Source organism: Setaria viridis, chromosome 6, assembly GCF_005286985.2.
Source record: "Setaria viridis chromosome 6, Setaria_viridis_v4.0, whole genome shotgun sequence".
In the NCBI taxonomy this organism is placed as follows: Eukaryota; Viridiplantae; Streptophyta; class Magnoliopsida; order Poales; family Poaceae; genus Setaria; species Setaria viridis.
Window position 1 is genome coordinate 8,575,000 of NC_048268.2, and position 70,866 is coordinate 8,645,865.

The 70,866-nt window shown below is 45.8% G+C and overlaps 3 protein-coding genes and 2 long non-coding RNA genes across 9 annotated transcripts; 2 read left to right on the top strand and 3 right to left on the bottom strand.

The window, feature by feature from the left end:
* Positions 1-27,634: 27,634 nt before the first annotated feature.
* On the top strand, positions 27,635-32,524 carry LOC117860470 (plasma membrane ATPase). Its single transcript, XM_034743766.2, has 11 exons — positions 27,635-27,785; positions 28,453-28,572; positions 28,731-29,960; positions 30,077-30,221; positions 30,307-30,471; positions 30,558-30,796; positions 30,907-30,939; positions 31,042-31,123; positions 31,212-31,372; positions 31,467-31,640; positions 31,742-32,524. Exons 1-11 carry the CDS (start codon positions 27,744-27,746, stop codon positions 32,201-32,203), a joined length of 2,853 nt encoding a protein of 950 aa, XP_034599657.1. The 5' UTR covers positions 27,635-27,743; the 3' UTR covers positions 32,204-32,524.
* Positions 32,525-33,218: 694 nt separating this feature from the next.
* On the bottom strand, positions 33,219-37,261 carry LOC117860471 (ACT domain-containing protein DS12, chloroplastic). 2 transcript variants are annotated; one of them, XM_034743770.2, is made up of 10 exons: positions 36,793-37,261; positions 35,668-35,722; positions 35,477-35,599; positions 35,079-35,173; positions 34,815-34,899; positions 34,662-34,721; positions 34,209-34,264; positions 33,795-33,900; positions 33,657-33,725; positions 33,219-33,551 (listed from the first exon to the last, which is right to left on the bottom strand). In XM_034743770.2, exons 1-10 carry the CDS (start codon positions 36,918-36,920, stop codon positions 33,489-33,491), a joined length of 840 nt encoding a protein of 279 aa, XP_034599661.1. In that variant the 5' UTR covers positions 36,921-37,261; the 3' UTR covers positions 33,219-33,488. The 2 variants fall into 2 exon arrangements, with proteins under 2 accessions (XP_034599661.1, XP_034599662.1); XM_034743771.2 differs by having other exon boundaries at positions 35,477-35,596; positions 36,793-37,257.
* A 3,161-nt stretch (positions 37,262-40,422) lies between these two features.
* On the bottom strand, positions 40,423-49,541 carry LOC117860929 (uncharacterized). 3 transcript variants are annotated; one of them, XM_034744364.1, is made up of 15 exons: positions 49,389-49,541; positions 49,263-49,303; positions 49,052-49,187; positions 48,561-48,658; positions 43,152-43,248; positions 42,987-43,076; positions 42,672-42,734; positions 42,510-42,587; positions 42,353-42,418; positions 42,204-42,281; positions 41,627-41,737; positions 41,356-41,433; positions 41,132-41,251; positions 40,935-40,978; positions 40,423-40,848 (listed from the first exon to the last, which is right to left on the bottom strand). In XM_034744364.1, the coding sequence occupies exons 1-15, from the start codon at positions 49,416-49,418 to the stop codon at positions 40,800-40,802; spliced, it is 1,179 nt and encodes a 392-aa protein (XP_034600255.1). In that variant the 5' UTR covers positions 49,419-49,541; the 3' UTR covers positions 40,423-40,799. The 3 variants fall into 3 exon arrangements, with proteins under 3 accessions (XP_034600255.1, XP_034600256.1, XP_034600253.1); XM_034744365.1 differs by having other exon boundaries at positions 40,423-40,854; positions 49,052-49,166; positions 49,389-49,540; XM_034744362.1 differs by having other exon boundaries at positions 40,423-40,854; positions 49,389-49,540.
* LOC117860931 (uncharacterized) lies at positions 45,194-47,985 on the top strand. Of its 2 annotated transcripts, XR_011898464.1 has the most exons (3): positions 45,194-46,467; positions 46,563-47,261; positions 47,350-47,985. It is a non-coding gene; the product is annotated as an uncharacterized lncRNA (long non-coding RNA). The 2 variants fall into 2 exon arrangements; XR_011898463.1 differs by having other exon boundaries at positions 45,194-47,261.
* Positions 49,542-56,767: 7,226 nt separating the features above from the next.
* LOC117859974 (uncharacterized) lies at positions 56,768-60,345 on the bottom strand. The gene is made up of 2 exons (XR_004641348.2): positions 59,299-60,345; positions 56,768-58,330 (listed from the first exon to the last, which is right to left on the bottom strand). It is a non-coding gene; the product is annotated as an uncharacterized lncRNA (long non-coding RNA).
* Between the last annotated feature and the right edge of the window lie 10,521 nt (positions 60,346-70,866).

Consider the following 70,866-nt stretch of genomic DNA (forward strand, 5'->3'; position numbering starts at 1 on the left):
TCATCTTGGTTAGGTACTACGGGATACACAGAAAGACTGCAAAACTGAGAACGAATCAGAAAGGTTGCAGCGTATGATAGATGACCACAAAAAATTGTTGTACCCAGATTGCAAGTAGGGGCATAAAAAGCTAGGTAGTACACTGGAAATGCTGCAATGGAAGGCAAAAAAATGGTGTGTTTCATAAGGCATTTCAGGGGATATTGAAAATTGTAAAGAACATGCTTCCCAGGAATAATGAATTGTCGTCTACAACATATGAAGCAGAACATGCTTCCCTCTAGGATTGGAGGTTCAGAAGATACATGCATATCCTAATGATTGTATCATGTATCATGGTGATGAATATGAGAAATTGGATGCTTATCCTATGTACGGCGCAATGCGGTATAAGATCAGGTGAGAAGATCCTGGTGATGTCAAGGGGTTGCCTCCCAAGAAGAGAGTTCCTACTAAGGTGATGTGTTATTTCCCTATAATTCCACGTTTGAAGCATTTGTTCTCAAATAAGGCGAATGCTAAGTTGATGCGATGGCACAAAGAAGAACGTAAGCAAGATGACATGGTGAGACACCCCGCTGATGGGGTCTAGTGGAGATCAGTTGATAGAGAATTTCTAGATTTTGAAAGGGATACAAGGAACATAAGGTTTGGTTTAAGTTTCAATCCATTTGGTGAGTTTCGATGAGTTGAGCAGTGGTCATAGTACTTGGCCTATGACCCCATGTATGTTCAACCTTCCTCCCTGGCTATTCATAAAGCTGAAGTTGATTATGATGCCGATGCTTATCCAAGGCCCAAAACAACCCAGCAACGACATTGATGTGTATCTAAGACCGTTGGTTGAAGAACTTTTACTGCTTTGGAATCAAAAAGGTGTACATCTGTGGGATGAGGATAAACAAGAGAGCTTTGACCTACGAGCATCGTTGTTCGTAACCATCAAGGATTGGCATGCGCTAAGTAACTTTTCAGGACAGACAAACAAGGGATATCGGGCCTGCAACCACTGCTTAGATGAAACAGACAGCATGTATTTGAAACACTGTAGGAAGGTCGCGTATATGGGTCAACATCGATTTCTTCCTGCTAACCACATCTAAAGAAAGAAAGGGATGCATTTCAAAGGGACGACATACAATTGTAAAAAGTCTGCACACTGTAATGCACTCGAAGAAATGTGTTGATCTATGATGAAAATTTTATGACACATTTGTTCTCATCATAGATCTATGACGTTTCTAGCTTAAAACGTCATAAAATTTGACATCCGAGCAAATTTAGTGACAAAGTTACAAAATGTCATAAAAGTTGCTACTATAGCCAAAAAGAAATCATCACTCGCTGTTACATGGTGGTTTTGTGACGATATAAACTCCACGAAATATCATAAACCAACGAGGGTCCCACATGTAAATTTAAGCTGATGAATAGGGCGGTAAAATAAAATGGAAAATGTGCTCCTCCCATGAGTGGAACCTATTACCGATCAAATGGGAAGTCTTTACCACGACCGGGTCCCAAATGTAAGGTAAGTTTAAGGTGAGTGTGGTATTTGGTGGCAGAAAAGCCCGTGTTGCAGCCAAAAAATAGTTTACCCGCTGTCGCGCTCCCGTGATAGGGAAAAAAGAAGAACAGAGAGAAGGCTGTCAGGACGGAGCACTCCGGAGGAGATCTGCGCCTCCCCGTGGCAGCTCAGTCCTACGATAGCACAAATCTGGTGCTTCCAGCTACGGTGCGTCAATCTGGTCAGTAATTTTGAGTTGGATTCGCCAAAATTTCCCATATGGATAGATGTTGGATACACAGTTGTCATCTATTCAACCCCGAGCATGAGAAAGGGGTCAATGATTTCCTGGAATTTGTTCAGAGTAGATACTCTAATGATGAACAAATACTATGCATGTGTCGTGGATGCCTGAATTAGTCTAGATGTATTGTAGATGAGGTGAACCTGCACTTACTTTTGACTGGGATGGCAAGCACATACACTAGGTGGATCCATCATAGAGAAACACTCGAGGATAGGATTTAGGAAAATGCAAATTTGTAGGATAATGGGGTTCAGGAAAATGCAATTCTGTAGGATGATGGGGTTGAGGAAATTGCAATTCTACCGGATGAGGGGGTTGTGGATAATGCAATTCTGCAGATGATGATTAGGAAATGGTTCAGGAAAACAAACACATATTGGGTATGGAGGAGGATGAAGGCACTGAAGATGGACTTCCTGAAATCATAGCCGACATGTGCTACGCTAAAGAGCTTGGAGGGAAAATGTTAGAATTTATAAATTAACATATAAACCGTAAGGTGTCACCGGGACTTAAATATACACAATTTACATTTGTTGTGAAGTTACTTCAAATCAAGTCTTTCTATCGGATCAGCAATGTTGCATTCAATGTGATTCTGAAAGGTGGTATCCCTTGCTTTCCCAGGAGCATGTGTTCCGACATCTTACGATGATGCAATGAAGTACATACGTGCCATGTTTGCAAGAATAATTGTGTATTGTTTCACAAGAATCTAGCGGCATGACGTGTGCCCAGTGTGTTGTGAAGCGGATTCAAGACGGAAAGATGCAGACAACAAGAAGCATGTTCCTTAGAAGGTATTGAGGCATTTTCCGCTGGTTCCAAGGCTGAATAGGATGTTTTTTCAATCAAAAACCACAAAGGATGCACAATGGCACATGTTGAAGTGACAACCGGTGGACAATGTGCTTAGCCATCCAGCTGATGCCGAGGCATGGAAAGACTTCGATAAAAATTGGCCGCAATTTGCAAAGGATGCTAGGAACATTAGACTTGGCCTTGCAACCAATGGTTTCAATCCATTTGGCAACATGACCAACTCATATAGTATGTGGCCAGTATTTGTTGTGCCGTATAACATGCCACCATGGGTATGCATGGAAGAATCAAACTTAATGATGGCATTATTGATCCCTGGGCTGAGTTCTCCATCAAAGGGTTTTGATGTCTTCTTGCAAGCTCTCATAGATGAGCTGTTGGACCTGAAGGGTGTCGATGCATATGATGCTTGTAGTCAACAAACCTTTAAACTGCATGCTGTGGTTACTTGGTGCATACATGATTATCCAGCACTAAGCACATTGGCGGGGCGAGTCACGAAAGGTTATTATGCCTGTTTGTGTTGTGACAAGGATCCTTGCTCAAGAAGATTGAAGAACAAGATATGTTATATTGACCATCGTTGTTTCCTTCCAACTGACCATCAATGGAGAAGAAAGAATGCAGAGTGAGGGATAAGGGTACCCCCACGAGTCCCCACCGACCAGGATACTGGTCGGGTCTGATAGGTGGGCCCGCCTGACCACGCCGTGTGGGTCAAGGCATGAAGATACGTGTAGCTCAAGTCCAGAGGCCGAACGAACGGATTCTGCCCAGATATCATGGGATACTTGTTGTAAACCAACTCAGATTGATGTCCTTGTAACAACCAACTAGGATTAGATCCTATTCGATTGTAACCCTAGGTCATCAGCCTATATAAGGCGGCCAGGGGTGCCTCCCTCCCCCTCGAGCGCATGTTATGTTGACTCTTCACACCTACGATCAGCAATACAATCCACCAGAATACAGGACGTAGGGTATTACTCTTTGGAGGCCCAAACATGTCTAAACCTTGCATCTCTGTGTTACCATTTGAGTTCTTAGTCTTGCGATCTCCCCCACCTACAAATCTACCACCTGGGTAACCCCATGGTGGACTGACAGTTGGCGCACTATGTAGGGGTGATCGTGAGATCCTTTCCAGCGAGCTCGATGGCATCCCACCCTGGCGTCATCTTCCCTGAGAGCATGAAGGACTTCCTCGCCAATCAGATCCAGCTCCACTTTGGGAGCATGCCAGTGGACTCTGACTACACCACCTCTATCGCCGAGTCGATGTCAGCCGCTAGATCAGCATCCGTCAGACCTGCATCGACGGAGCAAGGTCTTCACCCCAGGATCATCATGCTACTTGCCTAGCAGGTCGGCTCTCTCTCTCTCTCTCTCTCTCTCTCTCTCTCTGAGAGGATCCTGCACATCCTCGTGGCATCCCGCCTACCCACACCCTCTGATCTAATCGTGGGGCTAGATCCCATAAGCAACACCATTGCTGAGTGCATCAACCTCTTCGAGGTGGCACTACGCCCCGGAAGGTCAGCGCAGTGCTCTCCCCGTGCCCCTTTTGGCATCAAGAACTCGGCTGCCGTGTTTTCCAAAAAACTTGTGCAGTTTTTCAAGATCCAGCCTGACGATCCACCCAAACCCACCCAGTTTCTAGACTGTGACGAGTTCCAGGTCCCTCGTTTCACCCTAACCCCAAACCCTTACGACGAGGGCGGTGACGGAAGCGCTACATCACAAGATCAGGAAGTCTTCACTGTCTCCGCCGACTAACCTCCTCGTGATGGTGAAACTTCCTCCCAGGAGGAACAGCACAATGAGAGGAACCGAGACTACTGCAGACATCGCCAACAGGAATGAGCCGAGCAAGCTCATAAGCCACCTGCCACCCCCGTAGTGGCTGGCGCACTGCCTATCCAGCCGGCACCTAACAGCAGCGACAACAGTGACCAAGGGGTGCTGGAGGCGACATAGGCATCCCTTACATGCCCGTAATCTACAGGCCAACCTTGAACAGGCCGGTCATGACGTCTTCACCACACCCCAGGCCAACCTGGGGGCTATTTTTGCTGACCTGGAAAATCTTCCAGACTCGGAGCAACTGCAGTGGATCTGGGCACGCATCCGCATCGCTAACGCCCAAATCGAGGAGAGGGCCTAGGCTCCAGCATGCTCAAGAAGCTGATCATCGCACTCCAGATCAACATCTACCCGGCACTCTTGAAGCCGATCGACTCAGAGTAGATCTGATCGCAGCCGAGCTGATCACAGCCGCTGTAGGGGAGGTCAGCTGGAGCCCATTCAAGAGGAGGAGGTGGACCAATCCCAAAGAAACAACCACCACCCCGATGACGATGGCCCCCGACCAGATAACCACCACCGTGACAACCATCACCGCGATAGAAGAGGAGACGGCGAATGCCGTGGTCGGCCTTGTTGGCAACCTGATCGCGACCTCCATGACAACCTCCACGACCGCCGTGGTGAGCTCAACAACCGTCACCAGGAGCGGGACAACGCGGAGCTCCACCGGTGCAACCAATACAACCGCGACTTCAGCACTCCAGGGGTCGGCAACCAGGCAAACCATGACGTGGAGCAGGAAGCCCACAACTGCCGGGAGGAGGAGCTATGCCGCCGTGACAATTACGACCATCGCTACGGCGCCCCTGGTGACGCTTACAATCCACCCCAAGATAACAACGGCGCACGCCCCACGCCCCTCCCGGTACACTACTGCCTCCTGGAAGTCAACGACATGGGCATCGATGGGTTTGCCGTGTTCACCCCCCACCTCAAGGCTGTCCAGTGGCTACCCACCTTCAAGCAATCCATCAACGAGAGGTACGATGGTTGCTCCAACCCGAATATGTGGCTGAAGACGTACTGCACCCCGGTCAAGGCTGCGCACGGCACCTACGACACATGGGGATGGGAAGTGCAGCTCTTCTATGGCTCAAAAACTTCCCGCGAGGCTACATCGACACATGGGGACAGCTCGCTAGAACCTTCACCCAGAACTATCAGGCTACATACACTCGACCTAGAAATAGGGAAAACATCAGCCAAGTCCGCCAGCGGAAGAATGAAACTCTTCGCGAGTATGTCACCTGCTTCTTCGATAACCACAATAGGATGGCGGTGTTGAAGACCGCAACATCATCTGGTACTTCCGCACCAGCCTCAAGAACTGCTTGATGTTCCACACCATGTTCCAAGCTGCTCCCAAGACGGTCGAACACATGATGCAGTAAGCACGTCTAATTCTAGGATGGCAAGCACCACCACAACAATGATGATGAACCGCTGACCCATCAAGACCACTAGCACCAACCTCGGCCGGAGCCATCTCGACTTCGGAAGAGGGACCCTAAGGACCTCGCCGTGCGAAGCCGACCCTGCGAGGCAAACAACCTTCCTCCAATAGGAGTTCGACGATACGTTGAATGCCCTGGGCCCCATCCACAAGGATGCACGCCACAACCTTCAGGACCACACAGTCCTCAAGAAAAGAGCTCGGTGCCCCAGCGGAATACAAGCGGCCTTGCCAGAATAACTACTGCAAGGAAGATAACCGCCACGACTACCGCCGCCGTGATGACCCCAATAACCACCGCAGCGACGACCGCGACGACCAACGCAGAGAAGAGCACCATGACCAGCACAACCTCGACGCCAACCAGGGCACCGGCAATGACAACAGCGAGTTCTAGTACCCTGAGCGGGAGGTGAACATCATCATCAGTGGCCCTAAGGCTTTCTACAGCAATCGCAAACACAAGATGCAAAAGCGGGAAGTGCACTTCATCTTCGTTACACCAATCTAGTATCTGCGCTGGTCGGAGATGCCCATAACCTTCTCCAGGGAAAATCACTAGGTGCACATCCCGGACCCTGGGTCTTACCCGCTCGTAGTGTGCCCCACCATTGACAGAGTCCTGCTCTCCAAGGTGATGATCAATGGCAGCAGCAGCCTCAACATCATCTTCACCGAGACCCTGAAGCGCATGGATTTCAACTTTGAGCAGCTTCTTCTCTGCGAAGACTCGTTCTACAACATAGTACCCAGTAAAGGGTCCTATCCTATCAGGAGAATTGTCCTGCTGGTAACGTTCGGCACCCCCAACAACTACCGCACCGAGCACCTCACATTCGAACTTGCCAACTTCAAGACCTCCTACCATGCCATCTTTGGCAGGCCAATGCTGGCGAGGTTCATGGCGATCCCCAACCATACCTACCTCATCCTCAAGATGCCCGCTCCAAATGGCATCCTCTCCATCGTCGGTGATGTTGAAACATCCTACAAGTGCGACACGGAAGCCGTGCAGCAAGCCGAGACCCTGGAGTACTCAGCCAATGCCACCATGATGCTCGCCGAGTCCAAGAAGGTGGACTAAAGTCAGCTGACAAACCTAGAGGTGGACTCGGCACCCATGGCACTGTAGCCCGACCTGCAAGTCAAGAAGATTTGCCTCAGCCTGGAAGACCCCTCCAAGACGGCCCTCATCGGGGCTGGCCTCACCCCCAAATAGGAAGACGCGCTCACCAGCTTCCTTCGGGACAATTCAAACATATTCACGTGGAAACCATTTTATATGCTCGGTGTCCCGTAGGAGCTAGCTGAGCACTCCTTAAAGCTTCGTCGTTTTCCTCAAGATTACAAGGAGGTCATTAGGGTAGAAATAAATAAGCTCTTAGCTACCGGTTTCATTCGTGAATGTAACACCCCGACTGGTTAGCAAATCCAGTCCTTATAAAAAAGAAAACCGGTGAATGGAGAATGTGTCGACTACACCGATCTCAATAGGCACTGCCCTAAAGACCCCTTCCTTCTTCCTCGCACCGACCAAGTCTTGGATTCCACGGTCGGCTACACCCTGCTGTGCTTCCTTGATTGATACTTAGGCTATCACCAGATTGCCCTCAACCCCACTGACCAAGATAGGACTGCGTTCATAACACCCTATGGCATCTACTTCTACAACACCATGACCTTTGGGTTAAAAAATATCAACGCCACCTACCAAAAGGCAATCAAGGTTTGCCTCAAGAAACAACTCGATAAAAACATAGAGGCCTACGTCGATGACATAGTCATCAAGATTAAAGATAAAGAGAACTTCATCACCAACCTCGACCAAACCTTCGACAGCCTCCGGGCCTATCGATGGAAACTCAACCCGGGCAAATGTGTCTTTGGTGTCCCATCCGAAAAGCTCCTGGGCTTCATAGTCAGCCAACTCGGCATCATAGCCAACCCCATCAAAGTGGATGCCATCAGGAACATGGCGTAGCTGGTCGGCAAAAATGATGTCATGAAGCTCACAGGCATGATGGCGGTCCTTAGCCGTTTCATCAGCAAGCTCGATGAAAAGGGACTCCCCTTCTTTAAGCTGCTTAAGAAGGTGGACAAGTTCAAGTGGGATGACGAGGCCTGCAAGGCCCTCGAGGAACTCAATACATTCCTCTCCACCCCTCCCATCCTGACAGCCCTGGCTGACCAAGAAACGCTGCAGCTAAACATTTTCGTGACAACACACATTGTGAGCACGGTGCTAGTAGTAGAACGCGAAGAACCCAGCCACGCACATGGTGCAAAGGCCAGTATATTATGTTAGCGAGGTCCTAAGCAACTTCAAGATCCGCTACACGCAGTTCCAAAAGTTGCTCTACGCAATCCTGATCACCTCCTGAAAGGACCAAGATGTCGCCTAGAGGGGGGTGAATAGGCGAGTTGACCAATTTGTAAAACTTCAACCCACTCAATAGCACTCCCTAGGCCAAACCGGTCAGACCAGTTCACCAGACCGGTTAGACTGGTCAGACCGGTCCAAGCAGGGTGGCACACTAAGTGCTGCTCAAGTCCCTCCTTGACTTCTAGCACCAACCAAATTTGGAGAGTGGCTTATGTAGATGATTTCCAACAGGGCAAAGTAGTCCCTGCACACAATTTGAGCACACCCAAGTAGATTGAAGCGGAAGCACAAGTAAATTGCTAGAAATCAACAAGTGAAGCCAACCAAATGAAGACACGAGGATTTGTTTATCTGAAGTTCAGATTCACCGCAATGAATCCTACATCTCCGTTGAGGAGCCTATTGCAATACGAGTCTATTTCAACTCCCTTCCAACAAGCCGTGTCTCTTTCAACCACTTCTTTCATCTCCACTAGATGATCTTTTTTCTTGCAAAGGCAAGATCACAGCCCTCACAAATTTGCAACTGCTCACCACACCTTGGGAGCTAGCCGGCGACGCCTAGCCGTATAGGAGGCACACCTCCAAGAGTAAAAAATACTTTAAAGGTTTTCTCGACGCGAACCACAAGTGCTCAAGTTATGGATTGCTCTTTTCAGCTCACTAATGCTCACACAAGATCACTGTCTCAACCCAACTCAAAGATTTCTCAAGAATCACTGAAGTCTCACAAAGAGAGGTTGGGGAGAGCTTTTCTGGTCACTAGATGATGTCAGGGGTGTGTGTAACCAGCAGCCCACCAAGGAGGGGACCAAGGGGTATATATATCCCCATAAACAAGAAACTAGCCATTAGAGCTGATCAAACCGGTTAGACCGGTTGCTAGACTGGTCAGACTAGTCTAGTTTGAAAAACTAGCCATTGCCCTTAGATCGGTCGGGCCGGTATGCCAAACCGGTCAGACCGGTATGGCTGAGTTAGCTGTTAGCTCCCTGAACCCCTAGACCAGTCAGACCGGTCTGCCAAACCGGTCAGATCAGTTTGGGTAAGTTAGCCCAAAAACTCTCAAACACTCACTCTCGGTCCACCCGCTGGTTGAATCGACCATTGTTAGCTGAGCTGGGATAGTAAGCTCACTCAAGGGTTTTCTTAGGGCCAATCTCACATAGGTCAATTAAGAGAACTTTTGGTGTTGTCAATTAGCTAATGTTGCATCCCTCTTGATAGTATGGCATACCCATACTCAAGAATAAATATAAACACTATATCATCAACTTGAGTTTGTAAGTCTTCATCCATGCCATACTTTGATCAATAGTAGTTTGAGGGCTCTCAAACATAGCTATCATCTTGAGCACATCCATCTTGAGCTAGTGACTTGAGATTTTCCCTTGTTCATGATAAGATATAATTGAATCCTTAAGTCACTCCATTTTATCAATCACAATAGATTAGATGCATTGCATTGCTTCCCTCGGTAAGGCTTAGATATGATACTTTGAAACCCCCTGGATACTAGCCACTTCACCTTAGCAAAACGCACATAGTCCAAGCCGTCACTTGACCAAAGCTTGCTTAGTCCCTCGCTCTAGTATCTCGCTTGATTTCTTCACCTATTCTTGCCACTTTGAGTTTAGCTTTGCTTTTGACATCAACAATGAAATACCATTTGAAATCCTCTCCAAATGCTTGTTCTTGATTGATAAAGACTATCTCAATAATTGCAAACTTCCAATAACAAGACTAGTATGTAACACATAAGCTCATGTCTTTTTATCATATACACATGAAGTCTTGCAGTATTCATTTCTGAATATCACAATTATTTTCTTAATGATTCCTTTACTTGTCAATCAAGCTATCACATAATTTGGGAACTTATAGATCAAACCATAAAACAAATCCCCAGGTTTTACTTCACCCTTTCTTGCCATTGATCATATAATTGCATCACGGGATCACAAACTCGCTTGGTTTTCTTTATTGTAAGCCATATGATACACATTCAACTTATCAGACAATATCACATCATAAATATGATAATCAAATCCTGCTCACAATCTTAAGCAAACAAGTTAGTCCTTTAATCGTTTTGTCATTCAATTCACCAAAACCCACTTAGGATCCTTGATGCACTTTCACCTCTCGTAAACTACATCACTACTTCCAAGCGTAAAGATCTGAGTGGTTTCATCCTACCCGGTCGGCAAAATCCAGCACAACAGGGATGTCCACGACCGAGTCATCAAATGGTCTACGAAACTCGGGGCATTCGACATCGACTTCTGCCCACATCATGTGATCATGTCCCAGATCCTAGCTGACTTCATCGCTGAGTGGACTGAGATTTAAGAGCCTCCCTCCCTGGAGAGGCCGAAGCACTGAACGATGTACTTCAATGGCACCTTCAACCCTGAAGGGGCTGGCGCTGGGGTCCTCTTCATATCTCCAAAAGGCGAGCAACTCAAGTACGTTCTCCAGATACATTACAAGGCTACCAACAACGGCGCCGAGTACGAGGCCCTCATACACAGGTTACGCATTGCCGCCTCGCTCGGCATTAAGTGCATCCTCACGTTCGGCGACTCCAAGGTTGTCATCGAGTAGGTCAACAAGTCTTGGGAGTGCACCAATAAAACCATGGACGCCTACCGTGCTGACGTCCGCAAACTCAAGGCTAGCTTTGATGGCCTTGAATTCCATCACGTCCCTAGGGAACACAACATCACCGCTGACATCTTATCCAAGCTTGGCTTGAAACATGCCCCAAGTCCTGGTCGGCGTGTTCGTCCAGGACCTGTGAAAACCCTCCATCAAGATTATGGACCCAGACCAAGCTAACAGCAACACCTAAACTTAGGCCAAACCAGTGTCCACCGATGTCATGATGATTGAGGCGCAAGAAGACTAGCGTGCACCCTTCATTGCATTTATCACCGACAACATGTCTCCTAAGGAAAAAGCCAAGCATGAAAAACTCGCACGACGCAGCACCAACTATGTTGTGATCGGCAAAGAATTGTACAGGAAGGCCACATCGACCGGCATCCTGATGAATTGTATCCTCCGCAATGAAGGCCTCGAACTCCTCCACGAAATCCACTAGGGTTCGTGCTGGAACCATGCCGCCTCAGGCAATCTAGTCGGGAAAGTGTTCCGATCTAGCTTTTACTAGCCAACTTCTATCACCGACGCAAAAAAACTCGTCCAGAGATGTAAAGGGTGCTAATTTTTCTCCAAGAAGCAGCACCTCCCAACGCAGGCCCTGCGTACCATCCCACCATCCTAGCCCGTCGTGTGCTGGGGGCTGGATATGGTCGGCCCTTTCTAAACTGCTATGGGAAGATACACCCATATCTTCATGGCAGTTGACAAATTCATCAAGTGGATCGAAGTCAAGGTTGTCATCAGCATAGAGTCGGCCAAAGCCGCTCAATTTGTTGAAGAGCTCACACACCGCTTCAGGGTCCCCAATATGATCATCACTGATCTGGGCAAACAATTCATAGGATCCAGGTTCTGGGATTTTTGCCAAGACAACCTCATCAATGTATACTACTCCTCAGTAGCTCACCCACGATGCAACGGCCAGGTCGAACATGAGAATGGGATGGTCCTCCAATCCATCAAGTCTCACATCTTTGATGACGCATCCAAGTACGCTACCAAATGGCTCCGTGAGCTACCCCATGTAGTTTGGGGTCTCCTCACACAACAGAGTCGGGCCACCGGCTACACCCCATTCCTCCTTGTCTACAACTTAGAGGCTGTACTGCAAACAGATGTAGCCTTTGGTGCCCCACAGATTCAATACTATGAGGAAAGGGGAAGCAGAAAAGAGTTAGCAGGTCGACATTGACATTCTAGAAGAACACCGCGTGGCGGATCTCATCCAGCATGCGCAGCATGAACAGCAGATTCAACGCTACCATGACAGGAACGTCTAGGAACGCTCGTTCAACGTCAGCAACCTGGTGCTCCGCCAGATCCAATCGACCAAAGACACTGAGAGGGCCCCTTTATCGTCAGAAAGGTCATTCAACCTAGTACATACCGGCTGCAGTGGGCAGACAGCTCAGGCATCCCCAACCCATCGAACATCCAGCACCTACGATGCTTCTACCCTTAGGATATAAAATCTATGTACTCTTTCAACTTTATTATATTGAATAAATAAAACCCCAAAGGTTCTTTGCATACCTACTACCATCTCGCTTTCTTAGCTGAGCTCTTAATCCCACTCGGGGGCTGTCCGACCTGTTCGACAGACCACACCCTCACCTTTATGCTTGGAGGCTTCCCCCACTATGCACCGACCTCCAGGTCCCAACTTTTCTCCTACCCCTCTCAAGGTTGTGCAACTAACTCGTGTGGATGGCATCCTAACATGCAAAACCTAGACAACCTTGCGTTTGCCCCCTCTACAAGCTCGAGATCCGCTCTCAGCAAAGTGCTAGCCAGACAAGGCTAGGCCACACGGTGTCCTATCAAACATACAAAGGGAGGGAAGGAGTTTTGCCTTTACATAAGTTAATCAACAAGTTTTCTTGCTCCACGGCACAGATTGATACATTTAACAATTTTTCATTACAGGTCCAATTCCTTAACTACGTCCTCCACGGCTTGTTGATATTGCTTGGCCAGCTCCGTGAGGTTATCAGCATCAAAGTCCTCAGCAACACCCATTCCAATGCGCTCCACAGCCAGCCGAGGGAAGTGCTTCTTCAGAAGCGCCATGACATTCTTGGCGCACTCCACGGCGGTCTCCTTCATCAAGGCCTTCAGCTGACTTGGCACACTCTTCAAGCAATCCAGTAGCGGCGTTAGCTCGTTAGGGTTGGCATCGGGTTGAATCATGTCCATCACGTAGCCCGCGGCTGACATCAAGTCCTCCAATTCCACCTCCAGCACTGCAATCACCACCTGATCATGCTGAAGACTATGCATCGCTGCAATCAAGCACCGGTCCACATCCTTGCGCAAGTCGACCTCATAGGCAAGTTTTTGTGACATGGCATACTCACGGTACATGGCAATATCATGACCTTGCTGGAGACGGGCGTTGGCTGCTTCACACTCTTTGAGGTCTCTCTTGAGGCTCTCTTCTTTCTTATGGGCATCTACAAAGCAATCAGATTCAAGAACAGGCACTGGTCACATCCAGAGGATCTGGACTCACAACAAGGATCAAAGCCATTACCACTCAGCATGGCATCAAGGTCGCTCTAGGCATCCTTGGTTATCTATTTCCGGTCCGCAATCTCCCAATCATTTTGTCGGATCTGCTCTGTGGCATCCTCCTTAGCCTTCCTGAGCTTGGTCTCAAGGCGCTTGGCCTTGAGACGATACTGCTCAGCGTGATGGATGTCGTCCGTCCTCTTGTGCGCGCGCTCAGCCAGGTTCTGGGCATGAATCATCCCAACTAATCAAAGAAGGAAACTAGGAATGACGATTAACATCAAATAAGGTCGGCTAACTTACGTATAATAGCTCCACGACCTTGCCGAAAGCCTGCTTCAGCTCAGAAGGTCTCTCTCGTCGACGGCACACTCCTGCACTAGAGCCGTCCCGGAGAAGTCCAGCGTGGAGGGATCGTCTTCTTCGTGGGCATTGATGTTGGCCTCATGGCCCACCAACCCAGCATCAACCGATGCCTCCCTGGGGTTTCCCTCCTTCTGGACCTCGACGTTGGCATCCATGTCACCAGGTGCGGCAACTGTAGCATCATTGGTGACGTCTTGGCACTGGGACACAGAGATAAAGTGACACAGCACACTAACAAGCTTTCAACAACAAACGACATCGTGAAGACACTTACATCATCCTCTTCTTCACTCGGAACTTTGGGTGGAGTGGTGCTAGCGGTGGTAGGGTCAGCTCCTTCTACTTTCCCCTGCGGATTTCCATCTCCAGCCGGTCCTTGACCTTTTCCACATCAGCAGCTGTTGTCTCAAGGAGCTTGGCCTTCTTCTTTTTTGCAGCAGGGCTGGGCGAGTCGGAGTCATCACTCACCACCCTAGATGAGGCCTCAGCCGCAGAGGCAAATGTCGCAGCTGGGGCCTTGGTCTTTGTGGCCATCTTCTTCTTCCACTTCTTCTCTACCTCCGGTGCCTTGGACTCTATCACCTTCCGCACAGCCTAGCGCATCCGCTGCCTAATAGGAGTTGCACTCCCCACCTCCATCCTGCTACTTGGACTAGCATGTCCTCATCATAGCCATCGAAGGAGGAGTCCGACTGCCAGTCAACAGCAACATGCGGTTAGTCAGCCTCGGCAGATAGATGGAGCTTGGGCTGTTGTTGCTCAGTGCTTCCGGGGAGTGGCGCTGGATAGAAGAATTCGCACTCATGGCTCTGGTCAATCAAGAGGATCAGGTCGGGTAAGCGCAACACAAACTATACCAAGAATGTCAAACAACCGAAACAAGAACTTACCGGATCAGCCGGCCTCACAAGGGAGTATGCCTTGGGGCAACGCTTGTTCTTGATGACTCCACTGAAGAACTCACAAACCCGGCCAACAACCTCTTCTCGAGTAACCTTACGCTCTACATCTCGGGTCGGATCCAACGAACCCGAGTATTCGTACGCCGGATGGACCTTGTCCTTGATCTGCTGCATCAACCTTTAGCAAAAATTGATGCTCACAGTTCCTGCTATGAGCCCACATCTTTTCAGGTCAGGTCAGAAATCTCCTTCAGTAGCTGGTTGACCTAGATCATCTCCTTGGAGGTCGGCTGGCTCAACCATTCTGGCCTTCTCACAGGCGCATACCCGATGCGAGGTGGCAGCTCAAGCTTTTTGTTGGCAACAAGGAACCACTCCTTGTGTCACCCTTTTTTGAATCCTTGAGCATCAGATCAAAGTACTCGGTGACCCTCTTTGGCAGTAGCAAAAATCCACAGCCGTTGATCACCATCATGTTCCCCTTTGTCGTCACCACTTTCAATTGGTACAAATATCTTCACAGATTGAAATGGAGGGGATTCCAAGAAATACTTCACACAAATGGATGAAAACTGTGATATCCAAGATGGAGTTAGGGTTGAGATGCACTAACTCGATCTTGTAGTAGTCCAGCAGTCCACGGAAGAAATCCCCTGTTGGGATCCCAAATTCCCGCTCGAAGAACACCGCAAAAATGATGGCTTTGGTCTTGTCCTCGGTGGGTAACTCCTAGCTCGCGGTTGCCTTCCACTCAAGGAGGGACTTGGGTCCGAGCAGGCCATGGTCGATGAGGGACTAGATCCGTTCCTCAGTCATCACGCCATTCATCTTGTAGGTGCATGGGTCTAGTGCCTGCTCCGCTGCCATTTCTTCGGTTTCTGATCCTGTGGAGCAGATCGGATGTAGGCGGGCATCTTGGTTTGCATACAATAGGGAATGGCAGCATGGCGGCGGTGACTATAGCCTTCGGGCAGAGGAACGGTGGATGTGGCTTGCGGACATGGTGGCGTGACCTAGAGCTCTCTGTCGTGGAGGCTATGGCATTGGCGGCGGCGGCGCTTAGGGACGAGTGGAGTGGATATGAAAAGGAAACCACACCTCTTTAGCTTTTGAAGGCATTGACGGCATAAACATAGCGATGGAATCCACGGGTCCCTTGTTACGGTGCAAGCGATGGATGGAATCCGCGGGTTTCTAGTTAAGTCTTACGGCGTGCCTCTGTCGATCTGCCAGTACTAGCGCTCGAGGGTTGGACGCCTATGTCAGGTTGGCATGCCTCCTTGGCTCCGCCAGCCCTCACACATGGGGGCTGGACACCTAGTTCACGTCGGTGTGCCTCTGCGGCTCTGCCAGTCCTCGCGCTCGGGGGTTGGGCGCCTACTTCAGGTCGACATGCCTCCTTGGCTCTGCCAGTCCTCACACATGGGGGCTAGGTGCCTATTTCAGGTCAACGTGCCTCTGCAGCTCTGCCAGTCCTCGTCCTCGAGGGCTGGGTGCCTACTTCAGGTCGGCATGCCTCTGTGGCTCTGCAAGTCCTCACACTAAGGGGCTGGGCACCTACTTTAGGTCGGTGTGCCTCGATGGCTTCGTTAGTCCTCGCGCTCGGGGGTTGGGCACCTACTTTAGGTCGGTGTGCCTCTGCGGCACCACCAATCCTTGCGCTCGAGGGCTGGGTGCCTACTTCAGGTCGGTGTGCCTCCTCAGCTCCGCCAGTCCTCACGCTCGAGGGCTGGGCGCCTGTTTCAGTTCGGCGTGCCTCTGCGGCTCCACCAATCCTCGCGCTCAGGGGCTGGGTGCTATATTTGGATCCCTTTTACGATAGAAACAATACATCAGATTCTTAACCATTGGACCAATTACTTTAATTGCTTTAACGCTCTAGGGCTACTCCATATGGAGTTCATCTTGCGACGCCCTCCATGTGCTACCCTTTGACCTATAAGATGCCAGACATCCCGGAGCTCAACACTCGCATAGCCATGTGCATTTGGTAATACACCTGTGGAAGCTTCAATTTTTCTTTCTTTTTTTAGCTTTGCGTAGCCTCTCTGTCACTATGACAACACTGCAACTTCAGCCGAGTACACTACAAGCTTTATTGCGCACCCGTTAGGCTCCTGTTTGATTCCACATTGCTCGGGGGCTTGAGGGATAAGGGTACCCATGGGTCCCCACCGACTAGCATATTGGTCGGCCCTGACAGATGGGCCCGCCCGACCACACCGTGCGGGCCAAGGCATGAAGACATGTGGAGCACAAGTCTGGAGGCCGGGCGAATGGATTCTGCCCAGATATCGTGAGGTACTTGTGGTAAACCGACTCTAATTGATTTCCTTGTAACAACCGACTAGGGTTAGATCCGATCCGATTGTAACCCTAGGTCGTCAGCCTATATAAGGCAGCCAGGGGCGCCCCCCGAGCATGTTACGTTGACTCTTCGCGCCTGCGATCAACAATACAATCCACAAGAACACAGGACGTAGGGTATTACTCTCTAGAGGCTCAAACCTGCGATCAACAATACAATCCATTTTAGATGAATTACCACTTGTTGGAAAGGTAATTTCATAAACTTTTTTATAGATCTATATTTCAGTATATGTTTTTTTCTATATACAGGGGAAATCCACGAGTAAGAGGCAGAAGCAAAACGATGAGAACAAGATGGAGGAGATGAAGATGACAACAATGAAGAGAAGCTTGGGCAATACTTTCATCAAGCATACATGATCAAATTCAGAAGCTTAGAGTAGAAACAAAACCTCTGGACCATTAGCAAATGAAGACACAAGTAGGCGACATTCAACACAAGGAGATGTTAGAAGCGAATCATGATGGACTACAAAAGATGACATCAAGCTACATGGATACTTTGGTTCTCGCCAAGTACTACTCACCAGGGAAGACGCAGATTCTTTGCAATGGGATATCAAGCTTCACCCAGTACACTACGGAGACAACCTCTAAAGCATTCGAGCACTTCAACGACTACCCTGTCCATATCATAAAAAATCCAAGAGGGGACCTAGTTGTGAAGTTCTACGGCGGGTTGATAGCAGCTTCATGTGCAATCATCGATTCATCCGTTGGAGGTTCCATTATTGACCTCACTCCCACTCAAATGCTTTGTTCAAGAAGGGTTGGCAATAATGATGCCCAAGCATCAGCGGGAAACAGCAAAGGGAGTGCTAGAGTGGAGCAAGTTGGATCATCAACATCTCAGACTGAACATTATTCTTGTGATCAATTTTATGCCCGTGATCAAGTCTTCTTTCCAACGCATCAAGAATCGTCAAGTTTGGAGATCCGTAAAAGGAGTTACGATAAAATCTTTCAACACTGCAAGTTCTAAAATCAGCTCAGGACAGAACGCAGTGCTGGAGTAAAAAGGGCGTAACTCACTCGTCCAGAGTCCATTTCAAGTGAATGACCACTTCTTGGAAAGGGAATTTGATGCACTGTGCAATGGAGTAAAAGTTTTGTATGGGTTCTATTCTAGACACAAAAGGAATTCAATGAAGAAGAGGCAGCAGCATAAGAATGATGAAGAAGAATGAAAACATAGAGGCCACGATCGACCTGTTGATGAGAAGAATGGAGAAGCTAGAGATGAGAAGCCGGTCACACAGCTCAGAGGAGAATGCAAGCCTGTAGAAAAAATTAGAAAATAAAAGAAAATAAAGAAAGCAGAAGAAGACTGCAGCACCACCACAGGATGCTGGGAAGAGCAGAAACCTGAAGGTCCAAATAATTGAAGAGCTTTACGGGAGGCAACCTGAATGTCAAGTTAGGAAATAAGCTTTTGGGAAGACAACCCAACTTTCTTTGAGTCATTTGAGTTTTAGAGTTTTGCTACACTAGTCACTTCTTGATCTTATGGATGTTTTTGTCGAACACTTTGATGCATGATTCTTTGTTTGGTCATTAAAATTTTATTTCTTTTTAAATCTATTCAACCAAACCTGTGACTTAACCTATATTATTTTTGTTTCTTTTTAATTCCCATGAAAAACCAGAACTAGAAGAGGCAAAAACTCTTCAGGCCGATCGGCCTGCTCCCACATGAGCTGGTCGGCCTGGCCTATTTTTGTGCCATCCACAGTCCCATCTTTGAGTAGAGGATGTGTAATATTTTTCATGATTTATTTTTGTATATGATATGCATGCTAGGCTCGTAAAAAATTAGGATGAAAGTCTCTTTTGGTTTATGCTTATTGAAAATCTGGTTTTTCTAGTTAGAGTTTTCTAAGCCTTTTATTTTTGTTTCTTTCAAAATTCTCTCTTTGTTTTAGCCAAAATTAGGAACCCATTCCCATAACCACGCATGGTAAAAATTAAAGATTATTTAGTCTAATTCGATAGACTAAATGTCTTTGATTTAACCCAAGTTGATGTGAGCAAGAATTACTTATTTACATTGGTTTTTGATATTGAACTTTACCTCTGATTTACATATTGGCTCGGTGATTGCATTGCGCATGATTTTATTTTTAAAATCAGATTTAATCTTCATGTTGAGAACAATAAAACCATGACCAAGCATTGATCATTTAGAGCCTTGGCTTTTGCATTTTGCTTTGCTTCCTCGTGTCGGCAAGAAACCCCCTCGTGCTCTCTATTTGTGCTCTCTGCAGGAACGATAAAAAAATAATGTTAAGCAAAGGAAGGAGAATATTGAAGAGCACATCATGAAAGTCCCCAATCAGAGGATCAGCGCCAAACCACTCTTCGAGTTGACGTAGGGACATGATAAGGAAGAACAATAGCTAGGATACGAACGGAATGTCCATCGGAGAAAGGAGAAGTGGATGAAATAAATTCACAGTCATGGTTTGCATCTCTTTCTCCCTTCCTCAGTTTTCATATCCACAAGTTGTGGTAATGTATGCATGTTTTTAATTTTATTTTAGTGTATGTGTTGAATGAAATGTTCATCACTTTGTGCTTAATTTCATATGACTAATATTGATGATGTTGTTTATGCCTTATGAAATATGATGGATGTTGTTGCCTTGTTGATTGTTGTATTTAGTTATGCATAGCTCGATAAGTGCTCCCTGAATATGATTTAAAATGAATTAAATACCAGCTAATTCTTGTGGAGGTTAAATGACTTTTATAAGACCCACATAACTCTTATTGGTCTCTTATTTAAATTTACTGAAGGCTCGTTTTTGTTTTCATGAAATAAAATTCTTTATGCTGGTCACTTTAGTAATAATTCTTGCAAGAGCTCTATCCTATTGACCATATATATGCCTTCATGATAAACCTTAGATTGCAAGTTTATATTTCAGATGAATTGGATTAGACTTGATTTCTGTGGTATGAGACTTAGAAGGTGGTCATTCCTTTGTGTAACCTTTTTCTTGCTAGCCTTTCTGTCCATGCATTGTGACTTTTCTACACTGGAAATTTTGAAAACCTCACTCGGTATCCAACCAAAAACCCAAAATTTTGTGATTACCCTCCTTGACCACAACCTAATATGAGTATGGAATAAATTCTCAACATCAGTTTAGAAGATTCAATGGCACCTTTTCATGATAAACAAGATTTAGAGGCCGTCAGCCGTGTGCAGAATAAAAATCAAAGGAAAAAGAGGCAAGACAGGGTCAGGCCGATCGTCCTGGACATCCTCAGGCCAATCGGCCTGGGTGGTTCCCTCTTCTGGAAGCTCTAATTTTTAGCATGGATGACCTCCGTGAAGAATCAAATAATTTTTTGCAAAAGACCAAAAGATTTTATACTTACAGAAGTAGTCAATTTATTCTCTCTTGCAGGCTCTCCGTATATCGAGGAACACAAGCAGATTCTATTTTCCCAATACTCGATAAAATCCGATGCCTGGATTATACATCATCACATGGATATTTTTCCCTCTTGGTTGCATCAACACCTTATGGGTAACTCCACGATTCACGAACAACTCGCTTGGTTTGCTAGGGGACCTTCTAACACAATAATTCAAAGCTTACAAGATAAATGGTTATACATTTTACACAAGAGCCTAAGACCAAAAAAGTACCAACCAAAATAGTGGTGTCCGTATAGATACCATAGATAGCAACAGGAGTAGGAACTCGTATTATGGTTTCATAGAGGAGATCTAGGAACTCAACTACAAACCGCTAAACATCCTTCTATTTCATTGCCAATGGGTGAAGCTGACTGGAGGTGGCGTAATGAAAGATCATTATGGAATGACAATAGTGGATCTGACCAAGACCGGATACAAAGATGAACCATTCATCCTTGCCAATGATGTGCATCAGGTTTTCTATGTGAAGGACATGTCTAGAAAACCCAAGAATAATTCAGAAGATAAAGAAAAACCATTGAAGTCAAAGCACCATATAGTTCTTCCAAGTAAAAGAGTAATCGTGGGAGTCAAGGATAAAACAAACTAGTAGGATGATTATGATCAATTTGATGGCAAGCCTCCGTTCACTGTCGAAGTTGACCCAAGTATCATGCTAGCCAAAGAAGAGGTTCCGTACTTACACCGTGAACATGACCAAGGGACTTTCATCAATAAGTTTTTTAGCGTTACATTGTAATGTACCATATATGGTCCACCTTTACGTAATGCTCTATGTTCATCAAAACCGTGTAAGCAGAAATTAATGTCCAAGTTAATTACTCATTTATGTAATGCACTATATATGATCATCCTTTATGTGAGTTTTTGGCTCATCACATGATTATTCAATCAATATAAACAATATTAAAAGGTGCAAAATAATTATATGGTCAAAACGTTAACTTGATCACATAAGCTAATAGGATATATTTTTGCATGTTTAAAACATTGAGTTTTTTCATTTTTTCTTATTTAAGTAAAAGTATTAAATCAACTTAAAACACATTAAGAATTATAGTTTAAACTGTTTTTGAGTACTTCTTAAAACCAGTAATCTAAAAAAATATTTCAACATCTCATCTACTCTGCTACATTTATTACGCATTTATAAAATTTATAGCATTTTAATTAAACTAATTATTGAAATAAAAGGGTGGAAATAATGGTTGGCACGGGGAAGGCAAATGGGAGGGATCCTTTATTCCCGGTTGGTAATACCACCGAGACTAAAGGGGGGCATTGCGGCCGGGTGCCGACGCGCCACCACCTCCCTCCTCCTCCGACCCAGCCTCCTCACCGACACCACCGTCCTAATCCCGGTGGCCCCAACACCCGTGCGCCGCCACCTCCTCCTAGACTCCTCCATCGTCTCGGCCCCCGGATCCTCAGCTCGTCGCGCCAGCCCTGGCCGCCGTCCACTCCCGTGTGCCACTGCCACATCCCAGCACCCCTCCGTCCTCTTCAATTCACTGCCGCCCCACCATCTGCGGCAACAATCAAGCTCCCCGGGGCGCCCCAGTCCGCCGCTGCCTGCCCATCCCCTACCATCAGCTCGGACTGAGATACGCCGCGCCGCGCTGCCCTAGCTTGTTGACACAAGCAAGGTTAATGATTTTTGTTTTCTTAGAAAAAAAGTAGTATAAATTAGAAAAAAATAGTACAAATTAGAAAAATTAGTATAACTTAGTGTAAAATAGTGTAAATTAGTATAAATTAGTATAACTTAGTGTAAATTGGTATAAATTAATGTAAATTAGTATAAATTAGAAAAATTAGTATAACTTAGTGTAAATTAGTATAAATTAATGTAAATTAGTATAAATTACTATAAATTATTATAATTTAGAAAAATTAACATAAATTAGTATACATTATGTTAAATTAGTATAAATTAGTATAACTTAGTGCAAATTAGTGTAAATTAATGTAAATTAGTGTTAGTATAAATTAGAAAAATTAGTATAAATTAGTGTAAATTAGTATAAATTATGGTAAATTAGTATAACTTAGTGTAAAATAGTATAAATTAGTGTAAATTAGTATTAAATAGAAAAAATTAGTATAACTAAGTGTAAATTTGTATTAATTAATGTAAATTTGATTTGTTTCATCAAATTCCTTTTCCTACTAGGCAAGTTTATTTATAATTGCGTGTATATGTTTATTGTACTAGTCAAGACAAGTTTTTTATAATTATATGGTTGTTCTATGATTTCATGTATATCCATAGTTGTTGTATAATTTCATGTGTATAACTAATTGTATTATTAGTTAAGATGGGAGACGAAGAGGATGAAAGGTTTCTAATGGAGCAGATTATTGCTGGTGGTAGTAGCTCAAACATTCCTAGAACCTACACCGAAGATGAGGGTAGCTAGGCGGACATGTACCTCAACATGTCCGGTGATGGCAATGATAAGCACGAGCACGGCATTGATGGCAATGTGGAACAAGACATTACCGTGATGGAAGGTTCCGGCAAGGTATATATCATTTTCATTATTTCTATGACTTCATATTCATTATTACTATGTACTAATTAACGAATCTTGAACTTTTAGCCCTCTGGATCGATGACACAAAAGAAGTCATGAGGACGTACAAAAATAATGGAGGAAAGGCTTCAAATCACCGAAGTGACAAAATAGAGCTAGCCAATTGCTCCCGAAAAAGTTGCTAGAAAGTTTGTGAGCCAATGTGGGGTAATGGTAAGGGACAACGTGCCCATCAGCATTCGAGAATGGAAGTCTAGTAAAAAAGATGATCCATACATGCTCCCGCAAACACAAAAAGATATGTTGTGGGCAGATGTCAAGAAACACTTCACACTTCCAGAAGGCATCGATGAAAAAGATGTGAAAAACTGGATGCTCAAGAAGATGGCAACCCAATTTTAGACATTCAAAAAGAATCTGGATACCAACTATATGAAGAAGAGCCGAACTCTAGATTTTAATGACTAGACAAAGTTAAAAGATCACTAGAACTCATTTCTGGAATACAAGAGGAGTGAAGATAGTGCGAACAGGGTTTGTGTCAACACAGACAATGCCTGTCAGAAGGAGTACCATCATCGTCTAGGGAAAGGTGGTTATAGGAGTGCAATTCCCAGATGGAGAAAGATAGAACAAGATCTAATCGATCGAGATATCATACTAATTGGCCCGATCGATCGAAGAATTGGTATTACGCTCACGGAGGCACCCTTAGCCCTGAGGATGGGACATTTGTTTTGAATGAAACAATATGTGAGAAGGCCCTCGGTCTTATCAAAAACATTGAAGATTCCAAAGTGGGAAAGTTCAAGCCTGATAGAGAGAACGATGAGCTAACTTTGGCGCTCGGGAATCCCAAACACCCACGATGGTGCCGAGGCTTCGGGGGTGGTTCCATGGGAGTATGCTTTCCGTAGGGGCATCGACACATACAAAAGGTGGAAGAGAAGAAAGGAACAACAAGAGAAGAGGTGGCGGCGCATGTTAGAAGTGAAAGTACATGAACAAGACGAAAGAATGCAAGAAGAAGTTCAACGGCAAGTGGCACTAGCACTTAATGATATGGCCCAATCTGGAGAACTATGGGATACCAACATCATCATCAACCCTTCTCAACGCTGAAGCAGTTGTGCTTCCACAGGGGTCCCCGATGGAAACATGCCAAGCTAACCCATAGTTGTGTAGGACAACCAACGGTACCCTGTGGATGACATCACTCAGTGCACCTCATGTGAGCTGTACAGACCATTTGGCAACCTCGCAATTAAGGTATACATGTATATAACATATACAATTATCTCAATTGACCCACCCCTTGGGAATTTAATAACTTCTTTATTTCTCCTATATGTATAGGTGGTGTACGGAAGTGCTTTACCAATCCTGCCAGGACAGACAAGCCATGGCACGGCGATTCCACCTGGCTGCTCCACCGTTGGTGTGGAGCAGATTTGTGATAGTAAATATGAAGACCTAAAGCTCAACCTCCCAGAAGGTGACAGGAAAAGGACACTAGGAGATGCACTTCACGGTACCATTCTATGGTGCAAATGTTACATCATCATCCCCGATCAGAAGGCATCATTTCTTCCCATAGATCCCCCGTGGCCACCATCTCCTCAGAACTCAAGACCGTCATCTCCAGCACATCCACCTCTAGGACCGTCATCACCACCCGAGACCGTCGCATCCTGCTTGATCACCGTCTCCAGGACCATCGAATCCTGCAGGTGCAAGCCATGATGATGACCAAAACACCCCTCCTTGATCACCGTCTGCAGCACCGGCACTAAAGTCTGGTGCAAGCAAGGAAACACCTGCAACACCTCTCAAGAAATCATGACCACTGCCTTCGAAGCTAAGGCAGCCAAAGGCGAAAGAACCGAGCAAGAAACCAACGAAGAAGTCGGAACCTATTAAGAAGCAAGGAGGTGATATGACTCTTGAGGAATGCGAGCAGGTATCGCAAGCACAGGTGAGGGAGTTCTTTAAAGCATGCACTGCAAACAAAAAAAGCAAAAAAGCTAGAGCCACAGCTAGTAGATCCAACAAAATTAAAGTTTTTTATGGGCATGAAAAAGGATGTCAAGAAGAAACTACTTTTGAACTACGATCGCCCGTTACTTAAGTCTTGGCGGAAGAAAAATTGAGGAGAGTCGTCGTTCGGTCATACTATCCCCCAGCTTGGGCAGCAAGATCAGCAAGCAGATCAAGACTCTCAAGCTATAGCAGCTTTCCCTATAGAACAACAAATCAAGGTCATTAAGTTTATGGAAGAGACAATCTCTCGCTTTCTGAAGTTCTAGGGCAAGCCGAACCCCCACCTCCAGAAAAGACTATACCTAAATCGCCCTTTGAGTTAGGCAATCCTCTAGTCAGGCCTGAATTGGTACGAAAACTCACAACTAAGATGTATGAATTCCATCAGTGGTACATGGAGCAGTCGACCAATGACAGGACCATGTTCGCTCTTCTTGTTAAACTGATTGATTATTTCGGTGACGGTGAGCAACTGTTGTGGTTGGAATTTAAGAATATTTATGAAGTGTACCATCAAGATGCCCTTGATGTCTCTCTTATCATCGCCTGGGTTCTGTAAGTGTGTGTTTATTAGATGTTAACTGTGGCTCAGATCATTATTGTGTGTGTGTCGTCCCACTAACTTTGTCTTTCATTTTAGATAGGATGCAAATTCAGAGGTGCTGCCGAGAATCGTACTTCAACGTTGGCTTCATGGAACCAGCGCTTGTTAACCAACAGCAGATATAGGATCACCCAAACGATACATTGGACTGAATATACAAATTCTTGGAGCAACAGAATTACAAGCAATACATACTACTATCTTACAACTTTAAGTAAGTGTGGGTACCATCTGTTTTCATTTTCCTTTCCTAACCTAATTAATGCTAGTTAGTTCTAATATGAACATTTATGTACGCAGTTTCCACTGGATTTTCCTTATAATTATGATTGATACAAGCAACGTTATAGTGTTTGATTTGTTGAGGAAATCAAAGGACGAGTACCAAGAAATTGAAGACTACCTTAACTTGTAATACTTCTGGACCTTTATCTCTATGCAAAAGTTTGTTTCCTTAATTTTCATCTAATATTGTATCATTCATTATTTTAATTCGCAGTGCATGGAAATGATTCCATAAGACTCACCATGGTGATTTCAAAGAAAAACTTACATTCAGTACAACTTTTTCAGTATGTGTGAAGTTTGCACATTTTGTACCTTCTATAACACGAATATTTCATAACTTGTTTTTTTCCACTAAAGTGCTTGAGACAGGAACAAGGGAATAATTTATGTGGATACTACGTCTGTGAGCACATATACCATTTCATGAGGGACAATGTGCTATCAGACGATGCAACTATACGTAAAATAAACCTATTAATTATTAATCATTTTCTAGCTCCTTTTATTTAATTGTTGGTGTGACATTTACATATTTCCAAATTATAGATGTGATGGATTAGCGAAGAACTCTTGGAGTAGGAAAGGCTTTTGGCAATCCAAGAAATACTCATAGGATTTTTGTGGACGAGGTAATAAATTCCAAAGGAGAATTTTATTACAATGAACGTTCAATAGCCGTATTGAGCAACACCACGTCAGGAGGATCCTAAGAATCAAGAGGACAACCTATTGTATATGTAGTAATTGTATTAATACTAGTTTGATGTGTATAATATACTAAGAATTATATATATAGTAGTTATAATTAATATTATGCATATACTATCATGAAATATATATACGATATGCATACAATACGAGCGTATACGTGTAAGTAGTATACGCTAAGGATGTATACGATATGCTAAGTGAAGTAACAATTAGCATTAACATGGAAAAGAATTCAGGGTAAAAAAAGGGTAAAAAGGAAAAGTCTTTAGTCCAGGTTGGTAATACCAACTGGGACTAAAGGGGCCACATGCATGCATGGCGGCCCCTTTAGTCCCGGTTGGTATTACCAACTAGAACTAAAAGGGGTCTTTAGTCCCGGGTCATTGATCCGGAACTAAAGAGGAGGACCTGTAGTTCCCAATAATTAGTCACAGTTGGATATTCGAGAGATATAATTCTCTCCGACCAGGACTACAGCACATATTTCCACCGGTGGATACCAGGTGTTCCCTTATTTGAGATCCTGCGTGGAACTTCTGATAGACTAGAGCTCAGCAGATAACAGGAAATTAAAGATATAGAGCGATAACTGGAAGTCAAGCTATGCATCAGTTCTCAACATTCAAATTGTAAAGCCAGCTTACTGTTTTGCACATTGACGTCGTTATCGATTCGATCTCAACCGGATAACAGCCGCCGATAATCCCTAACACCAGCAGCACGCCTCTCTCTCGCGCGTAAGATAACAGATGCCGCCGCGCGCGATGGAAGAACGGACGGTAGATATGCACGCAGCCTGAAGCGGGGCCCACGCACCACACGCGGCCGGGCCCCTATATAACAGGCGCACGTCGCTGCGTTCCCACCCCTCCTCACCGGCCGTTACTGCTGCCTCCAGCGTTCGTCGTCGTCCCTCCCTCCCGCGGCTGCGGCGGCGGTTGCGCCAGCAGCAGCTCAGATGGCGGGGCTCGAGGAGATCAAGAATGAGGCCGTCGATCTGGTACGACCAATCCACCAAAGCAACCCCTGCTTCGTTTGTTCTTGCATGCCCGGTTTCGTCGGTCCTGTACTTTCCTTCGTCGCCTTATCTGACCATGTCTCTTCCTTGGAGTCACTCGTTTTAGAAGATCTAACTTGTTCGTCACTTTGTTTCAGAGGATCTACAAGTCTTTCCTAACATAATCAGATGATGACGATAGATCACGGAGAACTTTGACACTAGTTTTTTGAAAGAAAAAATCATGAACAGTACAAATTAGCTAGTTGTACATGTATATGATAGATCTAATCTTATTTTAATTTGCTTTCTCCAAAAGAACATATACCTGGCCTCTGATCGTCACCCAGCTCAGCCTAGCTCGTACTGGAGTAGATTAGCTTATCGTCTTTTGCTCATGTGAAGCTAGCGATAAAGATGCCTCCTCTCTTTTTTTTCCCGTTGCTTGAGTCACGGGTAACAAGCCGCTTCAAGCGGCTTCCAGTTTCCCCTCCATCTGCAAAGATTGCGCTTTTTATTTCTGTTCCTTGATCTGCAACCACCGCGCTTTTTTCGGCTGGGCTCATTAATCACATCTACTAATCATTGATTAGACAGACGTCGCTGTTCAAGGGCTTCGACAGGTAGATTTTCATGGCGTCCTTGGTTTTGTTTTCGTGATGCATGGCAGGAGAACATCCCCGTCGAGGAGGTCTTCCAGACTCTGAAATGCACCAACAAAGGCCTCTCCTCGGAGGAGGCCCAGGCGCGCATCGACGTCTTCGGCCCCAACAAGCTCGAGGAGAAGAAGGTTTTATTTTTTTTACTCATGGTTTCTTATAATTTCCTACTAGTCTTGAACTGAATCCATGTCCTGCTCCATGATCAGTTCGGTTGTGGGGAGATTTATGTGCTGTAACAAACAATGGTGGAGACTGTAATGCATGGTTTCTTGTGCGATGCGTGCAGGAGAGCAAGATTCTCAAGTTCCTGGGGTTCATGTGGAACCCGCTGTCGTGGGTGATGGAGGCGGCGGCGATCATGGCCATCGCGCTCGCCAACGGCGGCGGCAGGCCGCCGGACTGGCAGGACTTCGTCGGCATCGTGGTGCTGCTGATCCTCAACTCCACCATCTCCTACATGGAGGAAAGCAACGCCGGGAGCGCGGCGCAGGCGCTCATGGCCAACCTCGCGCCCAAGGCCAAGGTGCTCCGCGACGGCCGCTGGAGCGAGCAGGAGGCCGCTGTGCTCGTCCCCGGCGACGTCATCAGCATCAAGCTCGGCGACATCGTCCCCGCCGACGCGCGCCTGCTCGAGGGCGACCCGCTCAAGATCGACCAGTCGGCTCTCACCGGCGAGTCCCTGCCGGTGACCAAGGGCCCCGGCGACAGCATCTACTCGGGGTCCACGTGCAAGCAGGGCGAGATCGAGGCCGTCGTCATCGCCACCGGCGTCCACACCTTCTTCGGCAAGGCGGCGCACCTCGTCGACAGCACCAACCAGGTCGGCCACTTTCAGAAGGTGCTCAAGGCCATCGGCAACTTCTGCATCGCCGCCATCGCTGTTGGCATCGTCGTCGAGATCATCGTCATGTACGCCATCCAGCACCGCCGGTACCGTGACGGCATCGACAACCTCCTGGTGCTCCTCATTGGAGGCATCCCCATCGCCATGCCCACCGTGCTCTCCGTCACCATGGCCATCGGCTCGCACCGGCTGGCCAAGCAGGGCGCCATCACCAAGCGCATGACCGCCATCGAGGAGATGGCCGGGATGACCGTGCTGTGCAGCGACAAGACGGGAACGCTCACCGTCAACAAGCTCAGCGTCGACAAAGGCCTCATCGAGATCTTCGTGAAGGGCGTCGACCCTGAGGAGGTCATTCTGCTCGCCGCCAGGGCCTCGAGGGTCGAGAACCAGGACGCCATTGACGCCGCAATGGTCAGCATGCTCAGCGACCCCAAGGAGGCCAGGGATGGCATCGAGGAGGTGCACTTCCTCCCCTTCAACCCCGTCGACAAGCGCACCGCCCTCACCTACATCAGCCGTGCTGACGGCAGCTGGCACCGTGTCAGCAAGGGTGCTCCAGAGCAGATCATGACCCTGTGCAAATGCAGAGATGATGTCGTCAACAAGGTGCACAACGTCATTGACAAGTATGCTGAGCGTGGCCTGCGGTCTCTCGCCGTCGCCAGACAGGTATACATTCTGATCGATCATTCGAACAATCTTATTTGAAAAGTATCTTCTAAATATACAGATTATTATTACCTTCTTGTTTCCTGTGTATAAACTTTTGTCACGTTGCACTATAGGAAGTGCCGGAGAATCGCAAGGACAGCCCCGGCGGTCCATGGCAGTTCGTGGCACTGCTGCCCCTGTTCGACCCGCCGCGGCATGACAGTGCAGAGACCATCAAGAAGGCACTCAACCTCGGCGTCAATGTTAAGATGATCACTGGTATATCCTGCTTTGTCAGTGCAAGATTATATCGAGAGGTGAAGTGTTTGAGGCTGACGAATGTGATACTGAATGATTTCTCTAGGTGATCAGCTCGCCATTGCCAAGGAGACGGGCAGGAGGTTGGGGATGGGCACCAACATGTACCCCTCGTCGGCGCTGCTCGGGCAGTGCAAAGATGAAGCCATTGCCTCCATCCCGGTAGACGATCTGATTGAGAAGGCCGACGGCTTTGCGGGCGTCTTCCCAGGTGAGAATCAGTACGATTAGAATTTGCACTTGATTCTAATATTTGTTAATCAGTCTGAACCCTGAATTCTGCATCTTTGTGATCAGAGCACAAGTACGAGATTGTCAAGAAATTGCAGGAGAGGAAGCACATCTGCGGGATGACGGGCGATGGCGTGAACGACGCCCCTGCACTGAAGAAGGCGGACATCGGGATTGCAGTTGCCGACGCCACGGACGCAGCCAGGAGTGCTTCTGACATTGTGCTTACCGAGCCTGGGCTCAGTGTCATTATCAGCGCCGTGCTCACAAGCCGAGCCATCTTCCAGAGGATGAAGAACTACACTGTAAGTCTGTTGTCTGTAAGCAGCACACCTGACATCTGCAGAGTATGTTTCAGTTTTGCAACGTTCTGATACAGTTTAAACTGATCTTTCTTCTCTTGTCATTTTTTCAGATTTATGCAGTGTCGATAACAATCCGTATCGTGGTAAGTTAAATTTTTTACCAGGGCCAAAAGGATGAACCTGTCAACATCTGTTCTTGTATGCACTTGTTTGAATGTTTGATTTCTCGTGATGGCAATCTGCAGCTCGGATTCATGCTCATAGCGCTGATCTGGAAGTTTGATTTCTCACCGTTTATGATCCTTGTCATTGCCATTCTCAACGACGGTGAGCTCACATGACAAGCAATGCACGCTAATCCTTCAATGACGCCATTGGCAAGCTCAATTGAACTCGATGAAATGGATGGATGCAGGAACGATCATGACGATTTCTAAGGACAGAGTGAAGCCATCCCCGCACCCTGATAGCTGGAAGCTGAACGAGATCTTCATCACCGGCATCGTGTACGGGTCCTACCTCGCCCTCATGACAGTCATCTTTTTCTGGGCCATGCGCAGCACCGACTTCTTCACGGTCAGTTTCCTTTCCCTGCGATGTCAAAATTTCTACCTTGCTGCAAGATGGCCTGAGCCATTTGACTTTGTTTGCTCCGACGCCCTTGGGACAGAACACGTTCGGCGTGAGGTCGCTCCACGGCAGCCGGGAGGAGATGATGTCGGCGCTGTACCTGCAGGTGAGCATCATCAGCCAGGCGCTCATCTTCGTGACGCGCTCCCGTGGCTGGTCCTTCACCGAGATGCCCGGGCTGCTCCTCTGCGGAGCCTTCATCGTCGCCCAGATCGTAAGCCATCTCCCTCCTCCGTGCTGCCCAGCCTGTACTACGCATCGATCGCTGATCGATCCATGATCCATCCCTCACCTGAGCACCATTGCTGGCTGCAGTTCGCCACTCTTCTGGCAGTGTACCCGACCATCCGGTTCGCGCACATCCGTGGCATCGGGTGGGGATGGGCGGGCGTGATCTGGCTCTACAGCGCGGTCACCTTCCTGCCGCTGGACGTATTCAAGTTCGCCATCCGGTATGCACTGAGCGGCAAGGCGTGGGACACGCTGTTCGAGCACAAGATCGCCTTCACCCGAAAGAAGGACTACGGCCGGGAGGAGCGGGAGGCGCAGTGGGCGACAGCGCAGCGGACGCTCCATGGCCTGCAGACGCCGGAGCTCGCCGGGATCCTCAACGAGCGCAGCAGCTACCGCGAGCTCTCGGAGATCGCGGAGCAGGCCAAGCGCCGCGCCGAGGTGGCCAGGCTGCGGGAGCTCAGTACGCTCAAGGGCCAGGTCGAGTCGGTCGTCAAGCTCAAGGGACTCGACATGGAGGGCATCCAGCAGCACTACACCGTGTGATGGCGGCCTGGTCGCCAGATTCGGCCGCCGGCTGGCCGCCGCTCCGTGCCCGTCGTGCATTTTCAGCGACGGCGCCGATGCAAGCCGGCCGGCGTCGGCGTGGCAGCCTGTAAACTGAATTCACTGTGTCAGTCAGTCTGATCGTCATAGGCTATGCCTTTGCTTATTAATGGGGCAAGGCGTGCCTCAAGTTGTTTTGGCTTAATGCAGCTTATTAGCTTGCCATTTCCATTTGGGAGGTGTAAAATGCATGTATAATAGCAGAGTATATTAAATTTCTGTCACTGGAAATAACAGCAGAGTTGCAGTGGTTGTGATGAAGCCTTGTCCTTGCGCACTGTAATGTCGTTTTAAATTTCGAAAGGTTGACCTTGATATATTTTGACCAACATTTAATCAAATGGTTTTTTTCTGATCCTGCTCCTATTTTGAACTGCAATTATGTTTTTATCCTCATTTTTCTAAATTTATGATTTTGCCCTCAACTATTGTTATGTTTTTACCCTCATTTTTCTAAATTTGTGATTTTACCCTCAACTATTCACGAGTCATTGTGATTTTACCCTTGATTATTTGCCCCTATTTTGACCGCTGATTAGAGCAAAATTGCATTGACTTTGAATGGTCAAGGGCAAAATAAAAACGAGAACAGAATCAAAATTACACTTCAAAACAGGATAAGGATACAAATGCCCTCGTCAAATTTATATATGAAAAATCACATCAATGGATTTATATACGAAGTCCTTTTAAAACGATGCTGATTTTGTAAGAATTTCCAATAGGTGAAGTTACAATGGTCAAGAAATATGCTTTTAAAGATCGTACTGAAGTACATATTACATTTTCAACTACAATTGACTGCTAGCCCACGGTTGCCCTTTGGACTAAGTCACTGTTCAGCACTCTCAAAGAAATTTCATCTAGTTGTTACCCAGAAGATTATTTTCTGTAATTTCATTAATCTGATGAAATGTACAAAATAAACACAGCATTTGATCCAGACACTGGATGATGGCCCCCACAATGTCCCATCTTATTATCACCAAATAATGCATCCCAGGTAGCAAAACAATCATGCGTTACATGTTTTAGGCATCGCAGTCTTCTGCACTTCATACAGCAGATTCCTTGCCTAACCTTAAATTGGTGTGATGCCAAACATCAAGTATACCTCCTCAGTCCATCTTTTTAAAAAATTATTGTGCTTATTTCAACAACTTTGATGATACTATCAGATTCATGTGAATCCCATCTCAGGTGGGGGTCCTTCATAATTATCTGGCTAGAAACTGGCATCCTCTGTTGTCGGCCGTCTCAAGAAATAGCGCAGGCTATTAGAAAGAATCTGCAGAGATGAGGTAAATCAGAATGATGGCACCAAAATGCCATGCTTACGAGTATGTTGAGAACCAGATTGTCAAGACAAAAGAACAGGTCTTGTAATCTTTACCTGTTTCAAAGCCTCAGTCAAATGTTTGCCCCTGTAACTGACATGGAATTTTGCTTTTGCCAATAGCCCCTATAAGAGAAAATGTCAGGACATGAATGGTTCCTTGCATGAACAGAGACTTCATAAAATTAGTGTCACCTCAGTATCAAACTCTCCAGATTGGACAGTTATGTTGATGTCAGAGATGATCCTAACAAGATCAACCAGTAACCCTGGACGATCCGCTGTTTCCACCACAAGTAAGCTGAAATGGAATAACATAGAATGATCGGAGATCGAATCGCTTTGATATTATAGAGTAGGAATTTTGAAATAATCCAGCATTTCCATTGGTGAAACAATATCAGTAGGTCAAGCAAGGAAAGCCAGCATATCTGTAACAGATACATGTAGGCAATGTGTTTTTCATTCAAAGTGTTCAGACAAAATCAGGCAAACATGTTCTTATGTTGCTTCTTGTTGGACAGTATGAATTTCTTTAAATAATGACAAAAGTGAATACTTTTCCTTATAATGTGAAGAACATTGCACCAGTTAAGAAAGACGTCATACCTTCTTTCAGGGCCGTCGGCATAGATATCTATGTGGGTTGCTATGTCCACATCAACCTGCCGATTTACAAGTGAACCAGGGAAGGTTTTTTAGTCTCCAGAACAAAGACAAAATTCTGATGCTATACTTGGTCGCAATTTCGTGGCCATTGTATCATAGTTCAGTCAAGTATGTACTGAAAACAGATTGCAGATCTAGCTACAAGGTGACGACAACAAGGACTTTTGATTCGGTTAACTTTAGCAATGGAGGGACAAAAAAGGAACCAACAGCCAACTAGGATGCTGCAAAAATGAGTATCTTTTACACCTGTGTGCTTTTTCTTTCTCAAGATGGATATAGATAAATAAGATGGTTTTGTGGACCTCGATAGAGACACTGACATGTTTTCAGTTCAATATGCTACGCATTAAATAAAGCCAAGCCATTGATGTAAATGAGTTTAGGCGATACCTGTTCTGCAGGGGCTTCGGGCCCAAATGTTGCCCCCATAGCCAATTGACTGCTGGACTCCTGGTCCCAAATTACAAAAGAAAAAGAATTAAGAAATTCTTTAGCAACACCGTAAATTTATATAAGTAAAAATCAAAAGTTGAAGGCACTTACCGGATGATATTGTATCATGTTGTTAATGATCGTCAATCGTACTGCTTCTAACAACTCTGGGTCATCGATTTTGCGGCCAGTGGACCTGTAGAGCATTCCTGTCACTCATTCTAGGCAAGAACTGATAGATGCAGGAAGTACAATGAAGAAAGACGTCATATTCTGTTGTAAGTAGGAGTGTAGGACACTAAATTTAAATGAGAGATTCCTCATGTCAATTTTTACATATTTGATGAAACAGCATAGGAAGGAAGATTCACTTACGCTTTAGTTATAGCAAACTTGTTATGCTTGCCCGTAGAATCAAGGCAGACACTAGCTTTAACAACATTTAGCCCTAAGTTCTTCAGGGCATTCATCTGCACATTAAACAGAGCATATTTTATCCATACATTTCTCATAAATCTAAGGCTAGTTTTAGTGGAGGTTTCATCAAAAGTTTCATGACCATTAAATAACATGACACATCAACAATTTTGTTGACGTGGCAAGGTCATTATGAGGAGAGAGGAGAGAGAGTTTCATCATATGTGAGAGAGAGTTTCATCACCATGAAACCCAGCAGGCAAGTGCACTGAGACTGGCCTAAGATATGGGTGATATTAACAAGATCATTTAGTCCATGGTGCGAGTATAATGAGAATTTAATGTGAAAAGCATACTGTATCAAGAAGATCGCCAAGACGGTCACCCAAGGTTACTTCAACAATAGTTGCATCCGGATCTGAGTCTTGATCTATTATAACTTTCGGGGTAGGGACTGCATCAGTGTTGCTCCCATCCTGCTAACGAAAGTATATGTGGTTGAACAAGCAAGTTCATCCAATGTTTTTTGGTAACCTACGCTATGTACCTCAACAGCTGCAGGGGAAGCAGCCCTAGGAACCCTCACAGCTGGAGAAGACAATCTGGAGAGAGGAAAAGATCAGTTACAAACACCCCAAATTGGAGAGAAAGATACACTGGAGGTTATATATATAGAAAAGATGGAATAACAAAAGATTGTAGGTTAGTATTAACATACTCTGCAGCAACTAGACTATGAAACTCCAAAGGAAAACTCACGCGGTCTTTTCGACATGTTATAAATGTCCCCTCACTTTGGTATTACATTATGATAAAGACTAGTAATCAGTACTTCCCTGCAATTCCAGGAAACCCCAGACTTTCTATAAACCTACTTGTTGCTGAAAATGGATTCAACAGACCATACAATCTTTTAACCAATACATGAGAATCGTGAAAATTGTCAAAATCCATGATATTTGGAAGGTGTCTCTTGCCTTACGAAAACCAGATGTGGACAAGATAATATATTGTCAAATCCTTAATGCAAAACTACATATGGGTGAAGTTCAAGGATGTACAGTTAGACTGCTTTGTTCACAGACTAAGCTAATGATTTCCCTGTATGCAACTAGCCATTTAAGAAAAGACTTAAAGAAGCTTAGAACAAGATAGAGTGTTTAAGCAAATTTGTAGGAGCGACTTCCTTCCGAACCTCATTCAAATTGTGAAATGAAAACTAGGCACCTGTCAGTACATATCCAACAGGCTCATACAGCTACAAGTACCAAGAGATATCAACCTCCTGAGCACATTCATTACTTCACCAATCAGCACTACCACTTAACTATGATATCATCAAGATATGACCAAAACAAGGCTGCTTTACAATTTCTAACCCCTTTTCATTAAGCAAACCAACAAGTAGTACACTCTGCAGCTAAAACAAAAATCAAAGAATCCAAGAAACAAGTTATGCCATAATGATGTTAATTAGCATCCTGTCCTAACAAATTCAGGAACCAACTACAATCCCAACTGAGCGAAGTATATTCTGTGCAACGCAGCTCGCACCTTTGAAACATCCTACCATAACAACAGAAAAAGGAAATACTAAGCAAAGGCTCGCAACCTCGTCCACCCAAAAGGGGAAGGGAAAAACTGAATCTTGGCCAATGGCCAATCCCCTCACCTCAGCATAGCGGGCGCCGCCGGGACAAGAGGCCGCCACCGGCCAAGAACCGCGGCACCGCGCGCAGACACGCCGGTGCACGGCCGGAGGGTGCCGGCGGCGGCGACGGTCACGGCCATTTCGGCCATCTCTCCTCGAAGAAACGGGCGGACGGGGATCCAATCCGATCCAGTCCAGGAAGCAGTGGCCAAGAAACAGGGGGCGGGTGGATGAGGAGGCGGTGCTACAAAGGCGAAGGCGAAGGCGATGGGATCATGACGAGGATGTCTGCGGCTGTCGCGACCGCTCTATCCATAGGATATGGGGGACGGGGTTCCGGAATGGGAGGTGACCTTGTGCTCTCCTCTCCGCTCTTCCCTTCGCCTCACCTCAGCCTCCTCGGGATATATATCTCTCATCACTCCATCTCTTCACTCTGTATGATGTCCCTTTCTGATAGAAGAAATCCGGAGTTATGCAGCTTGAGAAAATGTATGCTGGGATGGAAATGCGGTGGTGGGGGGAGAGGACAGGTGCAGATAAGTTGGTTGGGGGTGGTTTGGTCCTTCTTGATGCAGCTGGAAGGATAATGTAGGTGTCAGTGTCAAGACCACTAGGCCCAAGGTCCATGGAATGGAAGAGAGAGAATTTGAGGCCAGGGATTGTAAGAACTTTGTGTAATTCTGGCCTATACGAACTTGTAATGTTTTTCTTTTAAAAAACAACTTGTTGGGTTTTTATAATAATTTGATTTGAAATTTGTCTAAAAAGTAGTTTGATTTCTCTTGTAAACATAACTTATATCCATCCTATGCGTTGTTGACATGGAAAGAAAAGCATAGGGAGCATGGCAACACAATACAAAGGAACACAACAAGCAACACAATACAACGGAACACAACAAAATCCACCCGAGTATCAAAAAATCGGTGCAATGATTTAACATCTCTACCACAAATAAAATAGAATTTTTTGTGACAAAATCGACATCAAACTAAAACCCAAGGAAAAAAAGGTATTGCACAACGTGGGAAGAGTGGCAACGTGAAGCTAGCCCATACAATTATTGGGAACGGACAAAACTGAGCTCCAGTGATGCTCAAAAAAAAACTGAGCTCCAGTAAAAATTGTTATTCTTTCTTATTGATCGAACATATGTTTTTGATTGGCAATCTATAGTGTTGCAGTTTAGCGAACCAAAATTGTGAAATGAATTGAGATCATGGTCGTTTTTTGTTTATGAATGAAAGGGGTATGTTCAATTGTACCTGAATATCTAATTTGATAGATACAGATACTTCATATGCCTTTCATATAAAAATGAGTTCACCATTCAAATCTAAACTTTCATAGCGGCTTAAATGGACAGATTCCGATTGTTTCAACCCAAGCACCTTTTGTAAGATAATTTAGATTCAAATCAGAAAAGATATATAGAAAAATATCACTAATGTGAAACAAATCAATTTTATTTATTAAATCTTATAATGGTTTATTATGTTTCTTTTATTGGATCTAGAATATCAAGTTTAAGGCGGTAAGGCCCATGTGTAGTTCAACTACATTCTAGCTGCATTTGGTTCATAATCGAAATTCAGCAACCACATATACGTGGATAATAAATATGTTCATTCACTTAATACTTCGAATTGAGTCGTGTATATCGTGTAAATAATGTATGCCACCTAAGGATGAGCGTTTTATATATCAAATTCTACTCTCTGCAGACGAGCATCGCGTAAGTAGTTGTATTTTACCAAATACAACTACAATTGTCAACTAGTTGGGTACTTGAGTATTATCCTTTCCCCTCCTTTTTTTCTACAATTCATTTAGGCTGAGAAGATAAGCTCGGGTATCATGATGGAGATGGACTATCATGTTTGTATTTTTTTTATACAAATCTGGGCACGGTCTTCTTCCCTACTTCACCACTGGGAAATACTTTCTTTTTCGTCGCGAGGAAGAAACTACTTTGCTTTCAATACAATATGATTCTTGTAAAAAGGAAACACAAAGATGGGCCACATATGATTGGATCTCAAGCATATGCATAAGCATTTGTCTTTTCATCTTCCTCTTTTTGCCACGAATATGGATGGATAAGCATTTGACTATATGCTGTCATGCTGACATATTGTTTTCTTTACTGTTCTACAGACCCTAAGAAATGAGGCTTTGAAATTTTAAGCAGCATTCATGTGAATTTATCTTTCAAAGAAAGCAGAGTTTCATGCGGTGGTCTTGGTAGTTTTAATTTCGTGATTTCGTCTAAGTTAATTTCTTCCTATTACTGTGGGATGATTGATGGGTACGCTACCAGTGCTGGATCGTCAATCAGCATGACTGTTCGAGATCCATCGATCGCTCCTTCCTCATGCCCTACCTTTCTGTCCTGGTGGCTATGGTTGAATGAAATAAAAGCGAGAAGATGACAGATTTCGTTGATGGACTGTCCTGATGGGGACTGCCTTAATGATACCAATTTTGCGAGCGATGAACATGCATTATGCAAATCTTCAGACAAAGACAACTGAGAGTCTATTTGCAGCTTTTAAGTTTTTCTGAAAAGCTGCTGCTAGCCCTTTTTTTTTTACCAACCGAGTTCGATTAAGATCAAAGAAGCTTGCTAATAGTAGCTTCTAAGGGGAATCAATATACCACGGATCATACTAATGTTGGTAGTAAGCCCTGAATATTGGTAACACATTTTAACAGGCAAGATTGAAGGGCCTCCCTCGCATTTTTGGCACGGTGGAGAATCCATGATTTCTCGCGCACAAGAAGCCGTGTGCTTGAAGATTCCAGAGAACAGTTTGCGTTTTTCTTGGCCAGTGAATTGTAAGATTAAATCTCTATTTTCCTTCTGTCACTGGGCTCACTCCCCCTTTCTTCTGGCTCGTTGATCTACGGCGAAAATGATATAGTGATGTTAGCCCTCGCGGGAAAAAAAAAACAGCATTTTCTTTTTTTTGAATTAAATCCGACATTTTCTGGTGCGCGGTCGCACGAGGCCGAGTCAGCTTTCGGCGTGGATCTGGATCTGCAGAACGTGATGCATGCGTGCAAGCAACCAAGGGACAAATCCGTGCCCGATTCTGCCGGTTCCACGCCCATCCATGCGCGCAGCTGTCAGCTGCGAAGGATCCCAAGACAAAATGGGCAATTCAGGCACCAGCAGTTCCCAAGGACGGAAGGCTCTATACCTCTTACGTTTCCCAGGTCCCAAGCAAGTGTTGAGAGTTCGTAGCCACACTTGTGTCGTGCTACAGTTGTCTATCGTCCGGTTCATTGCGACACTTGGGACGTTCCATGGTTTTGCGGAACGTGCGCGTCTGCACCTGGACAGGGGACGCAGACACGTCTAGTTGGAGAACATTGATACGAACAGAACACGACACGGGTGGCCTTGACACGTTGATAACCACCCAGACCTTCGGGTGCATCATCAACCACAGCGAGCAGATGCCAGACCTTTTTGGCCTCGCCATGCCATCGGATCCGGCAAGCAGCGCGCTATGAGCACCTCCCAGGCTCCTTTTGGCACCATGGTGGAGAAGCAAGATTGAGAGCCGTTTCAATCTAATGACAACCGCTCCAAGTTGGGGAGTCCCTCCAGACCAATGGTACAAGATGCAGCCGGAAACCAGATTGTGCCATAGACCAGGGGGACAGTTGACTGCCTGCATTCCGAATTCTGAAGACTAGCCACTATTGACTGCATATACTACATAGAATGGCAACAACACTCCAGTAGGCTGTCAGGTCCGGAAGGTCCATTTCTTCCAGGGATGTAAGGTTAGCTACACTGGCATCCTTCACACAGTAGGATTACAATTACATTTACCCTAAATGTAACTAGGTTAGACACTATGCCGGAGGAGATGCTCCTGCACATCATACTGCTTAGACAGCGGCCTAGGCTCTGGGCTTACCACGCCAGGACATCCTGCTGCAACATACTACCTCAAGTACTTACTAAGAAAAAGGAGGCCTTGCGCGACATCATCCTTGCCACAGACATGTTTTTACACCTCGGCAGACGCCTCTCGCTCACTGTCCAGACTGCTATGCCTCCTGCCACTGCAAGGGAATCCATAAATTGAAGGTCTAGTTGGAGTGAACAGAAGAGAACCAAGGCAAATAAGACGTTTTCAAATCACCTTGGCTTATCAGACTTGGTGAAGTGCTTGGACATGATGGAAGCCTGCACGTTTATAGTTTTTATAAATGTAAGGTTACTCAGGACAAAACTGTTGGCAGTTAAGCATATATGACAGCATTACAAACGTGAAATATAAACAGGATTTTCCATACCGTCATTCAGAAGTGGTAAACAAAAATATAAAAAAGAACAAACCTGCTCTTGGATGATGCTCCTTGCTTCAACCAGCTGAGCTTCGAGCTCAAGCTCACGCTCGGTAGCCTCAGAGGTCACTTCAGCACCTTTTTGAGCGTCTTGAAGTTGCGTCATTCGTGCCTGGTAGCAACAGGAAATCGATACCATGAAGTAATGAAAACAAGTATGCATCCTGAAACAGCAATTGTAAGATGGGAGATATAAATTAATCCAGTGGTTACTACCTTGATTGAAGCCATTTTTGTGCGCAAACTCTCTTCTATCTGGTCTCTGGCCATGTGAAAGGGCAAGTCAAAGACATCCTGACATGTGCAAACAAAAAAGGAATCAAAGAGTGAGCATGTGACTCCACCTAACCTAGCAAAAGTTATCTCAAGTAAGTAAAGAGAAAGTGTGATTTGATACATGGTAGAGAACCATGTGAGTTCAAAAGGAAACAGAAAAGGAGGAGAAAACTGACAATTAAAGATGTAAAGAAATTAGTTAATATTATACCGTCTTGCCACCTAGTGGGGACTGAGGAGACCCTGCCTCTTTTCTTCCATTAGCAGCAACAGTAGGCTGTGATGATCCATTCGGAGCATTGAGGAACTCACGCATGTCCATCTGAGGTAAAACATGGTCACTTGGGTAAACACACTGTTCAATACTTTTAAATTAGGAATCTAGTCCATTTGTAGTCCTTCAACTATCCTTGCAGTTTAATTTTCTTCCTCCATCTTTCCAAACTGTTCAGTTCTCATCCCTCGGTTCGTTTCAGAGAGGGGTTTTGCACAAGGTAGTTGAGGGATGAAAAAAAATGGCACTGATGAATCCTAATGTTACCCTGGTTTTTTGGCCCATCAAATAGTGGCATTACAGAATTTGTACATGAGAAACTATATAAAACCGTTACTTATTCCTCCAGGCATCCTATGAATTAAGCATAACACTTATGATATCTAAGGAAAATTTAAAGAATATTTAAGAAAAGTATCTGCAACAGGAAAACAACAATATGACATGGAATCATGTTACAAACACATTACATTCAAAAGCAGGAAACTTATTTGAAACATGATATTGCTTTTACCTGCATTGAACGCAAGAGTGCCCGTAAATCAGCATTCTCCTGCATCAGCTCTTGCTTCTTCACTTCATATGCATCAACCTGGATATGCACTCAAGTACTTTAGAATATATTCAACCTAGTCTGAGTTTCAAAGATGCATCACTGCTTACAATCATTTTGTAATAATCATTGTCATTCTTTTTCCCATTCCACGTTCCACGTTGCCGGCCTTCTTTCTGTTAAAGTTAGTAACCAAGTCAACACAAGACTCAAATACAAAATAAAATATAAATACATATTAACAATCAAGAAGATTCATAAGCAAACCTGCAACAAGTTCATTATTTCCATTCCAGAACGGGATGACTCCTTTTTCTTCTCCATCAATACCTGGTTTAGCTTCTCCTGCAAATTAGACAAAGATGTTTTCAGTGTAATCACTATGCTGTTGTTGTTACAGCATCACCTTTTAAAGATACAAATACTTGCCTGCAATTTTATGTATTCTTTCTCTTTCTTCTTCATTTCATGGAGTTGTTGGGTGCGTACTTGCTTGCAAAATAATAATAGCAAGTCAGGAAAGGTTCATGTTATCTCATCAGTCATCACCAAACATTGTTGCAATCTCTTCACCGTAAACAAAGAAAACGCACGTGGCAGGGTGATTCTCAATGGAAACTACTCCCTCCGGTCGCATTTATTTGTCGTTCCGACAATAATCATCTTCGTTAATTGAACCAACTCCACTGGTCCGGATGACAAATAAATCCGATCGGAGGTAGTAGTAGAATAAGGCAGTCTAACCTGATTTCCTATAACCATTTTCTGAAATTCATCACGTTCTTGTTGCAGCTTATCAATCTGAGATTTCAAAGCTGCAGTGTTTTTGGCCTCCTGGTAATTGAAAAAAAGAATTTAGAATCCCAAGAATGGTGAAGAATCCAAAGAGAAGTTTATACAAGAACAAACCGTTCGAGTAAGCGTTGCAAGCTCTCGATCTTTGGCTGCTAATTGAGCATCCATTCTTTCAATCTTGGCCTCCAACCGCGAAATATCAGATTGCATGCTGAACATTGTGTAACATTAGTCACAGAGCCATTAGCCACAATCTCGTAGTAATTAAGTGAAGCAGCATTAGGTAAAAATTTCATTATTGTTGCCACCTAACTGAATGGTATAAATGTGTAATGGAATGAAGTAGACAACAGATTTCTGTTCATTTACTCCAAAGACCAACAATATTCTGGTAGAGTTGTGACAAATGTTGACATCAACTGCATTAACCTTGTCACCAAACTGATATAACATGAATGAACATAGGAAAGAGCAGATAACAGAATCATGTCTATTTCGATCTAATACTAACAGATGGCAAGCAAATAATGCCCTACAGCACATCACTGTGAAGGAATGGGCTCTGGACAAATAGTACCATGCAGGCGCAACTAACCATGTCAAATAGAATAAATCATTTAGTTGTTAGGTGCACATATTTCACACTGTCGGCGGGTTATATCAGACAAATAGGAGATGCAAACAATAAAAATTCAAATATCAACAGGACTGCAGAGGAGAAATAACAGAGGTTTAAAGGTACAAAAGGAACCATTGTTAAAAGGAAAAAGTGAAGGGAGATGAACAAGGAGAAGGGCACACTGTAGGTGGTGACAGGGTTGGCTCAGGGCAGCAAGTGGTACTGTCAGAGAAAAGGAGATCTATGGTAGCGTGATGTCAAGGACAACAGTATTCCATAATTGCCTGATCTAGTTTTGATTCAAAGACAGAATTGCACTGTGAAAACCAAACTTCACAGGCAAGCAAAATCAAGATTCAATACGGCTATAAACATGAACAGCAAGTACTAACCTAATTCTGAGATTTAGGTATTGGTTGGCTCGGACGGAAAAGAATAAGAACTAACATTGAGTACAAAATATGGTGAATAAAACTGCACTAGCAAAATTTAAGCAAATGTGTTATTACTCAGCAGAATGAATAACAAAAAAATCACCTCAATTTCTCAGGACTTTCCTCTTTAAATGTCTATACTCTATGAAACCAAACTTTGGCAAGATTCCTTAACATGCAATTCTCCTAGACAAGGCATATTTCAGCTTTCATACATGGGCCTAACCAATACTCTTAGGCCTCGTTTGGTGGGGCTCCAGCTCCGGCTCCAATCGCGGCTTCTGCTGGAGCCCTACCAAAGGGCAGCGTCACAAACGGCTCCGCGAGTGGAGCACCCACGGAGCCGGAGCCCTTTTTGTACTGCCGAGGAGGAGTGGCTCCTCCGGCTCCTCCTCCTCTTCCTTGGGGAGGGCCCACAGGAAGAGCCGTTTTGCCAAACATTTTTTTAAAAGGAGGAGCCAAAGCCGGAGAAGCCACTCCACTAGAGGAGCCAGAGCCGGAGCCGTTTTCAGAGGAGCCAGAGCCCTACCAAATTGGCCCTTAGGTTGTGTTTGGATGTTGGTATTTAGCTCCGGAATCTGGATTTGGCATTGGGTACCAGCAAATACCTGGTATTTGGACGGCTTTGGTATTAGCGAACGGAATCGAGCACCAATGCCACGAAATATCCCGCCAGTCTTGCGCGAGCCCGCCCACAATTCCGAGCGCTCCGGCTCCGTATTCATCTGAAACGACCTTTTCCCCTCCCCCACGTGTACCTCTTCGTCTCCGCACCCACGGAAAACAAAATACTCTCGCCTGTTGAGGGGAACAAGCGGGAGGCGACCCCGGGAGGACACCGCCGCCGCCGCAGGTACCCTCTCTCCTACCCTCCTCCCCGTTCCCTCAAACCTCCGTACATCCTCCATTGTTTCCCCTCTCTCCGCTGGTCAACCTCGCCCCAATCTTCCCTACTTCCCACATGTCTCAATGCAAAATCCCTGCGCCCATGGCCTCCTCCTTTCCTCTTTGCCTAATCCCTCATGTGTACAGACCCATGATGCATCCCTAAGCCCCCTCTCTCATATATGGCAATCAATTGCAGTACACAGAGAAACCCTAATGATGTCTTACATTAATTTTTCAGATTGCTCTCCAAGCGTTGGGTCCTCTTCAGGTCAATTGATGAATTGAAGGTATGTGATTCTTAGTTGCTATGTTATTGTTGTATGCCGTGAAGTTTACGAATGATTTTTTTTTGCAAGCCGTATGGTGTTGTGTTGTTGTGTTTAGAATTTTTTTCTTACAAGTGATGCGTGTGCATTGTAGCTATACAATGTCAGATCTTGAATTGGTTTCTTGTATAACTGAAGAAAATAAAAGAAGAAAGATGAGACGGATTGTGTAGAACTTTACTTTGAGTCAGTTGTTCTTGGGCTAGCATATCTTAGTTTCCAGAGGGACCCAAGGAATTTAGGGTGCTTTAGTGATGATGAGCACAGGCACAATACTAGGAAGGATTTGCTCAAAGAAATGTACGATGGATCTGAAGTTACATGTTATGATAAGTTGTGTTTGACTAAAAGGAACTTCCATGATCTATGCACCATGTTGCGTGAGAGGTGTGGTCTCCATGATAGTGTATATGTGAGTGTGGAAGAAAAGGTTGCTATGTTCTTGCTAGTAGTTGGTTATGGTCTAAAAATGAGGTTGTTGCGTGGTGATTACAAGCGTTCTTTAGAGACCATCGGTAGGCACTTTTCTGATGTGCTGACAGCCATTCTATCTCTAAGTGAGGAGTTCATTAAGCTTCCTGATCCTTCTGTTCAACCAAATGATGATTACAAGTGGAAGTGGTTTGGCAATGCACTTGGAGCACTTGATGGGTGTCATGTTGATGTGTCTGTTCCTGTGGTTGACCAAGGGAGGTACAGGAACAGAAAGCAACAAATCACTACTAACATGTTAGGTGTGGTTGATTGGAATATGAAGATCTTGTATGTATTACCTGGCTGGGAAGGTTCAACCTCTGACTCAAGAGTTCTAAGTGATGCAATGAGTCGCCAAGATGGATTTGTTGTACCTAAGGGTACGACTCTTTGTCTCGGCAATTTATTTCTTTTATTTGCTTGGTAGCTAACTCAGTTGCTTCACAATAGGAAATTATTGTTTAGTTGATGCTGGTTATACCAATGGACCTGGATTTCTTGCTCCATTCAGATCCACTCGGTACCATTTGAAAGAGTGGGTTTCAAGTCAACAACAGCTGAAATTTCCCACAGAGTTGTATAACTTACGTCATTCTCGTGCTAGAAATGTTGTAGAGAGAACTTTTGGTTAATGGAAGAAAAAATGGGCTATCCTACGCACAGAAAGTTTCTTTGACATAAAAGATCAGGTAACAATTGTAAGTTTCAGCAATGCACAGAAAGTTTCTTTGACATAACAGAAATTTGAATGGCAATTTCTGACTACTAACTAACATTATTGCAGATTCGAATTATTAATGCTTGCTGTGTGTTACACAACTTTGCAAGGGATAGACAACATGTGATGGATGATTTTGGAAGAAGTGGACGCTGAAGTAGCAGCTATGCCAAATGAGCTTGTAGGTGATGCTAACTTAATTAGAAATGTTTGAATGGATCACCTTTAGGGAGCAGCTAGCTAATGACATGTTTGTTGAGTACTTGTGAGGCATGGTGATGCCGAGATGGAGTAGGCCGTGTGGGTCATCTTTTGTGTGAAAGAATAGCAGTCTTTTGTGGTGAACAGCTAGTTGGTGGTGCTTTTTGTACATGCATCATCTGTGGTATTATATGATATTACCTTACTCTAACTTTTGTGGTATTTTGTGGATAGCACCATGGCTGCAGCAAAAGGAAAAAGGGTTTACCTCACTTGGACAGATGAGATGGACAATGCATTGTTGGCTGTCCTTGTTGAGCATCACAACAATGGTGATCATGCCCAAAATGGATGGAAGCCACATGTCTACAATGCTGCTATAAAGAATGTACGTGACAGGTGCAATGTGGAGATCACAAAGGACAATATAATAGCAAGGTGCAAGACTTTTGACAAGCATTATGAGATCATTAGCAAGATACTTTCTCAGAGTGGATTTGGTTGGGATTGGGAAATAATAATCTGTCAATTGATAGTGAAGATGCGTGGAATAGATATGTGGAGGTCAGGATGCCATATTTTTTTGTTTTCTGTCACACTTCTGTCTCACTTTTGTAAAACAAAAATATAGTAACATGTGCCTATTATGCAGACAAGGCATCAGCTTGTTACAAGACCAAAGTAGTGAAGAATTGGGATGCACTCAGCACTATTTACTCATCTGATCATGCCAATGGAGGAGCCAAGACAGGTGCTGAAAGTGCTCAAGATTCACAAGAACAAGCTGATGATGCATCCCCGGAGTTGCCCCAAAAGAGGCAGCGAACTGGTGATGCAATTCTCTGCATGCTTGGAGATATGAAGACCTCATTCAAAGATGCTTTGAAGTCAACTGAGCCATTACCGCTGCCCCATGTCACCCCTACTGCTGAAATCCTTGCTGCACTTCAAATGATACCAGATTTTGCTAGGTCTGACATGCTGAAATCTTATGGGAAGCTAATCCTTAATGAGCGCTTATTCCAAGCGCTTATGGAGCTCCCCATGGCCATGAGGAAGGAATGGCTCTTGATGTTGAACAAGAAGGATGGCATTTGAGGGACTTCCTGTCAGCTTGTTGTCATGTAATGCTTAAGAACATGTTATCCTAATTAGGAGCTTCTGTTATGATAGGCAAAAACATGTCTTGTGTGATTGCCGACCTATTTAGCATGTTGTAATCTTCTATGGGTACTTGGAAGCTACTGGTCTCATGTTATTTGCTATATAATGGCTGCTATTTTGATCATTTTTAATAAAGTTTTCCTGTTTTTATATGTGAAAAGTGATATATAATAATTCCAATATATCCACAATTTATGGAGACTACATTCTCATACATGTAAAATGTTGTATACTGTCCAGACTCTTCAAAACATAGAATTCAACAGTTTGTACATCCAAACAAAAATTGGAATTGGCTGCTACCCTTTGATTCTAACTACCAATTACATACACATCCAAACAACAACATTGGCATTGCAGGCCATTTCCATTTCCACTCAGATTTGGTATTCCTACCTCAATGCAATTCCTTCACCTCAATATCAACATCCAAACGAAGCCTTATTGCTAATATAATTAAGTGATTCAATCAACTATCATCATCATGCCAAGGTCAAGAAAACAAACATGAATGACGACAATAATGTCATGGGAGAGGCACAACCAGCCATCTGTCACTACCAACCAGTACTATGTCTAGTACTGCATCACTAATCTTTGCTACCCTCCAGATCTAGTGAACTATCCATAATTAACACTAACTTAGAATATCTGAAATACAACATGAAACAAAACTGGAAGGAATGGTGAGTGGCTCACCGCTGCCGCAAATCATTTGTCGACTCCCTGAACTCAATGTCCCTCTGCCGCTGCTGCAGCAGCGCATAGATGCAGTTGCATGTTCTTGCAATCGAGACCTGCACAACGGAACCCGGAGAAGTGTGGTATGTTCAGAGAACAAGAGCGCGAAAAATTAAACAGGCCTCTTCAACATTGATCCCCAAATTGCAAAAAGTAGTAGAACAACACAACGTTCGGCAATCAGATTTCCACTGGAGAACAAACAAAGAGTTGGAAAAGCATGGCTCAAACCCAAAATTACATTAAGCATGAAAATGCTGGAAAAAAATTTAACAATAGAAGAAGATTATACCAGAGCAATCACTGCATTGGCCTCGCAATTTGTACAAAAAAATGAGAAAACCCGTAAACCCAGGAAAATCAGAAGCAAACAAACCCCCGCAACCGAAATGAATGCGTTGGCGTGAAGCAGCGGCGAGGCGGGGCTGAGAGAGGGAGGCGGAGCGGACCGGATCGGTGGCGAAGAGGTCGAGCGAGGCCGGGAATCCGAAGGTGACGAGCGTCTGGTTGAGGTACCGGGCGCAGTGCTCCAGGTTCCCCGCATTCGCGAACGCGCCCCCGTCGCTGCACGAAGAGGGCGTGACACTGTCAGAACCAAATCACCTCAAACCCGAGAGTGATACATAGAGAGAGATGGAGAGAGGTCGCAGCGGCGCTCACCTCATGCCGGATGGCGGAGGCTGCAGGTGCTGCGACGAGGCCTGCATTGAGAAGGAGGATGTCAGTCGCCTCGGCGGCGAAGGGGGAGGGCGGCGGATCTGGGGCCCTGGGGGGCTAGGGTTTTACCCGGAGGTCGAAGCGCGCCGACGAGGACATCCGCGGTGAGCGAGAGAGGAGGGCGAGAGGGAGAGAGATCTGGGGTCTGGGGAGTTGATGGGTGGATGGGGATGGATGATGAATTGACGACGACGAGTAGAGATGTGGAGAGAGTGATTTGAAGGAGGCTGGGAAGGCAGGCCGGCAACGGTAAGGTGGGTCCGGGATGTCAGTGACAGTGAGATTGACGAGATCTGAGCGGGGCTAATGGACCCACCGCGGCCAGGAAAGAGTGGGGTAGGAGCACGTGACATGTGGCGGTGTGGGAGTTTTTTGAAATGCAATGCACCGAGTGTGCGACCGCGGGTGCCGCAGTAGATGATAACAGAGATCCGAAATTTTATTCCATTCGGGTCTGTTTGGAAGCACTCCACTTCAGAAAAATCAGCTCCATTTCACCAGCTCCACACTTTCCTAGCTCCACTCCACCAACTCCAAAAAAACATGGAGCTGCTGCACGTGTTTGGCTAATGACATTGCTCCAGCTCCAAAAATATGAGCACTTGTTGTGAATGGTCTATTTTACCCTTCGTAAACGGACCCACATGTCATACTCTTCTATTTTCTCCTCTCTTCTATTTTCTCCTCTCTTCTTCCTCTCTCCTCTCATCTTCTCTTCTCAGTTTTTGGAGGTAGAACATGCAGAGGTAGAACCAGCGCTCTCCGGTGGGCACCTGGCCCGAGCATCTCGCCCCCGGCCGCCGCGGCGAGCTCGCCCGCCGGCCCGCGCCCCGGCCGGCCCGCGCCCCGGCCGCGCCGCCGCGGGGAGCTCGCCCGCCGGCCCGCGCCCCGGCCGCGCCGCCGCGAGGAGCTCGCCCCCGACGGCCCGCGCCCCGGCCGCGCCGCCGCGGGGGAGCTCGCCCCGGCCGCACCGCCGCGGGGAGCTCGCCCGCCGGCCGGCCTGCGCCCCGTGGGAGAAGAAACGGAGACGACAGGAGATAGAAAAATTGAACCGGTAACTTGTGTAACCAATGGCAATGGTGGGTAAATAACCCCAACTCCATGAGGAGGTCTGAAAAGGAGGTTTTTGGAGCACCTCTTGAGGTACTCCATAAAAAACGTGGATCTACCCCCCTGCTCCACCTTTTTCCTGGAGCCGGAGTTGCTGGAGCTAGACACGTTTGGTTGCAAAAATTTTGGAGTTGGTGGAGTGAAGCAATTTTTTCTGAAGTGGAGTGCTCCCAAACACCCCCTAACTACATGCTCCTCGTGTCCAATGATCATATCATCTTCACCCGCTACTACCACCGCCCCTTCCTCTTCCATCAGATTTTCCGCTGCTATGTGAACATGTTGTTCCTCTCCACCAAGCTCTCTCCTCTCTCCCTCCTTCTCACTCCTGCAGGCTGGTCCTCCACTCTAGGTAGATCTAGATGACTCTATCTCTCTCCATAAGTTGATCAGGAAATCTTGAGCTGCCATGAATAGAGCTTGGAAGCTCCACCACGGTTGAGGAGCAACTCAATCAGACAAGAAGGAAACCATTTTGGACATTTGTGCGGTTGATACTTCGAGCTTGAAAGGTGGAGAGGTCGATTTGAGCACCTAGACCTGCAAGCTCGGATATGTTTCAGGCAAGTAAATTGGATGTCGCAACAACCTATTTGAGATGTTGCAGGTGTTTGTTTAGTTTATTCCTGTTCTATTCTTCTTTTGTTGGGGATTCATTCTCAATTCCATCTATGTGTTCCAAGAATGTTGCAAGCATTATATCTTAATGTTGCAATATAAATTTTTGTTTGTAATATGTTTGTAACATTATTGTAATAGAAATTTCCACGGTGGTGAATGTTGCATTAGTTGATTTGAGATGTTACAGTAAGAGATTTGTGATGTTGCAACTTGAAATAGATGATTTTGGATATTCCAATATATTTTATTTGGGCTGTTGCAATTGGTGAGTTAGGATGTTGCAATGGTTAATTCTGGATGTTGCCGCTTTTGAAGTTAATTTGGGAAGGTGCTTAGGGGAGAATGGGAATACTAGTGATTTTGTGGTCATGTGAGACATGTTTAATGGGGTTTTTGCTCCTTGGTATGTTGGGTGAAGTAGTCGGAGGTTCACAGCTTGACTTGAGCTCGAGCGGCGAGACAAAGAAGATGCAGAAAAGGAAAGCAATCGATCGAATGTTGCATGCAACACAAGCTAATGTTTCGGTGGGAATTTTTTCTGATTTTGATCCGACGGTTGTAGCAGCATCCGATGCAGCGCCCGGACGTCCGACGTCCAGGTGCTAGTAGCTCCGTTTTCATAGGTAGCCTCACTTATGTGAGTAAAAGCTCTACTATCTGAACTTACACATAAACACACAACCCACACACACCCAACACCACACCCACACACCTATGCGCAAGTTAAAGTCTACATTCTACACTCACACTCACATGCCTGCCTTGAAGAGATGGTCTTGGACACTAGTTCCCAGCATGTGTTGAGGCTGTAGCAGTTCAGGAAAATTTCTAAAAAATCCCCTCGAAATCCGCTTCCGAAGGGGATCAAACCTAGAACCTCCTACTGAAGCTGGTGCTACTGAGACTTCTGGTGACCAACTGGTCCCAATCTTGTTCGCGTGGTGGTGTGGGAGTAGGAATTTAGGATCGAGACGTGATTGGCTATTTGGCTTATTTGACATTTATTTATTTCCCTTAGATGAGAATCCGATTATTAACATCTTTGGACTTTAAAATTTATTTATGATTTGTCGGTCTTTCTTACCGCCGACTAATGACTATATGCCGCACTCTCCTCATTCTCGATGGTTTGTACACAAGAACAAGAGTTTATACTAGTTCGGGGCCCCTACGTCCAGTTTTGACAGAAGTCGTGTTCATTGGATCGAGTGCACTAGGCTTACAACAGGGTGCTTGCAAGCAGACGTGCGATGAGCGTGTGTGTGGGTGTGAGTTGTGGAGTCGAGAGAGCGATAAAGAAGGCCAGGTTCCCTTTATATAGGCTAGGGACCGGGTGATATTTGGAAGAAAGGAGGGGGTCTCCCGACCTCGGAGGTCGGGGGCCTTGCAATGGTCGGATGGTCGGAGTGGTGCGGCTCGGGCCGGTGATGTGGGGCCCCCTTGTATCGTTCTCCTCGTCGATCTCGGGTTCGTACAGTTGGCATGGTGACCCCTATGCGGCATGGATGGCTTATGTACGGCGTGGTCTGCGCTAGGAGACACTTCCGTCACGTCCACCAACTCCATGGCAGAGAACGGGATGGGAATTGTCACTAACGTCCGTACCTGTAGCGATTGGGCGGGCACTAGCCAATGGCCGGGCTGTGGCGTGCTGCTCACCCTGGACTTCGCCGACCTGCTGGACGCCCTCACGGCCGCTCAACGCCGTGAGGTCTTGTCCTGGGTCCCGCTGTTGGGTATTTTATGATGCAAATAAATCCACAAACGCACGGATACCGTTGTAGTTATCACCTCAGAGTATTCCAAGGGTATCAAATCCAAGGGAACGTGTATGCACTAACTTTTATTCTAGTCGGTCCAAGGACACACCAAGATAGGTGGCGAGGGTAGAGAGGATTCCTAAGGATATCACTATAGATAAGTTAAAGGTCGATATCTCGGGTCAAAATACTCGTTTTGGGCACCGGTTTACCCTGAATGAGTCAGGCGCCTACGGCCAACGGCTCTACACTATCCGAACGTGGAGGATTACAAAGGAACAATAGGGCCATCACCACCTACGGCTTACCTCCGCGGCCCGTGGGATATAAGGCAAATGAAGGATAACCCTTAGCCTAGACACCACGTCTCCGCTACTAATTACAGCAGCAATCTAACTACATCTGTGCACCCGTAGCAAACTACAATGCTCTGTATAAATACAGAGCGACAAACCTGCGAGTAAGAGAACTGATCTCACTTATATACAAGTACTACTAGTGTATACCGTATCAAGGTCTCAAGACATACATGAGAGCATACAAGCCTATACTATGATAGCAAGGGTATATGACTAGCATACGAGCATATAAGACAAGCATATAAACATAGCAAGGATAATATACTACTCATGCATATAAGAACCAAGTATAACACTATAAGAAGGAATCACGAATACGAACTTACTTTACTCAAAGGAAGTCAGCATCTGTATAGGTACAAGCTAAGAGGAGAGTGCCGACACCCCGACACTCCTCCCAAACTACCCCTTTCTCTTTCCCTGTTCTAAGAACAAGCTAGGCAAGACTTTGCCTTTGGAGTGGGGCTCTACTTCTCTCTTGGATGGTGTTGTGTGCTCAAATGAGGCCCCCCTCTACTATTTATAAAGTGGAGGTGCCTTGGGAGAGTGGCGATGCTCCAAGCATCTCAAGGGAATCTCAAGGGAATATTCTTCTCCAACTCTTCTTCTTGTGCCACCTAGCAGGATCCGAGGCTTTGAGGTGGTAACTCCCAGGATAACGGCCATAACCACATTTAGGAAGTCACTAGGAGTCGACACGTGGAAGTTGAGCTCGAGGGGTGCTAGGGTTAGTTCGGCCGAAGGTTCGGCCAAACCCTGGGCATTTTCTCCCGCACCGCCTTTCGTTTGGGATGCTGCCTCCCTCAAGTCGGTGTAGGGTGCACGCGCCAAATTAAGGCGGTTTACCTCCTGATGTGGGCCCATGGATCTGTGTGCTCTTCCCAGATTGGCTGGAGTTGTGTTTCTTTGCCTCTTAGGTGTGTTTCCTCCTCCTTTCTAAGGATAAGTTACATGCATACACAGATTCACCAACACTTGTGGAAATGGTTAGTAATAAACCCCTACCACTAGGTTGATGTTCATCTTTCCAGTATTTATGCAGGAGTTGATGACCTAGAATTGGCACTTAAGAGCCGTCAACAACACCCCACACACTTAGCCTTTGCTTGTCCTTGAGTGAAGGCTAGAGTCTAAGATGGAACATAACTTTTTATGGCAAGGAACAAACATGTAAGATATTCAAAGCCATACTTGTACTTGTGAAGTTTTGAAGTGTCTATCATATTACCTTGGGCGGTTGATGGCTGGAACGATCTTGATTCAAATCCCCTCCACTCTATCTTAGTAACTTGGGTTTTTGACAATATTTTTCAAAAGAAAACCTTACCTAGCTCCTCAAATGATTCTCTCAGATCACTCAATGAGTATGTTCCTCACCAAGGCATTAACTTGCCTTTCTTCACCCTACTAATAAGGCTTATGTGGAGCTCAAGGTAGGGATAAAGATAAGGCATACCTACATCACATATGTTGCAAAGCCAAAGACCGAATCCAAGTAGAATACAAGTCATACAATCTGATTAAGATGCGCAAGTGTGTGGATGGGATATGGTGGAAAGGTGTATGGACTCTTTTTGTATGATTCCATCTCTCTCCTTTTTCTCTTTCTTTTGGACATGGGCTATCCTTTTCTCTCTTCTTTTTTTCTTCGTTTTTCTTCTTCTTCTCTTTTTTTCATCATGCTTTGAGCATGGCTTTTTTTTTCTTTTTGCATAGCCCATGTCTCTTTTGCAAAGATACATTTGGAGAGAGAGGTCACAACACATATGGAGCTTTATTTATTGGATGGATGGATGGATGGGATGTTACTAGCTTCCATTGTAGAAGTCTAGTATGTGGAAGTGGAGTGTACATGATCTTGATCATGAAAGTATGAAGCATATTTCTATTCCACAAGGGTCATAACAATTTGGCAAAGGTCAATATGATAGCAGGCAACATAAGTGTATAGGTTTTTCAATAAGATCAACATATGGCTTTGGTAGGATGGAGGCAAATCATTGAGGAGCTCGCTAGGTCATTGTTTTTCAAGATAAATTTCCCAAGTACTTTGGACAGAACAGAGCAAGGTTCACTTTATCATGCCATATCTCAAACATCAACAACCTAGGTAGCATGCTTTCCTAAAGATATAGGTTCACAAGCAAGCAGGGGCAAGCAAGGAATATAGAACATGTATGCCAACCATAAGGAGCATGTTTTCAGCCAAGGTTCATTTTAATTCTGAGTTTAATTTTAATGATAAGAGATGAAACTCATTTAAACTCATGAAACAGGGAGTAGAGAGGTAGAATGCACATACCATCGCTCTTGAAGAAGATGGGGATCGAGGCGGACCAGTGGTGGTTCGACCAAACCACGGGGCTGGCTGACTCATTCTGGTGCCCTCGCCTTATCCCTAGTCATGTTGCGCAGTCGATGTTGAGCGACACCTTCGTGGGAGATCTCGAGAGTGTATGTCGATGATGAGCTTGAGAGATCTCCCTCACACTTATGCTTGTACCTGGTGCTTTATTTAAACTAAAAGGGTGGGAAAAAATGGGGACTCTGCTGGTTCAAGAACCAGGGAGCCTTACTTTATTCGAACTCAAATATTTTTTTGGGATTTTTTTTATTTTCACGACGAGACTTAACTCAAAAAAGGTTGAATTAAAATCGCATCAACATGAACAAAAGAGGGTATACTTACGGTGGACCCTTGAAGGGTGATATGTACCTCCTTTGTATGTTGCGCAATATGAATCCGATGCCTTGGTGTTTCTTCCCATTTGAATCAAACTCAACGACTTACCCATTCGGATTTGAAGATTTCCTGCAGGCGTTAGTCCACATGTACAACCAAGATTTATGAAAGCATTAGCTCTAAGGTTCATCAATCAAACTTGACACCATGCTCTCATTCTCCTATAGTGTGGACTCGGGCGACCATCCGGTCTTCTTCCAAAAACACCCAAGTTCTTGAATTGGCCTGAGCTAGAGGCGGCAGGGTATATCCTGTAGTTGTAGCCTCATCCGCATGTGGACCTGACGTAGCATACTTGTGGTAGTCTAATCATCCTCTGATAAACCGAATTCCAAGGCAGGGACAACTGTGATGGCGTAGTCTGGCACTAAGGGGCGGGGGATAATCCAGGTGAGTCCCGTAGGGTTATCTTCGTCCATTCCCCATATTCAATCTTCATAGTTGTCGTTGCAGCCATTGATTTCATCTTGCATTAGACATCCTTTCTTAGTGTTGCATGACCTTGATGTACTAATCTAGAGTAGGTGACATATGTTGTTCCCCATCAGGCAAGAGTTGCGTGAAGGGTAGTCAGTAAGTTAGTTAGTGAGAAATCAAGGATGTAGTCGTAGAATGCAAGGGATTCATATAGTAATCAAGGAGTATATACTCAATCAAGGATGTTTTGGCTGTCCGAAGCTATCGTCCATTTCTAGGGATCGTCCTACGATCAAGTATCGCTCTGATACCAACTGAAACAACCTGAATTCCCATTTTTGAGAATTCAAGCCTACGCACCTCCGTGATAGTTTCAGAAAGGCTATCACGTGCGAATCTCTGTCTTAGATAGTATAAATTCATACCAACACAGAAATATAGAGTAGCAACAGAGTATAAACATCATAAATATCGAATACATCACTTCGGCACATGCCGGTACAAGTCTATCAAGACTGAATCAAGAAAGGTAAAACATCTACGCAGCGGAAACATGAGCTATGGCGAACACCATCTCGAGAGGCAACTTGAGTGAGGGACCATCCCTAGTCTTCCCATCAGTCATTGTCAAAGTCGTAGTCGAGCTCTGACCCTAAAAAGCCACCATCTACCCGAGAAGCGGGTAGGCCATGTCAACTCCCAATAGTAGCAAGCTAAGAAAATGGGGGAATAATCCAATATGCTTGGGTAATCCTATTTATGGTTGTAGAGGTTTATGCAGCAACAACAACAACAATCAAGGAAGCAGCAAAGCAACACCATCTCTGAGGTCAACACCTTAATCAAGGAAGTCATCACAAATTACCAGATCCTTTACCCAAGAATCCAGCACCCAAACACACTAGGCGATGTTAGAGCTCCCTTCCCTCACATCTCAACGGCAAATGCAGGCCTATCTCAAAAAGAGGTGGTAAAAGAGTGAACAAAATCTAGTCAGAAGTAGCGGTTGTCAACAACACTGTCCATAACCAGTGGACATGGAATATAGCTATAGATTTACACACTCTGCAAATGTTGTACAACTATACCCGCATGGATGGAGCTTGAACGGGGATCGGCCGTCCAAATCCTACCTAACAGCCGGAGCCCTAGTAGGTGGATAGCTCTCTCCTGTTTTCTCGAGTCTGGAACCATCCTCAGCTGCAGGGCACGCCGTCACCAGTGAGGACCTCGAAGCTGTGAAACCTACCCATGTCGGGGTGCAGTCTAGTCAGAACAGGCCAACGCCTTGAACTCCTTACACGATCCTCCATTCTGCCTACAGGCTGAGCACTATCCACCACTAGTCTCGGACCGAACCCCGCCTATAACGTAAGCGAGTGGTATAAATGAAAATAGATGCTATGACTATTGGTAAACTGACTCAGTCCTTAAGCGGCCGAGAGTGAGCACTCTACTCCTCGAGTATGTGCCGAAGCACCTGCAACATACAAATACGCCACTTGCTCCTCAATATAAAACAAGGTACCCGCCACATGTACAGGGTATGGAGAGAGTACATAATGCTTTGTCCCAGCAAGGCACTCCTCAGTACCAACCACGGCTCGCCCCCACCAAAAAACATCAAGAAGTCACACTCACCCAAAAAACACGCGAGAGTGTTCAAGGAATCCCATCACCAAAACCATGGCATATGCCCATCCATAACTCAAAAGCATATATGTGGAAATAAGTGCAGTGGACTAGCTAGGGGTCTGTAGCTAGTCCAAAAATAGGTACAAGGAAAATAGGATAAACAATTATCAAGGCATGGCTAAAAACATTGGCTATGCAATCCATCAACATCAAGCATCATAAATAAAGTGCTAGCAACTAAGCATGCATAAGATCTATATGATTGGGAGTGACATGACACCTTATTCATTGTCGTCAAAGTCCTCGGTGATGAAGTCGAGGTTGAAGGGTCTTCTTAGTCGTCGCAGCTTGAGACTTCAAACAGGTCTACAACATACACGAGATGTGACGCGAAAATAAATAACGAGCAATACATCTAATGCAAAAATACCAAGAAGAGCAAGATAGAAGATCCAAATAACTCCAAACTAGCTACAAACACCATGGGTTCAATTTTAGAAAATTGATGAAATTGGTTTCACAATTTTCTAAGCTAGTATGAATTAGTTATGAATTAATAAGGAAGTAAGGCAAATTAATCAATTTAAATTCAGAAACTAAGGTAGGGACATGTGTCAGCTCCTAGTTGTATCACGGGTCTCGCGGCTTGGATCTTCTATGTTCATGCGAGCATGTGGGTCGCGGTGTGGTAGGCTTGTGAGAGGCTGGGCGCGTGCACGTGCAAGGTGCTCGAGCAAATGCCCTAAAGGAAGCGGCGGCGCAATAGAGCAAAGGCGATGGTGCAGGCTCTGATGTCGGCGTGGAGTGACAAGGTGGCGGCTTGGCAGACAACAGCAGCAAGGTAGAGTGGCGCAACGCATATGGGTGGCAAGTGCATGGCCACAACAAGCCAGAGCTCGTGGCCATGGCGCAAGGCGGCAGCTTGGCAGTTGCGATCTGTATGGCAAGATGGTGGCTTGCGGCGATAGAATAAAGGCAATGGCACAACGCCTAGATGCGGCGCAGGACATAGCAGTTGCAAGAAAACCCCTGGCATGAAGGACCAAGTGACAGAGGTAGCATCAGCAATGTGCAGTGCGGTGGTGAGGTTGCAAGGTAGTGGCAAGAGCGCGGCGACGTGAGCACTTGCAAGGATACAAGCTCGGCTCGAAGGCCGGCGACATAGGCAATCAAGGCAAGGCAGCGACTTGGACGGTCGGCGGGTCGTCGGTGCAAGGGGGAGGGAGGAGAGCGTGCGTGTGTGGCTCACCAGGCAAGCTTAGCTTTCACACAAAATGTTGAGTAGGTCGTGGACATGGCTAGCTCGACGAAGGCTCGTGGTTTAGGCATTTTACCGAACAGGTTGAGGGCAAGGCAGTTCTTGACGAAGGCACCAGCCATGTAACGTCAGCTTCCTTGTCTTCGTGGCCATCGGTGACGTCTTCTCCGGTGGTGCTGCTACGGCTGTCCCGCTCATCCTCGTAGCCGTCGGCAGCGGTGCTTGGTGCAGACGGCGGCCTCCTCCTCTGGCTCGGTGCTATCGTCCCCTCTACCCTCCAGCTTGGCTTGGAGTAGACGGAGATGTAGGCGTCCGCAGCGTGGTGAAGTCGTCGATGAGGAGGTCGTGCAGCTCCGCTCCAAGAATCACTGGTGCTGCTTCTCTTCACGACGGCGGCATTCCACCGGTTCTCCTCCTCTTTTTTTCCCTCTTCTCCTTCTACTAGCTGGTGGCACGCAGGAAAAGCTCAGGCTGCTGGATTGCTTCGGGTGGAAGGGAGAGCAAGGAATGAGGAGAAGCGCAGATGCTCCAGTTTGCTTCTCGATGGGAACAGAGAAGGAAGAAAGAGAGCAGAGTGGTGGCGACATCCTGTGGCAAAGATGGAGAGGGTGCAGCTGCTATGAGGCTTTATAGCTCGAGGAGTAGGGTTCCGGGGGCGAGCTCCTGTAGGACGGCCGGCCGGTGATCTTTGATTCGTGAGCTTGAGGCCACGCGGTGAGCATCAGGCTTGGTTGGGCGAAGCAGTGCCGCGCACATGAGTGCCAGCAAGGCGGTAGCGTGCGCTGAGCTGCTTGTGCGTGGGGGAAAGTGGAGCAGGGCGTCTGTGCGCGGCGCGGGTGTCAACTTCCCGTTGCAGAACAGGTTGCCCCCTCGTCGATCCATTTTGTGGAACGATGACGAAGAAGAGAGAACAGGACAGAGAGAAGCAGTGTTGGCTCCGCGTGAAGACAACGCGAGGAGGTGCTGGTGTGTCCGTTGATGGCTAGCGGAGCAGGCCGAGCTGGGCCATTGCGGGCTGCTGCTTATCAGGCCAAGGCAGAAATAAAAGAAGGATCGGCTAGGTTAAGCTGGTTTGGCTCGGGCCGATGCTCAGCTAACTGGTTTAGATAAAGAGAGAGATAGCCTGGGCTTTTCGTGAAAGAAGAGAGGAAGAGAGCAAGGAGATTAACGTGGACTTGTTTTTGGTTTTTGGCTAGGGTGATTAGCCGGCGTTAGCTGGTTAGTTAGCAAGCTGATTAGAGAAGGAAAATACAGATGGTCAAGGAGATTGTTAGCGGACTTGCCGAGCAGTTTGGCTAGTGGACAGCTCAGGGTGCAAAGTCAGTCCAATTAGGTTTTTATTATGCTATTTACATGTTAGCTTTAGTTTGTATTTTGAATTAGATTCAAAATACAAACTCACACATGAGATCCAAATAAAATCAAATGAAAATCCAAATCACTCATGCAAGCATGTTTTAAATTTGAATGCACAATTTTAATTACTAGCTTTTGAATTTAGTGGAAAGAAGTGAGGGTTGACCTTAATTTTGACCATGTAATTAAATGATCCACACATTCAAACAAATTTTTTAAATTTTTGCAAAAACTGGCACAATTAAAATCACTCAATTTTGAGGGATATTACAGTCTCTCCCCCTCAGGAGAATCTCGTCCTCGAGATTAAGGCAGTACCAGGTGCAGTAGGGTACTCATCTTCTTCGATTTGTCCTCACTCTTCCGGATATCTTCGATTTCAGCCTAGATACTCTTTTGACGAGCATGGGTCTTCGTTGGTGACCTTTCTTCTTCAAGTGTTGCCACCTATTTGAAGTTCAAAAATTCTTGTTTCCATGAGTGGTTCTTCGAAGTCAAGTGCTATTGCCTGTCGTCTCTTGGTCTAGCATCCATAAGCACTTCTCTAATTGTAATCCATATCTCATGGGCTATACCTTCGTCGAGGCCTTGTGAAATTCCAATTTATAGGGTAGGGTCCCATTGTATTAATCCATCTCATCTAGTCGTGTATACCTCGGCTTTGGTTAGCTTAGGTTTAGAGTCTTTGTGCCCAATAGAATACGATGATCTCAAATTATTGCAATCCTTCAATTCGAGGCTATTAGATCCTTCTTGTCAGCGTAGCCCTTGCTAGCTACTTAAACTTATTCCATCATATTCCTTATGCACTTGGCCATGTTCTCACGGCGTCCATTATGTACTTTTAATCCAATAAGGCACGATTCTCCCACTTCTTTCCTCGTGCAGGGAGTCGTATACTTTTTGCCCAGCAGAGTTCTTAAATCTGATATTTTTGATCATACCAAGTAGCTTGGTGATAATGGGGTAGTGCATATGAAAAACTCTTATCCAATACTTTGTTATATACAAAAGCATGCATCCTTAGCATCTACTCACGTATAGGGTTGTCCTCTTCCAAATTTAACTCCTCATCCGAAAGTGATACCCTAGGTGGTAGACGAGTCTCATTCCAAGGGTTTGATAGGTGGTTACTAGGCACCACTGCTTATTGAGATTCGATTCATGGCATTTTCCTTTATAGACCACGAAGTAGGTTATTTAACCTTTCATCCTTGGTCACCATACCTTCGTCCTTGAATTCTTAAACCTCTTGGTGTAACAATGTGAAAGCATGAGCTTTTTTCAGGATCGTTTCTTAATTATGATCCATTTGGCACATCATTGCACTATTTGTCTCCATGGGTGCCTTACTCCATGATCCTGGGACCTAGGTTCACTCTTGAGTTCAAAATCTCTTTTCTTCGTCCATCTTTTGAACATCCCTAGGTTTCTCTTATTTATCCAAATAGTCTTCTTGATGCCATGTCCATCTAGGACATGTTGAAGACATTAAATTATTATCTCTTGATCCATAAGTACATATTATGGATTTCCAAAGTGTTAGTGCAGCCACATCTCCATGGCATGCATTCTAAATTAGTTAACTGCATCGTAGGCTTAGATAGCTTGCTTCTTACCTCTGTAGCTATAGCAAGGCTTATGTACTCACTTCTTGCATAAGTACATGAAGTATGCACTATGTCGAAACATGTATTCATAGAAGGCCCTTGTATGGTTAATTAAGGTGACTCCCGCTCAAGGGTTAGTCAATCTTGCCTAACAACTGTTCTCGCGTCCATTAATCCATACCAACTTCACATGTTACTTTATTTTATAATCCATTGTTGGTTTAGCACGTCTTGAACGGTTCTCATCAAAGTGCTAGCATTATCCAACATAATCAATTATCTCTTGATTTCAACTATTATGCATGGTTACTCCCCATTCATGGTAGTCCATGTTCGGAGGAGTCATCTGCAACAACCTCGACTATGTGAGAGAATCTCTTCAACCAAAAGCTCACACTAGTCAATTTTGTACCCAACAAGGTAGATCTTCTCAAGCGTATAACTTGCATCTTACAAATGCTCATTAGCAATCTCGGGCTAGTTGAGGTTAACCCTTACGAATACCATAACACTTAACCAATTCCTAGTAGGGTCCTTATTCCTCATATCTAGGGGCGGTTTGGATCACTTAACAATCCATAGTGTGGATCCTGATCCCTTGCAAATCCTTTATATTATTCCTCTTGATGGTATTCTTACCTTATACATATCCTGAAAATTTACATGGCTTCATCTCTTTGCCATGTTACTCTGCAATTCCAATTAAATAATTTCACTTGTTGGTTAGTTCATCTAGGTGGGCAATTACCCTCTCTTGTTCTCACAATCTCTTCTTACTCCCTTTCCAATAGAGTAGGTGGTTCCAACTACTAGGTCCGATCACTTTTATCCAGTAGTCCTTGGGTTTATTTCTCATGCCACTAGTCCAATAGGTAGTGTCCAATAGAGCTTCTTTACTATTGGAGTTATTCCAAAAGTGGGGTTGATCGGAACTCCATAACTTAATCCACTTGTAGACCTAGTAATTCCATAGGAATTCCTTCATGTATCCTTTTCCAAAGGCATAACTCATGGTGCTTATCCAGTTACACTGCTTATTCACTAGTTCTGAAAGAACTCCTTAGGAGTAGATGCTAGGTTATATTCCATAGTATGACTTAAGGATGACTACTCATGTAGCAAAAACCTTGTATCCTTCGAGTTTGGTCATTCAAACCATATCCAAAACTTCAACAATACCTTTGGGTCGAGGTATTGTCTAGTCAGTTGCGAGTCCATTTGCTTCCACATCTTGGTGATGTCATAGTCTTATAGCCATGGATTTGTTATGTCCGAGTGGCAGGGGAAATGTAAATCTAGAAAGAACGCATGATTGTCCATCCATGGGAGGTTCAATGCACATATTAAGGGTTTTGGCAGTGCAGATTATCTTCGATCGCCAAAATGGCTTGGAATGAACAAACACTTATATCCATTCTCTTGTAGGTCTTTAAAATTCATGCCCCCAAATTTCTCACACTTATTCGCAATGGGAAATTCCTTATGGTGAATTAACAAGTCCTTATTCATGATTCCTTATTCCTGGTACGTGATGCTGGCTTGCAGGGTGATCTTAGTCTTCCATTCAATCAATCCTTTTGCCTCATGTAGCTGCTGCTTGTTACAATATCTTAATCCTTTGCAACTTGACCACACTTGTAGCTTCAAGTCTATAGATCTTCATCCACATGCTGAGCTACGGGCATCTCAGAAGTTTCCAAATCCTGTATCCCAGATCATGTGTGCAGATACAATGTAGTAGATTATCATACGTCCTTATGTTGGCCCACAACGAGTTAAAATCTCAAGTCCTCATTCTCTTCATAGTGTGGACCTGGGCGACCATCCAGTCTTCTTCTAAAAACTCCCAAGTTCTTGAATTGGCCTGAGCTAGAGGCAGCAGGGTATATCCTATAGTTGTAGCCTCATTCACATGTGGACCTGACGTAGCATACTTGTGGCAGTCTAATCATCCTCTGATAGACCGAATTCAAGGGTAGGGACAACTGTGATGGCGTAATCTGGCACTAAGGGGCAGGGGATAATCCAGGTGATTCCTGTAGGGTTATCTTTGACCATTCCCCATATTCAACCTTTATAGTTCTCGTTGCAGTCATTGACTTCATCTTGCATCAGACAATTATCAAGGCTTGGCTAAAAACATTGGCTATGCAATCCATCAACATCAATCATCATAAATAAAGTGCTAGCAACTAAGCATGCATAGGATCTATATGATTGGGAGTGACATGACACCTTATTCATTGTCGTCAAAGTCCTCGGTCATGAATTCGAGGTTGAAGGGTCTTCTTAGCCGTTGCAGCTCGAGACTTCAAATAGGTCTACAACATACACGAGATGCGACGTGAAAATAAATAACGAGCAATACATCTAATGCAAAAGTACCAAGAAGAGCAAGATAGAAGATCCAAATAACTCCAAACTAGCTACAAACAGCACGGGTTCAATTTTAGAAAATTAATGAAATTGGTTTCATAATTTTCTGAGCTAGTATGAATTAGTTATGAATTAATAAGGAAGTAATGGAAATTAAGCAATTTAAATTCAGAAATTAAGGTGGGGACATGTGTCAGCTCCTGATTGTGTCACGGGTCTCGCGGCTGGGATCTTCAGTGTCCACGCGATCATGTGGGTTGCGGCATGGTAGGCATGCGAGAGGCTGGGCGCGTGCACTTGCAAGATGCTCGAGCAAATGCCCTAAAGAAAGCGGCGACACTATAGAGCAAAGGTGACAGTGCAGGCTCCGATGTCAGCGTGGAGCGACAAGGTGGCGGCTTGGCAGACAATGGCGGCAAGGTAGGGTGGCGCAGCGCATATGGGTGGCAGGTGCATGGCCACAATGAGCCAGCGCTCGTGGCCGTGGCGCAAGGCGGCAGCTTGGCAGCAGCGAAGCAGCGATCTGCACAGCAAGATGGTGGCTTGCGGCGATAGAAAAAAGGTGACGGCACAACGCCTAGAGGCGGTGCCCATCATAGCACCTGCAAGAAAACCCTTGGCACGAAGGACCAGGTGACAGAGGTAGCAGCAGCAAGCTGCAGTGCAGTGGCGAGGTTGTAAGGCAGCGGCAAGAGCGCGGCGACGTGAGCACTTGTAAGGATACAAGCTCGACTCGAAGGCAATGACACAGGCAATCAAGGCAAGGCAACGACTTGGACGGCCGGCGGGTCGTCGGTGCAAGGGGGAGGGAGAAGAGCGTGCATGTGTGGCTCACCAGGCAGGCTTGGCTTTCGCACAAAATGTTGAGCAGGTCGTGGACGTGGCTGGCTCAACAAAGGCTTGCGGTTCAGGCATTTTATCGAATAGGTTGAGGGCGAGACGGTTCTTGACGAAGGCACCACCTTTGTCACATCAGCTTCCTTGTCTTCATGGCCGTTGGCGACGTCTTCTCCGGCAGCGCTGCTGCGGCTGTCCCGCTCGTCCTCGCATCCGTCGGCAGTGGTGCTTGGTGCAAACGGCAACCTCCTCCTCTGGCTCATCGCCGTCGTTCCCTCTACCCTCCAGCTTCGCTTGGCGTAGTTGGAGATGTAGGTGTCCGCAGCGTGGTGAAGTCATCGATGACGAGGTCGTGCAGCTCCGCTCCAAGCATCACCGGCACTACTTCTCTTCACGGCGGCGATGGTGGTGGCGTTCCACCGGTTCTCCTCCTCTTTTTTCCCCTCTTCTCCTTCTACTAGCTGGTGGCGTGCAGGAAAAGCTCAGGCTACTAGATTGCTTCGGGTGGAAGGGAGAGCAAGGGATGAGGAGAAGCGCAGCTACTCCGGTTTGCTTCTGCGTGGGAAAAGAGAAGGAAGAAAGAAAGCAGAGTGGCGGCGGCAACCTGTGGGAAAGAGGGAGAAGGTGCGGCTGTTGTGAGGCTTTATAGCATGAGGACTAGGGTTCCGGGGGCGAGCTCCTTTAGGGCGGACGGCCGGTGATCTTTTGTTCGCGAGCTTGAGGCCACGCGGCGAGCATGGGGCTTAGTTGGGCGAGGCAGTGCCCGCGAGTGTGAGTGCCTGCGAGGCGGCGGCGTGCGCTAAGCTGCTTGTGCGTGGGGGAAAAGTGGAGCAGGGCCAAGCTGCAGCGTCTGTGCATGGCGCGGGTGTCGACATCCCATCGCATAATAGGTTGTGCCCTCGCCGATCCATTTTGTGGAACGATGACGGAGAAGAGAGAACGGGACAGAGAGAAGCAGCATTGGCTCCGTGTGAAGACAACGCGAGGAGGTGCTGGCGTGTCCGTTGATGGCCAGCGGAGCAGGCCGAGCTGGGCTGTTGCGGGCTACTGCTTATTAGGCCAAGGCAGAAATAAAAGAAGGATCGGCCAGGTTAAGCTGGTTTGGCTCAGGCCGATGTTGGGCTAACGGGTTTAGAGAAAGGCAGAGATAGCCTGGGCTTTTCGTGAAAGAAGAGAGGAAGAGAGCAACGAGATTAACATGGACTGGTTTTTGGTTTTTGGCCAGGGTGATTAGCGGGTGTGAGCAAGCTGATAAGAGAAGGAAAAGACAGATGGTTAAGGAGATTGTTAGCGGACTTGCCGAACAGTTTGGCTAGTGGACAGCTCAGGGTGCAAAGTCAGTCCAAATAGGTTTTTATTATGCTATTTACATGTTAGCTTTAGTTTGTATTTTGAATTAGATTCAATATACAAACTCACACATGAGATCCAAATAAAATCAAATAAAAATCCAAATCACTCATGCAAGCATGTTTTAAATTTGAGTGCACAATTTTAATTACTAGCTTTTGAATTTAAGGGAAAGAAGTAAGGGTTGACCTTAAGTTTGACCATGTAATTAAATGATCCACACATTCAAACAAAAAGTTTTAAATTTTTGCAAAATTTGGCATAATTAAAATCAAGCAATTTTGAGGGATATTACAGGAGATGCTCCAAGCATCTCAAAGGAATCTCAAGGAAATATTCTCCTCCAACTCTTCTCCTTGTGCCACCTAGCAGGATCCGAGGCTTTGAGGCGGTAACTCCTAGGATAACGGCCATAACCGCCTTTAGGAAGTCACTAGGAGTTGACACGTGGAAGCTGAGCTTGAGGGGTGCTAGGGCCAGTTCGGCTAAACCCTGGTCACCATCTCGCGCACCGCCTTTTGTGTGGGACGCTACCTGGTGGGCCCTCAAGTTGGTGTATGGTGCACGCGCCAAATTAAGACGGTTTACCCCCTGATGTGGGCCCATGGATCCATGTGCTCTTCCTAGATTGGCTGGAGTTGTGTTTCTTTGCCTCTTGGGTGTGTTTCCTCCTCCTTTCTAAGGATAAGTTAACTGCATACAAATATTCACCAACACTTGTGGAAATGGTTAGTAATAAACCCCTATCATTAGGTTGATGTTCATCTTTCTGGTATTTATGCAGGTGTTGATGGCCTAGAATTGGCACTTAAGAGCCGTCAACACCCGCCTCGTACATCGGGCCCGCACCAGGCTTACCGTGCTCGCCTTGCCCTTCTCTTGATGGGCTGTCACGGAGGGGCAGGTCATGATTACGTCTTGGCAGCTATTTGTGAGTACGAACCGTGTGGCCCCTTCCCCCTGGGCTGTCCTGGTGCGGTCCGAAGGATGTAGCCTCACCCTCGACCCCCTGGTTAAAGGTCGGCTCCTTCCACCAGGTCGTGTCCCACGCGCGAGCCATCGTAAGGTGGTCAGGGATGTCATGTCTTGCATTTAATGCGCAGGGTATGACACCAGTCGCCCTTGGTCAAGGGGTAGGTGTGGCGCCTCAGGCCTCACGTGGGTCATGGCTTTTCTTAGCCGACCTAGGGAGGTCGGGCGATGGGTCGCGGAGATGTTTGGGCTGCTACAGGAATATTCCGAGCCCATGGGCCTTGGGCTATTTATATTTCAGGGGCTTGTAATTTTGGAGGTATGCCCTAGAGGCAATCATAGAGATAATGATATTCCATTTGTATCCATGATTTCTATTGTGTTCCTTGAATATCCATTAAAGGCTATTTGAATTGATTTGCAATTATGTGAATTGTATGTGAAACTCTTTACTTGTATGGTTATTCTAAAGTTGTCCCTAGTCGGAGTTCATGTGAGGACACACATGCATATTAGACTAGTACATGTATTAGTTGATGACTATGTTTCACATGTTATGGATACGGAGATGTCAAACTAATAATGTGGGCACATGTAGAGACATGTGCTAGGACTGACCCAACATGAGAAGCAGTTCTCTCTTTACACAACATATACACTTTGTCCTTAGACCTGAGATTGTCCCATGTACTCAAGATGTGGATCGACGATTTTCTATAACTTAAAATTTTTGCCAACATTTATTTACTTTACAGGAAATTTAGCATAGGAAAAATAATTGTTTATTATTTGGAATTTAATAAGGTTGTTGTACACTTTTCCCACAAGTAGGGTACCGCAACACAATCACCTTAGTGTCGGTGCAGATCCTAACAAAGCCATTACCCACCTTAGCTAAGACTGACTAGCCAACACGAAAGCATCCAAGGGGTTAACGACCCGCCAACAAGGTCTTAACCGGGATCTAAGTTCACAAAGTTTTTAGACCTGCTCCATGGTCTCCCGTTGCTCACCAGCTCTCCTGATGGCTAACAGGCCAGCTAGTGAGATTTATGCTAAGCCGTTGCCGCATACAACGGTCGAGTGGCTGCACGATGGTTGAGTTAGGTCCTTAACCCTGACAAGATGGATATCTCCCAACCTTTCCCAACCACAAAGGTACTTCACACAAGAAACACCCATCCATCTCATCTAAGCATTTCTTTCCTTTATATCCGAAAACCCATTTTCTCATTTGAAAGCACCCACACATTTATTCTTTAAATAAACCATTGTAGTCATGATTGAATTGAGTAACAAGGTCCTAAGCATTCTAGCGGTAATTATCATCCAAACAGAGCGAATCATATTTAGAGATAATTAAAGGACAATCAAGGAATGTCATAACAATCAAGGGGTGGCTATCCAACCATGTTCAACAGTAAAATAACATGCAATTTTATAAAACAGGCCAATAGGTTATGTTTGAAAACTAGGAATAAATATGCATCAAAGGGTGATATTGGACTTGCCGTCCTCAAAGCCTTCCGAGAGTTCCTGCTCGCGGTGCTGGTCCTCAGGCTTGGGCTCGTGGTCAAACTCTTCCTCGGGCTCCTCCTCGGGTACTCCACGACCTATGGCACACACAATCGAGCACACAATAAATAAAAAGAAAATAAGATTTTACCCATTGAGCTCCGAACAGAGAACGCGAACGGAAAATAGAAGGGATGAGTATTTTCATGAAATTTGGATATGGCTCGGCAGAAGTATACTGGAGGATGATGTGGTCGAATTTGGGATTAATTGGAGGGAGTTTGGCGCATGAAATGACGAGTTAACGGAGTATTAGGGGCTTAAAAGAAGGTTTAGGACTAAACCGTGAGAAACCAGGGACCTATTTGTAAATATTTTTGGGAGGTGGAGGGGCACATCCGCGAGAAACTCCTGAGAGTGGTGTGTGGACTGGTTTGTGAATATAGGAAAGGAGGGGGTTAGATCGGAATTGGGGGAAATTTACCCCTTCTTCTTTCCTGGGCCGGTCAGGGAGTTGGGGAGGAGAGAGAGGGCCAGCGGCGGTCGGCCGGCCAAGCCTTGCCGGCGGCGATCCGAGGGGCGGGGGAGGTAGAGGAAGGTGAGGGGGTTTCGTTTCGCCCCTTACCTTGGGGGTTTGGTGATGGAAGGGAGGACGGCCGTGGTGTATTTTTTTTCGATTTTGCAGAAATATATAGTCGAATAAAAAATTTGCAAAAATGGGCTTATACCGCCGGTTGAAATGGCGGTTAGGCGAAACGCCCCAACGGTCGCCCACCGGATAAGCCTCTGCGCAGCACCAGAGGAAGCTCCGCTGTTTGAACCGGCGGTAAGGCCCTTACCGCCAGACGGTAAGGCCCTTACCGTCGGTTCAAACGGCGGGGCTTGCCCAGCATAAAAGGCGCCCACGCTCCTCCACCTCCCCCTGCACCAGAAGGCCGTCGCCCGCGCCAGACAGAGAAAGAGAGCGCCAGAGAAAGAGAGGAAAGGAAAGAAGGGAAGAAAAAAAAGGAGAGGAGAGGAGGAGGAGGGAAGAAAGGAGGAGGAGGAGGAGGAAGAGGAGGAGGGAAGAAGGGGGGAAGGAAATTCTTCCGTTGTTTCTAGGTAAATTTTTTTAATCTTGTAGTTTAGATAGTATAGTGTAGTGACTAGATCTAGATTTAGAAATATTAGTGTATCTGAGATTTAGAAATAGCTAGTGATCGCCCGACCCACGGTCCCAGGGTCGGATGCGCCCGACCCCTTGCCGCAAGGTTCCGCCTCGCCCGACCCCGGGCGTAGGGGGTTGGACTCATCCGGGCCCACAGGACAAGGATCCGCCTTGGGCGCGGATCTCGTGGGGCCTCACCGATCTTGCCATAAATGCGCCACGGCTCTGACGCGCAGAAAGGAGCCCGCGTCCCTCGACGTGACCGCCACAAGTACCCGGGCGGGACACTGTAGCCGCGACCGCACAGCCTACAGTGGCCGCGGCTCCCCTTGATTTGTCAAGAGAGGCAAAAGGTCGAAGGCATTTCCGGTCAACGGAACACCACTCCACCTTTACCATTTTTGTTGTAAGAACCTGTTGACGCCGGATTTTGACACGTGCTTGGAATCAGTGTCAAAGGAGGAGAAAGGGGGCCGATGCG

Coding starts and splice junctions, on each gene's coding strand:
- LOC117860471 (XM_034743770.2), bottom strand. CDS start 36,920: ATGGCCGAAATGGCCGTGACCGTCGCCGCCGCCGGCACCCTCCGGCCG. Junction 35,174..35,476: donor TTGGCGATCTTCTTGATACA/GTATGCTTTTCA, acceptor TTTAATGTGCAG/ATGAATGCCCTGAAGAACTT. Junction 34,722..34,814: donor ACATGATACAATATCATCCG/GTAAGTGCCTTC, acceptor ATTTGGGACCAG/GAGTCCAGCAGTCAATTGGC.
- LOC117860929 (XM_034744362.1), bottom strand. CDS start 49,418: ATGTCCTCGTCGGCGCGCTTCGACCTCCGG. Junction 48,659..49,051: donor ACCTCTTCGCCACCGATCCG/GTCCGCTCCGCC, acceptor TCCGTTGTGCAG/GTCTCGATTGCAAGAACATG. Junction 41,738..42,203: donor CACTCTTGCGTTCAATGCAG/GTAAAAGCAATA, acceptor GTTTTACCTCAG/ATGGACATGCGTGAGTTCCT.
- LOC117860470 (XM_034743766.2), top strand. CDS start 27,744: ATGGCGGGGCTCGAGGAGATCAAGAATGAGGCCGTCGATCTG. Junction 30,472..30,557: donor CTTTGCGGGCGTCTTCCCAG/GTGAGAATCAGT, acceptor CTTTGTGATCAG/AGCACAAGTACGAGATTGTC. Junction 31,124..31,211: donor CATTGCCATTCTCAACGACG/GTGAGCTCACAT, acceptor GGATGGATGCAG/GAACGATCATGACGATTTCT.